This window comes from Euphorbia lathyris, chromosome 2 (genome assembly GCF_963576675.1).
Source record: "Euphorbia lathyris chromosome 2, ddEupLath1.1, whole genome shotgun sequence".
Classification (NCBI taxonomy): Eukaryota; Viridiplantae; Streptophyta; class Magnoliopsida; order Malpighiales; family Euphorbiaceae; genus Euphorbia; species Euphorbia lathyris.
The window spans coordinates 38,552,453-38,624,541 of NC_088911.1; the positions used below are offsets into that span (position 1 = coordinate 38,552,453).

A 72,089-nucleotide genomic window follows, 5' to 3' on the forward strand; every position below is an offset into this window, starting at 1 on the left:
TTTAAGTTCTGGCAGACCCTCAACCAATTGCTTTCTTGCTAATTTGGCCAGGAGGTCCATGCTTACATGACCAAGTCTCCTATGCCATAGCTAGGAATTTTCTTCCTTTGACACTAAGCATACAGTTTTTGAAAACTTCTTTTCTAAGTTCAGCATGAAGACATTATCAATATGAGGGGAAGTTAAAATTAACTCATTTGTTTTACCCTCGAATATTTTACATCCAGTGTCATCAAATATAACTTTTCTCCCATTGTCACATAGCTGAGCTACGCTGAGTAAGTTATATTTAAGTCCGCTGACTAGGGAGACAGACTCAATAGTAGGATTACCACCAACGGTTCCTGACCCTACTATCTTACCCTTTTTGTTGTCTCCAAAACTTACACTTCCTCCTCGTTTACGCTCAAACGTGATGAACTGAGTTTCATCACTAGTCATATGCCTCGAGCTTGCGTTGTCAATGTACCACATCTTTGACTTCTCAGCACACCTCAGGCTTACCTGCAATATAGCTAGTTGCTTTTAGGTACCCAATTCTTTTTGGGTCCTTGCTTGTTAGGTTCAATAGGTAAAGCATCATATTTTATTTTATGACGACATACTTGGACAGTATGTCCATTCTTTCCACAGAAGTCATAGCTGACCTTCCGTTTAGGATGTCTCACTGACTGGTTAGCACCCTAGTGCTGAGCGTGCCAGCACACCTTTGTGGTGTGTCCTTTCTTCCCACAGAAGTCACACTGGACATTCCGTTGAGGATTCCATCTCTGCTGACTAGTACTTCGATACTCAGTATTCAGAGGTTTATTTCTTTTATTCGGAACCTTAAGTTGGTTCTGAATTGATGTGACGTCCTTCCTCAGTTTTTTAGAATCTGATTGGACCTTAGAGAAAATTTTTTGCATAATTCCTATGTTACTATGCAAATCTGAGTTGTCCTGAAGAAGATATCGAAGGTCACTCAGTTTGACCTCTTCAACCTCGTCACATCGCCTGCTGAGTGCTCTAACCTTTCTATTACACTTTTTGACAAGTGTGTAGAGGTCACTCAGGGCATTAACCATTTCATTTCTGAGCAGGGGTAGTGATATTACCTCAGTTGAGTGTTCCTCATTGTCAGATGCAATGGAGGGGTCAGCATGCTCAGAAACACATGGCTCAGCAAGTTCGTCAGCCATGAAACAAATCTTTGCTGACTCAGTGGCATCAGCTTCAGATGATGATGAATCATCACTATCACTCTAGGTTGCCACCATTGCCTTCTTTCCGTTCTTCCTTTCTTTCCTCGGCGAGGGACAGCTTGACTTGATATGGCCGGTTTGATGACATTCAAAGCATGTAATGGGCTTTGAGCTGTCCTTCTTGTACTTGTTGTCGCTGGAGTCAGCTTTGTACTTATCAAACTTCTTGTAAGGCTTCTTGGAATATTTGTCATTCTTTTTGAACAACCTTTTCATCTTTCTGGTAAACATAGTCATCTCTTCATCGGCCGTTGAGCTCCCATCAGTGGAGTCAGCTTTCATGACAAGAGACTTTTGCTTCTTGTCTTCAGACTTTTCCTTCACCTCGAAATTCTTCATTGAGATCTCATGGGTCAGCAGTGAGCCAATGAGTTCATCATACTTATAGGTGGTTAAGTCTTGAGCTTCCTCAACAACGGTCTTCTTTGCTTGCCAGCTTTTAGGAAGACTTCTAAGAATCTTCTTGACTTGTTCTTCCTCAGTGAAGATCTTCCCAAGTCTCTTGAGCTCGTTGATGATGTTTGTGAATCTTGCATTCATGTCTGAGATCCCTTCATCATCATTCAGTTGGAACAGCTCGTACAATGGTTCACCTTGGATTCTTTCACCTTGTTGGTTCCTTCGTAGGTGACCTCCAGCTTCTTCCAGATCTCCTGCGCTGACTCACAACCTGAAATCTTGTTGTATTCTGCAGCATCTAGCATACAGTGAAGCATGTTTATAGCCGAAGCATGGTTTTGTAGCTTCTTGAGATCATCCTCTGTCCATCTAGTCTCAGCTTTGACAACCGTTTGGCCATCAATGGTTTCAACAGGAACAAATGGGCCTTGGACTATAGATAGCCATGCACTCATATTTGTTGCCTGAATGAAATTTTTCATCCTATTCTTCCAGAAGGTATAGTTAGACCCGAAGAATAGGGGAGGCCGAGTAATGGACAGACCCTCAGGTAAAATCTGAGTTGTCAGATTTCCTGGGAGAAACCGAGTGCTGTTTTCAGCCATAGTGGGGATCAGCTCAAGGTGGTTAAACCTTGCACAGTGAGCTTTTTCGTCTCTGATACCACTTGTTGGACCCTTATAACGTAACAATTTAGTTTCAAGGGGGGTGGATAGGAACTATTTAAAATTTTGGTACGTTAAGGCTGACTTCTTTTCTTAGTGAAAAGGATTACATAGCGCGCTGAGTGATTTTAAGACACTAGCTTAGTCAACTTGTGACTAAGTCAGCTTCTTTCCTTGAGTCAGGAGATAGCACTTGGGTCTATTCCTGAACTCGGATACTCAATGCACACAACTCAGCATGACCTCTTTACTTAGTCAGTTTTCAAGCAAGCAAAATATATATAAGGAGTTTAAAGGTTAGAAGGATATTACTTAGCAGATTTATCCAGGTTCGGCCTCTATGCCTACGTCCTGTCCCCGGAACACGTTCCGAGCTTTCGAATTCTCTACTGAGCTCTTTAAAGGTAGAGCATCAAACCTTTTACAACTAGAAGCTGAGTATAACAAGAGTACCTTCCTCTATACCTCTACTCACTCCTATTCTACCGCTGAGTACTATAACCGAGTACTCAGCCTCTCCTTTCTATTCTTCTAGAAATGATAATGAGATTGTCCTACACAACAATTGCTTAGACACTTTAGATGATTGGAAATCACTCTAGACTTTTACACAAAAATATGGAAATTGGTGTAAGGTATTTGCTTTGCTTTTCTCACAGATTCTTCGAGTATGAATTTGGTCAGCGTGATTGCTAGTTGAAGATCTGCATCGAATGAAGCAACTGAAAGGCCTATTTATAGTGACACTTGAGGCTTCGGTGATTTCGAATTTCGAAATAACCGTTGGAGGGAAACGGCTTCATGTCGTTGTCACTCAGTACACGCTCAGTGCCGTTAGCCAATCAGATTCTTGCATCTTCTGTCTTCGGTCAGTGCTGAGCAGCTTTTAGTCAGACAGGCAGAATGTTTCGCCGTTTATAGCAAAGTCTTCCAGACAGCCTTCTGTGTCTTTTGAACTTTACCCAAAGTAGAAATACTTTGTCTTGAAGTTGTTCCTGCTCAGCTGTTGTCTTGTATTCTTTGTCGTCCAACTCAGCAGCTTCGTTTCGAAGTAGATAAAGAAAGTCTTCCAGATCCTTCTTCATGCTGAGCTGCGTTTTGTCCACAATGACAGCATTTTGTTCACACGGGCCGAGTGGTCTTGATCTGTTTTGACTTGGGCTTTTGACTTTCTTTTGGGCCTTTAGCCTTTTAATATTTGTGTCTTATAAACAAGTAACTTAACATTGAACAAACACATTAGTGTAATAAATCAAAGCATTTAAACTTAGTGTGTTTAGAATATTTTTAATCATATACTTAAATAATTTTGTCAAATCAAAATCATGTGGAAAGGTGTTTCAACAAAAAGGTTATCTTGATTTGGGTTGGGTTGGGTGAAATTTAATTGCTCAATTACTTTTATTCTGTTAACAATATACCGATAAAAGTTTATAAATGGCACTAGTATCTAAAAAAGGATCATTGTGAATATTAATCTATTTGAAATATAATTGCAACTAATATGCCTTCTATTTTGTTGTTAGATGAATCGTCAAAATATTGATGATGAAGACTTTGAGAATTTGCAACACAAACATCATTTAGCATGTGCACAAGTAATTTCTATAGTGGTGTTTTGGTTTGTGAGGTATATACATCGAACTAGGAGTCGTAATAATCAAATCACACATGAATTAAGGATTGAAGGAGAAAAAATTAGAGATGATTTGCTATCAAGTTTACTTTCAAGCCGCCATTGCCATAGTATTATAAGGATGGGTCCACAAGCTTTTATTAGATTGTGTGATATGCTAGCAAGAGATGGGGGTCTTAGACCAACAATGCGCGCAACTATTGAAGAGCAAGTTGCAAAAACACTTTACGTGTTAGGACATGGTACTACTAATAGGATATTGTCTCTCCTTTTTCGTCCTTCCGGTGAAACAACAAGTTGTCATTTTCTCAATGTATTAAAAGTTATAATGGAGTTGGAAGATAAGTTTCTAAAACAACTAGGTGGGTCTCAAATTCCTTCGGAAATATTGAACAACGACAAATTCCACCCTTTTTTTAAGGTGATAAAAAATTTAGTCAATTTTTAAGTTTTTAATTTGCTTAACTTTATATATTGATTGAGCATTTAATATCAGGATTGCATTGGTGCTATTGATGGAACACATATTCTTGTTAAAGTATCTAACAAATATGCACCTAGATATCGTGGCAGGAAAGAATATCCGACACAAAATGTGTTAGCAGCGTGCACATTTGATATAAAATTCACATATGTGCTATGCGGGTTGGAAGGGACAGCCTCTGATTTGAGAATTATTAAAAATGCATTAACTAGACAATGTCCTTTGAAAATTCCTCAAGGTAATACTAAAATGCAAATTATTTAGGCATAAAATACATAAATGTTTCACTTGTATTGACAATGTTGTTGCACCTTATAGGAAAATATTACCTTGTTGATGCTGGATTTATGTTGAGAAGTGGAGTTGTTACACCTTATAGGAGAGAGATGTCACTTGAAAGAATATTCGAGAAATGCACGCGAGTTATTTAATCTTCGCCATGCATCTTTGCGTAATACAATTGAACGAGCATTTGGAGTATTTAAGAAGAGATTTCCTATTATAGGTAGCTCAACAGAGCCTCATTTTGGTGTTCCCACGCAAAATAAAATCATTTTTTCATGTTGTATTATACATAATTATTTGATGGGCGTACATCCAAATCAAGAAATTATTGCAGAAATTGATGAAGAGCTTCTCATTGTTAACCACGCGCAAGAAGAGCATAATAACAATGTGGAACATAATGAAGAGACAGTTAGAGGAGAGATATTGAGAGATGCCATTACAAATGATATGTGAAATGCTTACAATGCATGACTTATTTGTTTGTTTCAGTTTGATTTGTTTGTTTCAGTTTGATTGTTTGTTTGATTTATTTACGTTATGTAATATCTTTCTATATTGACCTTAACTTTATTTTTATATCAATATTTCGATGGTATTATATATTATGTTTATTAATAGCAAGTTTATCATTCTTATGTAGCTATCAATATGTCAAAGTCAATATTGAAAAAATCTTATGGAAGTAGCCAATGCACATGGACACTTCCTATGGATGATGCTTTGATTGATGCATATTTGCATCACCGTGTGATAGGAAATAGGGTTGGTGAAACTTTTACTAGTCATGCTAGTTCCAACATTGTGAATGGGTTGAAGGATAAATTTAAGGAAAAGCCTCTCAATAAAGAGAAAATTCAAAATCGATTGAAACATATAAAGAGACAATTTGTTTGTTGTTAAGAATGGAATGAGTGGATTTACATGGAGTCCTATCACCGAAAGGTGGAATGCCGAGCCAGAAGTATGGAAAAAGTTAATAGATGTTAGTTTGTTTTTTCTATCAATTTTGTTTGTAAACTTTAAAATTTAGCAGATTTAACATTGATTTTATTTATTTATAGGTCAATCCAGAGGGCGAGCCTTGGCGCAATGGTAAAACGTTGTTATCGTGTGACCGAAGATCACGGGTTTGAGTCTTAGGATCGGCTTCTTACCAAAAAATTGGTAAGGAAAATCTTGCCCCCAGTACACCCTTGTGGTGGGACCCCTCCCCGGACCCTCGTTTAGCAGGGACGCGTAGTGCACCGGGCCGCCCTTTTTTATTTATAGGTCAATCCAGCAGCTGCGGAATGGATGAACAAACCCATAAGGAATTATGAAAAGTTGGTGCAACTTTTTTGGACAAGATAGAGCTACAGGTCATCAATCTGAGACTGTTTCGGAACTCAGAAAAAAGATCATATAATGGGTTTTCCAGTGGTTCAACAACTTCTAATTTTCCGATTTCAACCGACACAATTGATGGAATTGATTTCATGGTTAATGAAAATGAGGTAACTTTGAAATTTTTTAATTTGCATGGAGATACTCATGATGATGAATATATTGGAGCAACTAATGTGGATCCAGTATTTGAGTCATCATTTGAAGGTCCTAGTCCATCTAATTTGAAGAAAACAAAAAAAATGGCCACTGAAGATGAAATTGCAATCATGAGAGATGGATTTCAGATGGTTGCAAATGCTATCAAGGATTCAATTACTGAGATGGTGAAAGCAAAAACTCAAGATCCAATTTCTGGTGGAAGTATATGGAATGAATTGAAGAAATTGTATGTTGAGCCACATTTGATGCAAAGTTCTTATCTTTTCCTTGTCAAGAATCTTGATATGTTGAAAACTTTGCTTGGATGTCCAATTGAAGACCGCATAAGCCTGTTGATGCTTATGATGCCTCGTATTTGATTATTTTACATTAATTAGTACTTAACTTTGACAACTTTTGTCCGTACTTTTTTTTTTGCAATTGTTGTTGGAACTGAAATTTCCATTTGGAATGATTGTTACTCATATATAAGTAATTTTGTAATTGTAGTTTGGAACAAATTGTTAAAAAATAGGATTGTTGTGGTTGCCACATTTATACTCACTTTTACGTTTATTGTTTCAAGGTTCATAAATGCATTGTTTTATATGTTTGTACATTTCAAATTTCAATATGCTAGTTTAATTAATTGCTAACTTCCTTTATTATACAAATAAGAATAAAGGGTTATTTTCAAACTTATTCAAATCAACTTATCATTATGTATTCCAGACCAGGAAAATTTCGTCTGAACCTATCATTCAAAGTAACCAACTTTTTGTGATTTAGTTATTACAAATTCTGTATGTGTTCGACCGATCCGAAATATGCTTATAAATTTAATCTCAGATTCCATACTATTATATATTATATCAAAGGGTTAAGGTGTAACCTTTAAAGTTTTGGATCATGAACAATTTTATTTCTAACGTCTAAAAAGATGCAATTTTACTCTTAACGTTGAAGCCAAGAATAATTTTATCCATAACGTTGATAAATAGGGTCAATTTGAAAAATAATTGTTCTTGGCTACCAACTTTAGGAGAAAAATTGCACATTTTTAGACGTTAGAAGTAAAATTGCTCCTTACCCAAAACTTTAGGGGTATTTTTGCACTTTAATCTTAGTTTAAAGGAGTAAGGATATAAGAGTAATTTTGTATATAACCTTACTTTACTTTACCTTCAAACCAAACACAATTACATTATTTAACCACCACTTACCTTACCTTCCATCCAAACACAACAAGTTATTTTATAAACCTCACTTACCTTACTTAACTCTACCTTACTTTAATTAACCCCCATCCAAACAAGCTCTTAACGGTTCAAAAAGCTTAGATTGTTACCTAAACTTTCAAAGTGGTCTAATAGTCCCTTAAACTTGTATAAAATGTTCAGTTAGTCCTCTAAACTTTGTGTAAAATGTAATTAAGTAATCATTCAATTGCAAAAAAAAGTAAGTAGCATGCAGAAAATGTGTTGCACGTGCCTTAGAATCAGGCCCGTTCCTGAGCATGGGCAGGAGGGGCGCCTGCCCAGGGCCCATAGATGAAAGAGGCCCAATTATAGTAATGTATGGTACTATTATAGACTTTTAAACTATACTTGATTAAATACAAAAAGAAAATATACTTCGATTAAAAACGTTGTTATAAGATTCTTTCCAAATTAAAAATCTTGGCCTTAGATTAAATTCAAAAAGAAATTATACTTGATTAAAAACATGGGCATTAGTTACTAAGTAGTGTTTCCAAATTCTCTAATTTATCTCACATTGTTTCCAAATTTCTTAATAAAAATGTTGGACATCAATTCCCTAATTTATCTCAGAGTCTTTCCATAATTATCTCTCTCACCCATTATTCCTAACAAAATTTCTAATTTATCTCTCCCGTCTTTGCAAAACTCTATCAGATTCTGATTTACTTGGTTTTCAGAGACAATTTGGGAGAAACGCATCAAAATCTTCCAATTTCAAGAACTTAGCCGCTAAAGCCCGTTAAGTGAGATGATTTTCAGATTTGATTTTTCATTTTTCTGTTATCATACTTTCTGTCCTGAAGAGCATAAAATCTATTCGAACTATTTCATAATCTATTAAATTTGAAAATTTTGCATTTAGAAATGCTCATAGACATCATTTTGTATAAGAAATTGGATACTTAGAGGAATATAAAATGTTTTTTTTCATATGAAATGTTTTTATTAGGTTGTTTGTTAAATGTAACAAAAAAATATGTAATATTCTTTTATACAATTGACTTTTCTATTTTATTTCTTACTTGTACTTATTTATTAGGACCTCAATTAGTAACTCGCTCATGGGCCTCTAAAACCTCAGGATCGGTCCTGCTTAGAATGTTATTATATAATTCACAGAATAGATTAAAAATGGAAATTCTTACTTGCTCAACTGTAAAACTTGTTTTCCCTAATATTAAAAATGGAAATTCTTACTTGTTCAAATTAAAGTTAAGATAAAGTAAGATAGACGACAAATACATATGTATATGTACACACAATCTACACTTAAGAAAAGTGGTTATTTATAATAAATCAATAAATAAATGGAAAACTTAAGCTCTACCAAACAAGCAACCTCATTATTAACCATTCAAATAATTAAATCATAGAGTTGAAAACTCAAACATTCTTTTTTAAATAAAAATAAAAAATCAAATATCCAACTAGATCATCCTCTTAAATTTTTACTATTTTATGCATAAAAGTTCTTATAAAATATTTATATTTTATATTTAAAAGCTCAAATAAATTATTTTATCACATGTTGTGTTATCGAACTCTTTTGTTTTATATATAAAAAATAACAAATCGTTATCGACTACTTTTTACATTAACTAACTTTTTTTATAGTTTTCAATGCGGTTGTACTTCACATTCCATTAACGGTACATGAACAAGATTCTAAAGTGTTGACTAGATTGTTTTTGATGAAATATGAGGAGCACAATCGACAAGAAAACTGTTAGTGAACGGTTATACAATATCAAAAATCAAACAACAAAAATAATTTAATAAAAAAATTGAGTGATATATATATATCATTAAAAAAGTTGTTTTTCTCCTTTTTAAGTTTCAAAATCTGAATTAGTCAACGTAATTAATTAAAGAAAAATAACATTTTCAAACTAAATAAAACAATTTAGTAACTACTATTTTTTATCCATTGAAAGAAAAGAATATCACTTAAAAATGCGATAAAATTTCTTCAAAGTAACAGCGCCGGAGGCACGACCCAGCCAGTTAAGGCCAGGAGCGCATCGCCGGCAGAAATTAACACAAAAATTAAAATCTTATTAAAAAATAAGAAAATTACACATAATCATAGATTGATTAAGAGAATGACAAATCAGCAAATTAAGTTCTATTTTTAGTATATTAAATAAATTACCATTCTGCTATACGAACCGACTAATATATATATAATATTCAATCAACATTAATGTGATATAAAATAAATTTTTGAATTATTTAAACATATTTTTTCTCTGAATCGAAGTACATCATATAATTAAAATATTACATCATTAGAAAATTGATTTGTATTGATATGTTATATTGATTAATATATAATTACATTTTACTTCCTTTGGTTTTTATATACGTTGTTTAAGATTTTTCAACAAAATTCATAAACATTAATTAGACTACTAAAATAATTAATTTATTCTCAATATTTCTCTCCTAAAATTTTACTTTCTATGCAAAAACTCTACTTCATCAGGAGGAGGATAAGGACAGACACTGCTGGGCCTTGACTAATAATGGTTCTTATTCTTGCAAATCGGCCTATGAAGCTTTTACCCCTAATAGGGCTGATCCTCCCTTGGAAATTTGGAAGTCCATTTGGGCCCTCAAAGTCCCCTACCGCATTAGGAGTTTCCTATGGCTGGGAGTCAAAGACAGGCTCCTCACGAATGCAGATAGACACAGAAGGCACTTGGCTGTATCTGTTGCCTGTAGCAGATGCAGCGGCCATGTGGAAATCTTGTGCCATGCTTTGAGGGATTGTCCGAATAGTAGAAAGGTTTGGGAAGGGGTCCTTCCTCACCACATCCTTCCTTCCTTTATGGGGTTCTCTGATATTGACTGGTTCTATGAAGGCGTTAATGAGAATTTGTTGGCCAGTATGGAGCACGGGGCTATTCTCTTCGCTATTATTTGTCACCAAATGTGGAAATGGAGGAATGAAGAGTTATTTGCTGAGAAGATTGTCTTTATTCCTGACCTCCGGTTTTACTTCTCGAAAAAACTCTCTGTTATTACAAAGAGTTTTAAAGGAGAGCCCCTGGTTCACCCCTCCCCGGTTAAAGAGGTCCAGTTAGTTGGTTGGAGAAAGTCCAGGGAAGGGGTTGTCAAGTTGAATATGGATGGCTCCTGCCTTAGTAATGGCAGAATTGCTGCTGGTGGAGTTCTTCGGGATGCTGGTGGCGCCTGGCTGGCTGGGTTTACCCATAACTTAGGTACGGGCTCCTCCTTTACTGCGGAGCTCTGGAGGATCTTGTCTGGCATTAAACTCGCCATTCGCATGAGTGTTAAAAGACTTTCGGTGGAGTCTGACAATTTGGAGGCTATCAACAGGATTTCGGATAGACAGGTTGTTTATCTTAAGAGTCAGAATCTCATTAAAGCCATCTTGAGGCTTCGTCCTGCCTTCGATTCTCTTACCTTCTCCCATATTTATAGGGAGCAAAACCGCGTGGCGGATCGCTTGGCAGCTGCTGGGCATGGGGGGATGTTAGGTGTTTCTACCCTTTCCGTTCCTCCTTCTTTTCTGTTACCTTCTCTTCTTGAGGATAGGATTGGGGTCAGTCTTCCTAGACTGATCCCGGGTTAGGTTTTTGTTTGTTTGTTTTTTTTCTTCCCTTCTTACCAAAAAAAAAAAACTCTACTTCATCTTTATATACGTTGTTTAAGATTTTTCAACAAAATTCATAAACATTAATTAGACTACTAAAATAATTAATTTATTCTCAAGTTTTCTCTCCTAAAAAAATAATTAATTTATTCTCAATATTTCTCTCCTAAAATTTTACTTTCTATGCAAAAACTCTACTTCATCTTAAATCTTATACAAAATTATTTGCATTAATATCAATTCCCACTTATCATAAATAAAAGTGAATTTGAAAAAATATGTAAAAAGTTCATTGATAATATAAAAACAGTTTCATAATTTTAAAATGATATCAATTAGAGGTTGGAAGGAATAATTAATATTCTAATATTATAGAAAAGCTCATGAATTGGAGTATGAATTAGGTTGGTCTTGACAATTTATGGTCCTAGAGAATTAAGAGATAAAGGTTTTAATAATAATAATAATAATAATAATAATAATAATAATAATAATAAGTGTATGTAACAATTTAAATATATTTACAATAAATGATAAATAAACAAGCATTTTATTAATAATATTGTATGGTAAGTATTACTACGTGGACCAAATATATTGGTTTACTTAAAAAAAAAAGAGAAAATTACAAAACTAGGTCAAATTGGAGGTTCATTTACATATTTAATCCATTTACTCAACCTACTACATATCTAGACTGATTTTGTGTGACTTTCCCATAATACAATACCCCTAACCTTCCCACTTCCCACGACTCGCGAACGGCCGCTCCCCTATCTCCTTGGTTACGCGAAAACATGGCTCCTGCACCATTTCGTCAAAATCACAATGAATTTCTCTTTTTCCTCTCTTCATCTCTTGATTCTGCAACTTCCTAACCCTAGAAAACGAATCCATGGTTTTTCATCTTCATGTTCGTTGCTTGGTTTCTTTCTTCTTGTTACCATCAAAGAAATGGTTTTTCTACGATATTTGCTTCGTTCTTCCCATGTTATCATATTGTTATTGTCGCTTTTGGGGGTGAAAGGGGCGAAAAATGTAAGTATCTGTTGTTTTTTCTGCATTTTTTCATGAATTCACTTTGCAATCGATGGTTTCGTGAAGCTTTGCGAAGAGAAAGAGCCTGGAAATTGACGATCTACTTCGTTAATCGATGATTTTGCGAAGATATGCGAAGAGAAAGAGTCTGAAACGTATGGATCTACCTCGCGAATCGATGATTTCGCAAAGTCTGTGAATAGATCCTCACGTTTCAGACCTCGCAGACTTCGCGAAAGCATCGATATGCGACATAGATAGTCACGTTTCAGACCTCGCAAACTTCGCGAAACAATCGACTAGCGAAGTAAAATCACCTCTTTCCCTGCACATTTACATTCGCATGCTTCGCTAATATTCATTTCACGAAGCCAAAATCGTCTTTTTCCCTGCCTAACACGATTAATTTTTTCTGAAGGTGGTTGAATACATAACATCCCTTTCTGGAAGGCGACGTACCGGGCTGCAGGGGAGATGATTTTTCTTCCTGTATAGGGATTAACTTCCCTCAAGATTGACACATTCACTCCTAAAATGGTTGGTTAGGAGAGATTGTGTCAATCTTGGGGTGCACCATGGGACACGTCCATCCAATGGTGCCATTCTTCAAAGTGAACCTAACTAATCCGGTACCAATTTTAAATCGGATATCTTGGTGTGCACCGTGGGACACGTCCATCCCAAAAGGTCTAGAAGTCCTGTCACACCCGACCCTAAACGACCTCAATCGGCATCGGGCGTGAAATAGAAAGGTCATAATCAATACTTAGGAGTCTTCAATTTATCCCAATATCATATTATATTACAATTGGAATATCAAAGTTCTAACCATAATTCTAACAATAAGCAGCCACTTCCAAATCTCGCCTAAACGGTGGGTAACCTTCTCTATATCCTGTACTTTCTCACCTAAAAACATTAAAACATTTAAAAACGTGAGACAAAAATCTCAATAAGAAACTATCAGTTATAAAAACCAACTTTACTTAACATAGCTACATATATACCTTTATAAAGGGATTTAATCAAAACCTTCTCAAATATACTCAAAACTTAATGTTTCATCAAACCATTTCATAATAAAATAAATCTTTTATCAAACCAACTTGTAATCAAATAAATGTTTTATCAAACCAGCTTGTAATCAATCAAACGTAAAACCTTATATCAAAATCAATCATAACCGAAAACATAATCCAAATGAACTTAAAACATTGTATCCATCCTCGAGTTTCTCCCCTTAAGTATCAATCCATAACCACATATATAGTCGAGACGTCTCTTAACATTGCCTATCCCATATGGTCTTACCCGACACTTCTTTGCCATACCCAATAGGTCTTCAGACTGTGTACACATGCCATGTCCCTCACTGAACATGGTCTTCAAATATAAAACCACCGATCCGGATAACTCTCGATGGATATAAAATCATAAAATTATAACGTGCTCAAATTTCCTTTCACAATCAAATTCCAAACTATTTCATAACCATAAATCATTTGGCTTCAATTAGCCATTTTGTATCATAAAAATCATATTTGGACTTCAATCCAAAATAATAACAACAATAACCGCAACGGATTTCTCAATCCAAAAACAATTCGTAAGAAATCATCAAATTCATTTTGTTCAATATGGATATATATTGAAACCAAAAACATATATGTATATATGTAAATCAACCAAATTAAGCCTTAAATCAACATAATCAAGTAAAATCTGAGATTCACATAGAAGCATGATCAATAGCTTCATTTGAACCGTAATTTCACAATAAAAAGCAAAATCATGAAAAACCCTAATTTTACAAAATTCCTGCATAACCCTAAAATATCAATTTCTGAAACTTCTTTGATTATATATATATATATCTATATACATAAAACTCAAAATATAGTTGATAGTTACTTACATTGGCTATTAATTGAAGAAAACACACTCGTTCAATTCTCCTCTAAATTCTGTCTAAGATGTTTCCCTCCAAACACTGCCGAAACTCAAAAACTCTTCGGTTAGGACTTAGATCTATGCATAAAGATGCTATGGTTTCAATTTCGAGTGATTCGGATGGTCGAATCTCCGTAAATCAAAGAAACGGTGGAGAAACGGTTAAAAAACGATAAAAATGACGAAGAGGCAGAGAAAACAAGAAAAAGAAAAAAAAAGATGAAGATGATGCTCATCATCACACATTCTTTCTCAATATATATCCAAATTTGGAAAAATTCCAGTTTGATCCTCTATCTTTATATAATCTTTTTAAAATTATTCTAAACTTTTAATTTACACCTAAAACCATCAAATTGACTCCAAACTTTTCCTATAACACCAAATAAAAATCACACACCTAATAATTATAATATATATTACTATCAAGATATAAATTCTAGAAATTTAGATACGGGCGTGACAATTCTCCCCACCTTAAGAAATTTCGTCCTCGAAATTCATATTCTGTAATCTATCTTAATTTCCTTCCGAAACCATGATTCCTCATAATCATCATAAGACCACAAATTCTAATATTTCCCTCCATTAACTTTATCATTTATCCATATCCACATCACAGTAACAATTATTTATACATAACTCTTAGTAACTCTAAATTTCAACCTAGTTAATTCCATCGCCATAATCCACAATAAAACTTCAAATATCATTCGTATCTTCCTAACATACACCAAATCTCACTTTAATAAATTTAAATCACAATTGATTCCATCAATTGCATATATATCAGATATATTTCACCTATCTCCAAGTTCTACAGACTTCAAAACAAAATCACGTTTGAACCACTAATATGTACGATATTATATTTTTCTTAAACTTCAAATAATTCGAATCATTAATTTTTCACTCCAATCATGATTTATATTATAATCTTCAATCATTAGCATCAACATCAACATCACTCTTATAAGAGTCATTTCATAAACATCAACATCAACATCACCAATATAAACCTCATTACGATGATACAATTTCCTATCAATAAGAGTTATTTCATAAACTCTTAATATCAACATCACTTTTATAATTCTCTATTTAACTTCTCAAAATCAATTAAGCTAACATGCTATTTTTTTTCTTCTTATAATCACCACTATATATACCATCAATCCAACCAAATAAACTTCAACCATCTCTTCAAACTATATAGTCAAGGAATATATGGTACCTAAATTACGAATATCTTTACACCCATAAAAGTCAATAACTTTATAATATCATTCGATTTTCTTATTTGACCTATAAACACTCAATTTGATCCTTATATAAACTTAAACCATAATCACACAAACTTCAACTAAAAATAACTTCTATTAACAATATATATACTATAAAATTTCAATTATCAACATATATGAGGTTATATAATATTTATCTCTTAATTTTCTACCTCAAACTGTGCTTAAGATCAGAAAAATTTATCCTCAAAATTCATATCGTAATTATTTCCTCAAACATCTAATATATTCTCTCACTTTACTTCTTATTGATTACTAACATCGGTATCTCTCTAAACATCATTTATACAACTCTCAATAATTCTAAACCTCAACCCAATGAAGTTCACCAATAAAATAGTAATTTAAATTTCAGATCTCATTTATGCAACTTAAGATTCTATAATACACTAAATTCATATTATAATCTCCCAATTATTAATCAACTTCCAAACCCATTAAATGAAACCTCCATATTTTATCTTTCACAATCTCATATCTATTATCTTCAATTGATCACTTTATCATTTCCTCAATTTCCTATATTCCTAAGAAGACCAATTTATCATGTAAACCAGTAGCAGTGTCTCTCAAATAAGGAGAAAAAATCAAAGCAAAAATCAAATTCTGGTTTAACGCTAAAATGACCAACATATGCCGTTTCAGCATAACTTTTTCATACGGAGTCCGATTAAGGCGATTCAAAAACCCTTGAAAACGTAAGATAATAATAAAGAACTTTCATTTATGACTCGATGACAGATTCGGCCTCTATCTGATAGAAAAATGCATCATAAGATTCAGATATGAATCTGATTCTCCCGCAGCACCTATATAGACAATTCTCTATTATCTCTAGTTCAAAGTTATGACTTTCTCATAACCCATATCACCAAATATCAAATAATTTACTATTTTGCATACACCTAGATATTGCTAACCATCAAATCTCATTTTTACACCTCATTAGCTAGTTACTCAATCCTCAAAATCCTCAAAAAAAAAAAAAATTCTAAATTATTTCTTAGCTATCACCAAATATCCATATTCCTCAATTATTATCGATTATTTCTTAGCTATCATCAAATATCGATATTCCTCAATTACTATCAACCTTAGGTCCGAATAATTTAACCTAGAGCTCTGATACCAAACTATCACACCCGACCCTAAACGACCTCAATCGGCATCGGGCGTGAAATAGAAAGGTCATAATCAATACTTAGGAGTCTTCAATTTATCCCAATATCATATTATATTACAATTGGAATATCAAAGTTCTAACCATAATTCTAACAATAAGCAGCCACTTCCAAATCTCGCCTAAACGGTGGGTAACCTTCTCTATATCCTGTACTTTCTCACCTAAAAACATTAAAACATTTAAAAACGTGAGACAAAAATCTCAATAAGAAACTATCAGTTATAAAAACCAACTTTACTTAACATAGCTACATATATACCTTTATAAAGGGATTTAATCAAAACCTTCTCAAATATACTCAAAACTTAATGTTTCATCAAACCATTTCATAATAAAATAAATCTTTTATCAAACCAACTTGTAATCAAATAAATGTTTTATCAAACCAACTTGTAATCAATCAAACGTAAAACCTTATATCAAAATCAATCATAACCGAAAACATAATCCAAATGAACTTAAAACATTGTATCCATCCTCGAGTTTCTCCCCTTAAGTATCAATCCATAACCACATATATAGTCGAGACGTCTCTTAACATTGCCTATCCCATATGGTCTTACCCGACACTTCTTTGTCATACCCAATAGGTCTTCAGACTGTGTACACAGGCCATGTCCCTCACTGAACATGGTCTTCAAATATAAAACCACCGATCCGGATAACTCTCGATGGATATAAAATCATAAAATTATAACGTGCTCAAATTTCCTTTCACAATCAAATTCCAAACTATTTCATAACCATAAATCATTTGGCTTCAATTAGCCATTTTGTATCATAAAAATCATATTTGGACTTCAATCCAAAATAATAACAACAATAACCGCAACGGATTTCTCAATCCAAAAACAATTCGTAAGAAATCATCAAATTCATTTTGTTCAATATGGATATATATTGAAACCAAAAACATATATGTATATATGTAAATCAACCAAATTAAGCCTTAAATCAACATAATCAAGTAAAATCTGAGATTCACATAGAAGCATGATCAATAGCTTCATTTGAACCGTAATTTCACAATAAAAAGCAAAATCATGAAAAACCCTAATTTTACAAAATTCCTGCATAACCCTAAAATATCAATTTCTGAAACTTCTTTGATTATATATATATATATCTATATACATAAAACTCAAAATATAGTTGATAGTTACTTACATTGGCTATTAATTGAAGAAAACACACTCGTTCAATTCTCCTCTAAATTCTATCTAAGATGTTTCCCTCCAAACACTGCCGAAACTCAAAAACTCTTCGGTTATGACTTAGATCTATGCATAAAGATGCTATGGTTTCAATTTCGAGTGATTCGGATGGTCGAATCTCCGTAAATCAAAGAAACGATGGAGAAACGGTTCAAAAACGATAAAAATGACGAAAAGATGAAGATGATGCTCATCATCACGCATTCTTTCTCAATATATATCCAAATTTGGAAAAATTCCAGTTTGATCCTCCATCTTTATATAATCTTTTTAAAATTACTCTAAACTTTTAATTTACACCTAAAACCATCAAATTGACTCCAAACTTTTCCTATAACACCAAATAAAAATCACACACCTAATAATTATAATATATATTACTATCAAGATATAAATTCTAGAAATTTAGATACGGGCGTGACAAGTCCAGACCTTTTGGGATGAGAAATGAAAGTCCAGACCTTTTGGAATGGATATGTCTCATGGTGCACACCAAAATTACTCATCTACTTCAAAATTGGTACCGGATTAGTTAAGTTCACTTTTTGAAGTGATTTGTTAGGAGTTTATTGTGGCAATCTTGTTGTAAATTTTGATAATGTTATGATTTGAATGTTGTTATTGTGGCAATCTTGTTGTAAATTTTGATAAGGTTATGATTTTAATGTTAGAATCCGTTGTTGTTTGTCATTTTTTGTTATATACCACTTCGCGAATTAGCTTCAAAACATATCCAGCTTTCGCATATGCGGACTAAATTCATCAAGCAAAATAAACTTCAGCTTCGCAGGCTTCGCATATGCGAACTAAATTTATTAAGTAAATCCAAACATTAGCTTCGCAGGCTTTGCATATGGTCGAATCTGCGAAGTCAGACGGGAGGGAGACAGACGCGCGTAAATAGTGAAGGTATTATGTGAACGTCACACAAAATCAGTCTAGATATGTAGTAGGTTGAGTAAATGGGTTAAATATGTAAATGGACCTCCAATTTGACCTAGTTTTGTAATTTTTCCAAAAAAAAAATTCTTCATTTTTTAAAAATTAACCATCAATCTATGTTAAAAAAAAATAAATCGGACATATTTTAAATTTAAAATATCGATTATTATTTGAATCTTTTAAAACATTAATACCATATGTACATATAATTATTTTGTACTCAATATATATATTAGACCCAACTCCTAGGACGGTGCACTCTTAGCCTAGATATCATCCCTAATTAAAATGTATTAGGTCAATACATTATTATAACTAAAGTTATAAAGATAATAGTTCGCTTTAAATAAATTAAAATAACTACATCACTTTAAAGAAATACATTTTAGATTAAAGTCTAATGTATCCGTTTCATAATATATTAAAAAATTAGAAAAAAAAGATTGTTTCATCTATAAAAAAAACAGTATATCTTAACCTAAGTAATTAACAAATTACAATTTAGAAGTACATCATATAAATTTGAATTTGCATATTCAATATAGATCGTGATAGAGCAATGATAGACAATATTTGAAACTATATTTGACACAACGAGCAGAAAACAAACTGAATCGATACTTAATAGTCTTCCAAATAGGAGATAAAATTCTTTCTATTTTTCATGAAGTAAAATATAATAACTCATATAGAGAGACCACAACCATCTACATAGAGATTATAAATAAACCCACAATTACTTTATAGCGAGTAAGGAAAAAAAAAACTTAAAATAAAAAAGAAACTATTAACTATAATAAAAAAAATTAAAGCGATTCTTTCAACTAAAATTCAGAATCAAACTCGGGAAATTTTTTTAATGTATTAAATCTTAAAAATACAATATGATGATGAAAGTTTGTAAGCCATAAGAACTTTATAATATATTATAAAGTTAAAGGGTAAAATAGTAATTGTAAGCCATTTTAAAAGTAGAAATAAGACAAAAATCTTATTGGTACACATGTCACAATGTGATTTGAACAGGTGGATATCAAAGGAATGATTCTGCTTTCTGTCCCTCATTGTTTTATTTCTCTTATTGCCTTGCCTGCCTTTTAATCAAAAACCGCATTTAATAGCTAATACTAATAAGGATAAGGATTTTTCATTAAAAATAATAATAAATAATAATAAATAAGGATAAGGATAAAGTGCATAAATACTAGTAATGTAATGCAGATTATTAAGAGCAAGGAAAAGATTAAATTTATTTTTAACTTCCTAAAAGTATTTGCACGCTCACTAATTTTATCTCTAATTATAATTATATTTTACATAGTTATAGTTATGAATTTTATTATATAATTATGTTGTTATTGTTTATCTGCAACAAATAAAAAACATGTGTATATAAATTAATTTAAAAAATTAAAATCAAAATCTTCATAAATTAATATTCGATACTCTTTAAAATGATAAATTTTTTCTGGTCTCAATTTGGACTAGTTCAGTAAATTAATATTCGATAAATTAATATCTTTATACATTAATAAAAATTTATGGTCACAATATAATTAATTTATAGAGGTTTTATTGCACAATGTATATTTAGTGCAGATTATAATAATTTTTTATAATTTTTATTCAGGTATCTACATGTACTTTTTATCTATTATTAATAAATAATAATATCTGAAATAAAAATAATAAAATTCATAATTGTATATGATATTCTGTTAATAACAACTAAAAGACAATCAAATTTTCAAAATTTTTCGTATATATACGTGTTATAATCTGAGTGGTCAAGAACCAATTTTTAAGTACCAATGTACAACTTCTCGAAATTAAGCTATATTGTGTTTAAAATTCTTAACATGTAAAATAATTGTCTAATAAAAAAACCGGATTTAGAAAGGCCTAATAGGCCAAAAAAATTTTAGAAATTTGGATTTATTTTGGATTTAGAGATGACTTAACAGGACTTGGGCTAATTTTCAGAATGCTAATTCATTATTCGATCTAAATTTCTTAAAGACAGGGCCAAAACCACCAAAACCTCAAATTTTATAAAAACATAGGACTGAAACTACTCGTAATCATGGTGGTTCTAGTGGCCGGAGGAGCCAGCCCCTGACCCCTTATCCGCCATTTTACCTTACTAAACCCAACTTTTTTTAATTAAAATTCCTGGTTTTATTTGGCAATATCAGCTCAAACAAAGTTTACACCTTTAGTAAAATATATATCTTTGTTATCTTCGGATAAATGTTAAACCGAATTTTACCTGCTGAATTCAATTTTAACTGTTTTTCTTTTCTTTTTTTGTTAGAAATTTTAACTGTTGACTGAAGAGGGAAGAGAGAGAGACAGTTGGTGTGTGCGTTTTGTCACGATCATTGGATGCACGTGGAAGCCCAGAAGGTAAAAATTCTTCCTCAACTTCTTCTGTATAATCACTCAAATGGATTTAGATAGAGTATATAAATAAAATTAAATAAATAAATAATAATTCCCTTTTTTTTATTATTATATAATAATTTCGTGTATGTGTTGATACTCACCTTCCATTTTCGTCAGTTTTTCTTTTTCCTGCTTCTCTCTGCAAAACCGTCTTTCTCTCTTTCTTGCTTTGCTTTCTTTCTTTCCACTTCTTCTGTTCAGTAAGCATTTCCTTCTTTCGCTTTTCTCTATCTGCACCATGTTTGTGATGTATGCTGATTATCTTCTGATTGCATGAGCCTTTTTCTCTCTTTTTGTCTTACTTCTGTTTTGTTTGCCGGATTAATCTCTGAATGCTTTTCCGCTTCTTCAATTATCTGTAATGGCCATGGGTTTTTGGCATGTTCGCGATTCTGATTATGTTTGCTGTTGCGAGGAACAACTCCTTCTCTTTAATATATATCATATATGTATGTATATGGTGGTTTGAGTTCTGTTAATTTGTTTTTCTTTAGGTATCGATCTTCTTGATCGTAATGATCTTTGTCATTTTAGTTGAATTGCTATTACATTCCCAATTTAGAGTCAATGTCGATAGTGTTTCCAGTTCTGTTACTGTAGAGAATAAATTGCGTGTTGTTGTTTGGGAATCTTGATTTTAAGTCTTGAAAGATTATTTAGGTTCCTCTGAATTCTATTCCCTTGAAACCTGATAATTAGTCTGTAATTTGTTTTGGTTCTTTTGACCATGAATCTGATAGTTGTGTGTTGCATTTGCGTAAGTTTTTAACTAGTTGCTGAACTTGTGATTGAAGGATGGCTCTCTCTACTGTGATTCATAAAGAGAGAGGAGAGCTGAGGATCCATGAGAATTTGGATGATCTAGCTATTGGTTTGGCCGAGTATATTGCTGAACTATCTGAGGAATCTGTGAAGGAGAGGGGAGTCTTTGCCATTGCTTTGTCTGGTGGTTCGCTCATCCGTTTAATGGGGTATCAATCGCTTCTTTTTTTCTTTCTTTTATCTTTGAAGTTTTTGTGATTTTTCTTTAACCAATTGGTGGGCATTGCAACAGGAAACTTTCTGAAGCTCCATATAACAGGACTGTTGAATGGTCTAAATGGTACATATTTTGGGCGGAAGAACGTGTAGTGGCCAAAAATCATGTTGACAGCAATTATAAGCTAGCCAAGGATAGCTTTTTGTCCAAGGTTTGTGTGTTTTTTTATTCTTTTTCGTTCTTTAATTTGTGGACTGAGTTCTCAACAATTTTAATAAGCAAAGAATAGTAAGGATTTCAGATGGCATCCTTGTCAAGCATTTTGTTTTCTTTTCCTCTATTCAACTGTGGGTTCTTCCTGTTAAGTGTTAGGTGAGCTGATCCACTGGGTTCGAATTTACGGTCATAGTCAATGCAAGTCTTCCTTTAAAAGATGGTGTTCGTCCTCTTTAATTTATGAAACTTCATTTTTCAAGTAGCTTATTTCCATTTTTAATTAGTCCCAAGTCCCTTGTAACACCATCTTAATTGCTCATACTCATAATGCTGGTTAAGAGGTTCAGCTTTTCATAATGTGAAGTTGCCTGAAGGATTTGTGAATTAAGATTTGTCAAATTAGAAGTAAAGTCTACCCCTGTAAAACCATCTCAATTGCATTTATATAAGCTCAATGAAGTAACTAGACACCTGAATATCCCTTTGCCCTTACCAGAGCCGTTTTTCTGTGTGTTTCCAAGTTTCTCTGGCCTTCTTATATTCTGGTTCTCTTTTACTATTCTCATTTGTCAGCCAAAGATTGGCAGAAAATCTCAAATAGATTTTACCTTTCCACATTTTAGACCTCTAACATTATCTCCTTCTTGCAATATTTACTTGTCCCCACCTTAATTGATTTGCCCTTCAGCATTTCTCATGTACACTATTTCTTTCCACTTGAACAATTCACTGTTGTCTTTTCCTCTGGTTTTTCTTACATACCAGCATCTAAACTTACTTAAGAGTGAGAGTTTAGGCGAAAAGGATCAATTCAGGGAAGAAATCTGATTGGTAGTACCTCATAATGTGTTGATGTTAACAACACCAGTTATTCTGCAAACCCTTATGATCAGTATTGAATTTTTTTTAGTCTTCTGTTTCTGATAATACCGCCACTTAGCCATTGCTCCTCGGAATTTGCTACTTGAAGTTCAAGTACACCATTTACAACCTGATTGGCTAGAATGGATGGTGCTTTCTGTAGCTGTATATGAAATTCTTCTACTAGTTTCTCACCTAAACATAGTTCCACGCAGAAAAAGAGACGGTTTACACTTTTGAGTGGTGTGAAGCATTTTAAAGATCTATATTTGCTTCACAAATTTATTGTTGTTAAGTTTGAACACAACTCAGACTCCATGTGACTAGTTTGTTATCTGGGAATAGTTTTGCTGCAATTTAGCACATATACTGGATGCCAAAGCAAATTAACTGGAATTTTCTAGTTTTGAAATGCTCAACCTGATAGTAACTTTGAGAAGGTTTAGCATCATATTGTGCTGATTTAGTACAGGATTTATATATATATATATAAACTGGGCTGAATATATGTCATCTTGTATAACCTGATGGGCCCTGCATCTGTTCATAGTCCAGTTAGGGAAGGAATATTCCCTCATTCATTGCACATGAGTGAAAGAGCTTAGCTCATTCTGATCCTTTTGGACAATCCTTTCAGAAAAAAGTTAAGTTTGACAAATTTAGACTAGGTAATACTTCAGTTTAGCACAATTTGCACATCCTGATTTCGAACCTAAAAAATGCTTCATTACTGCAGACATATAAGACATGGAAAAAGCTAAGCTGGAATAAGAGTGTGCATGCTTTGTCAGTTATGCTTTACTTCCATGGTTGGAAGTTGTTGAAATACGTCAACTTTAGAGTCTATAAGCATTTCTGATAAATATGGTTAAGAAAACATCATATGTGATATATTACTGTAAGGAAATTGAAATTTGTTTTAAGGTATACTTATTTGGTTTAAAAAAAAGCTAAAAGATGCTTTTTTGCTATGTTAACAACCTAACAATTGATGAAATTAGCATTTCAAAACATATAGCAGAGGAAAAGGGAAAAGAAAAGCTAGGGTATGTCTAAAGTCCAATGAAATTCATAATGTAGCATCTTTTCAAACAGTTAATTGTATACTCATGTGTTCGTGCTTTAATAGAAACATGGGATTCTGTTCTACTAGTTTTATGCTTCCGGTATTTTGCTACGTGATCATAATCTAAGATGCTCATCATTAACAGGTTCCAATAGTACCGAGTCATGTGCATTCTATCAATGATTCAGTATCAGCAGAGGAGGCTGCTAATGAATATGAGTTTGTGATTCGACAATTAGTGAAAACACGAACAATCAACGCCTCTGATATTAGTGACTCTCCCAAGTTTGATATCATCCTTCTCGAAATGGGCTCTGATGGTCATGTTGCTTCACTATTTCCTAACCATGCTGTGCTTGAACCAAACAACGATTGGGTTAGTTACATTACTGATTCTCCGAAGTCTCCACCCGAGAGGATCACATTCACTTTGCCTGTCATCAACTCAGCATCAAATGTGGCAATTGTGGTAAAGGGCGAGGACAAAGCAGAGGCTCTACACTTGGCTATTGATGATGTGGAACCTGACTGCTCTCAACTGCCTGCTCGGATGGTTGAGCCATTGAAAGGGAAGCTGGTCTGGTTTTTGGACAGGCCAGCTGCTTCAAAACTTGACGGTCATCAATCATCTGAGTAGCATCCAGTCTTTCAATCCAAATCTGTATGTAGCAAAAGGGATTCACAGCACCCTGAGTCTTCTCTTTCATTAGTTACTACCCTTACCTTTTCTTTTTTTCTCTCATTTTTTGTCTCCCTCTCATCGGGCAAATTCTCCATTTTGGTTTTTTTATCCTCTTTTATGTAGAGGAGTTGGAGAAGTGCGATTATCCTTTTTGTAAGAAGAATAAAGTCGAGGAGTCGAACGTATTTTGGTTTCGGTTTCTTTTAGGATCGTTTTTGAAGGTCGGATAGTAGTCTTATGGGAAGCCAACCCATCGGAAGTGGAGAAAGGCCTATTTTTTGGTACATAGAGAGATGAGAATTATGTGGAATTCAGTAGGATTTCTCTGGTAGAAGAAACTTTATGCAAATACTACCTTTTATCAAGAATATACAACTTTGACAGAAAGGTTCATTTGATTCGTTTTTTTTTTTATTCTATTCATGCTGCAGCTTTGTACATTACATTCTCATTGTGAAAACTCGTTGTCTAATCACATATAGCATTACACTCTTTTATAAGAAGAGGTAGTTATCTGTGTCTAAGTGCTGAAACTTGAAGGAAATAGACAAAAGCAAAAGAAAAAGTTTAAAGCAACTCATGTTGGTGAGTATTAGATGCTAGTACAGTACAAAATTTGGTGTTCCATATTGGAGCTACAACTAGTAAACCCAGAAAAATACTCAATTTTACTTTACAGGGGAAAAATTTACCTGGCCTTTCAGAGACAACATACAAAACTATGCATAATATCACTGATCAATAAACCAACTCAGGCGCCACCGTCCGAAATTGTTTTTCTGAAATTGATATGATACCATTTGGATCAGGTTCTACTTCCTCTTCGTAGTCTTCTTCTGTATCTTCCCTTGGTGGAAAGCCACGAGCCCTTCCAAGCAGCCATTGATCGATGACTCCACAGTTAATCGCATACTTGATTGTGTGTTCTATGTATCCTTTGTCAGTAATGAGATGAGGATGAACTGAAAACATTCTCATAATGGCTGAAAGCATTACATAAAACAGAGTTTAGCAAAAGTAAGATTCTCATCAATAGCTACAAATAAACACTTTCATGCTCAATGATCTAAATGAAATATCACAGAATATGAAGATCGAAACAAATGAAATTATGAATGTATAAAGAACAAAACAAAAGATACTTTGTATGAGTTCACACACTGTCAATTGCACAGGCGTTAAACTATACCTGCAACAATGCCATCACCAGATGCTGACATATCACATGTAAAAGGAGTAATTGGGGCATCCTCCATCCCGAGCACTGAGCCATTATGCTCCTTGGTGTAGTAATGTATCTTAGAAGTCCCATTTGTCACAAACAAAACCTTAAGATTTTCATGCCAAAGTGGTGCAATCACTTCTGGTCCATAATGAACAAATTTAGATCTAGCATTATCTTTGGTGTCAAATTCCTCACTGGACTTGATACCGCAAAGAAACTCAAGCTCTTGCTTAGTAAGTTCAATAACATTTGCTTGATTCCAAACTTCTTGTATGAATAACTTGGTTTCTTCGGTGGAGTGCCATAGAGGCATTGGCAGGTTTACATCATAGAAAATAACCCCTCCTAATTTCTTTGACAGCTTAATTGCCTGCAGAGTAGCCGATCGCATGCTTCTTTCAAGCAGGGAATGTGTGCTCAAGTAGAACATCTTGGCCTGCATAAAGGGTGAAAAAATGTTTAGTGAACTGAGAAAAAAAAAAAAAACAATATATATATAACACATAAAAGCACATATAAACATAAAATGAGAACATTGTAGAAGACATAAAGGATTGCACTTTGTTACTAAGTGAAGTTTTTCCAACCATACAAGTAAGAAACAGAGCAAATGAAAAAGGACCCAAATTTCAAGAATTGCAATCTAGTTCCATAAGTCTAAAATTTATTACCTCCCTCAACACCTCAATATTTATATCAGATTTAGATAAAGAATCCTCAGCACAGGGTTTAACACAGGTCATTCTCAAGCGGCCTCTCTTAGCAATCTTCATCTGTGATACTGCAGTTGGCCTTTTACTATCCATGCGAACTGATCGGGTTTGCACATTGTTCACATTCAAATAGTACAGCATGGCCTGACCATATTCATCATCTCCAAGTTTTCCCATTAAAGCAACCTTACCACCCAAGGTTGCAAGAGCAATTGCTACACTTCCTGCAGATCCCCCCGGTGCCCGTACATATTTTTCTGGTGCCCATAATGCATCCTCCATTCTTTCATGTATTTCATAATCTATAAGTCTGTTAGCTCTTCTTCCGGACGGCACAAATGCATGTTGTGCAGCTCCAAAGCAACAAACTAAGGGAGGCCAACCATATGTGTGGCTAATATCTTCTCCATCATCTTTGTCCAGTTCTAGGTCTCCATCACTCTCATCCTCAATGTTCGGAATAAAAGCAGACTCCTCCGAATCACTAATTTCAGATTCAGTACCTTCATCCTTCACATCTTCCTCCATCTTCTTGCTCTTCCTCCTACTAGTTTTCTTCACAGTTCTCGCTTCCTCCACGGTAGAGGTAGCTGACGTATCTATGGACAATTAAGACATGGTTTTAACAATGACAAGTCAGAACCAACATCTAAGACAATAATACACACACCCAAAATGAGAAGAGGTGTACCTTTTCGACGAGTTCTTCTAGTTTTCTTGGTACCTTCACTTGATGTAGATACAATGCTTTCTTCAGTTGTTGCATCAGAACTTATGGCAACTTCAGAGCCTTCTTCTGTTATATCTATTGATTTCCTCCTCGTCCGTGCTGGAGTAGTTTTTTTAGATTTCCTAGGTGTCTTCTTTTTCACAACACCATTTTCACTCGGTTCCTCTGGAACTAAATTCTCAGAAATTTTCTTCCTAGAGATAGCTGCAAGACCCCATTTATTTTGCAATCTAAAATCTTGGAGCTGAACAAAATTCAGTTTGTGGTGATTAGGAGAAATTGAAAGCCACCTGCTTAAATGCAGAAGAAAAACAAATCAACAACCAAACTCTAATCTTGTATGAATGAATTGGTAAGCAAAGTAATGTAACACCGAGCAAACAAAAACAAAGAGACCATTTTCATCTCTTGAACACCAAAATTTTGTTTACTGCAAATGAAACCCAATCCATAAATACTCCAATGTCTACATTTCATATATAAGCAGAAAGGCATAAATCAATACAGATAATTATATAACCATTAGTCAGCAGTTGCAACAAGTCATAAAAGTGAACAATAAAAGTCAAGTAGTTTGATTCGGAGAAACAGTAGACGAAGATAAGCGTGAGAGAAAGAGAAAGAACCTGGACAAGGAAAGGAAATGAGTGAAAGGCAAAGACGCCATTAACAGAGGTTACTAAGTAGAAAGAGGAATAAATTCCGAAAATCTGGAATTATTGGATGTCGGATATTGCCGGAAGTTGGAACTTTGGCGTTTTGGATCTGCTTTGGGGTTTAGAAGGGAAGCGAAATGGGTTTAAGAACTTCCAGTTCTCAACTGTCATTAGGAGCGAAGTTGAGGATAATAATTTTATTTTATTAAAAATTAATGCTCCTCAACCTTCAGGTCAGCGGCGGCCAATAGCAAAATCTATTATTTTTATTTTTAATTTACTCCTTGCAATTTTATTTTTTAAGTTGTACAAGCTTCTATATTTTTTTTTATTTAATTAAGTTTCTTTAAAATTTATCCCTATTTTTTTTTTAAACATAAAATTTATCCCTATTAGTATTTTAAAAATGTAGGTTTATCCGTAATCAAGAAATTGTGAAATTTTTGGTTAAAGCACTATTTATCTCTTGATTTATAAATTCTTTTTTGTCTTTGTTAGCTCATTTATTATTTAATAATATTTACTTAATTGTCTAAGAGTATTTTCAACAGCCTTTTAATTTGACTCTTAGGTTAAAATTTGAGGAGGAAGAGTAAAAAATCAGCTTCAACAGTCTCTTAGTGGCTCCTCAAATAACTAAAAACCTCTCCATCATCTCTATTAATAGAGAGTCTCTCTCCACCTCTTAGTGCCTATTAACTTCATTTTTTATTAATAATTTATTATTGTAGAGTCTCTCTTCTCACACTATTGGTAAATATAACAATAAATAATAATCTTAATAATAAAATAATAAATAAAGAGTGAATATAAAGAGTATTGTTGGAGATGATATATCTTAGTCACTCTTAAATCACTAAGAGTCAATTATTTATATTATTTTTAGAGAGTGTACTAAGAGTTTCTTGGAGATGCTCTAATAAAATTGGTGGAATCTCAAATGTATAGATGGTAAATTACTGATTAAGAGTTTACCAATTTTGGATAGATCACGAGGCAAATGTTACCAAATAATTGGTTGGAGGAAAAGACCAACATTTTGAATAGGTCAAGGCAAATAATGCTTTAATTCAAAAATCTACCCCTAGGGTTTTCAAGCAATATCAATTTTATTGTTACCTACTAAAATTTAAAAGCACTGATTTGATTTGATGATTATTTGATTGACATATCAGATCTTTCAGATAAATTCGACAAATTGAAGAAACTTTGTGTATTTTAAAAGGTTGTTTATAATTTTGTTAGTAATACAATAAAAATTATAAAGGTTTTCTATTTACAATGAACTTATATATGATAAACTTAGTTATTGTGTTTTAACATGTGTTTTATAACTAGGCTAATAATATAATAAATATTTTAGACGTAATTGATGTTTGAAAAATTTCATGTGGCAATTAAATAACAGTTAAACCAATCGCTCTAACTTTTAATACACAAAGATAAAATTGATCTTGTGTGAAAACATTTGAGATAATTTTACCCATTTCATTCTTTATTTCTAAAAAATGACAAGGACAAATTATAAATTTTATCCTTTTTATTTAATGTATGAATTTATTTCTTATTTAATTAACTTGTTGTACTCAATTAAAGGCATTAGAAGGCTTGACGACTCTTTTGAGTCTATTAGTTTTGCTCATATTTTTAGGGAGCAAAATCGTGTTGTGGACCGTCTTGCGGTTGAAGGTCATTCAAGAATGTTGGGGCTTTCTGTTTTTGCTTCTTCTCCGGTCTTCATCTCTTCTTTGATCTTGGAGGATGCGGTGGGGTCAGTTTTTCTAGGCTGATTCCGGATTGAGCGGTCTTTTGTTTATTTTTTCTTTTCCTTTCCTACCAAAAAAAAAAAAAACTTGTTGTACTCAATGGTGGAAGCAACCCAACATTTGGGGTAGACAACCCCTAGACGTCGACACCACTCTTGAGTAGGGTGGTGTAACAGTAAAATAACAGTAAATTAGTTCGCTTAAAAATAAAATTTATCTTGATTATTTCATCAAAAAAAAATTTATCTTGATTAGAAATATTTACGGTAAATTTATTTTCTCAAAAAATGATAAGGTTAAATTAGAAATTTTATCCTTTTTGTTTAATGCATGAGTTTATTTCTTATTTAATTAACTTATCATACTTGGTGAAAAAAGTAGCCTAGCTCTTGAGAGGTCAGTAAATCCTGCCCGCCAACACTACTCCTAAATATGTGTTTTCTGTCTCCAAATCTCTGTTGGACATCCCAAATAGAGATTGAAAGGTTGGACACGTTTATTTTTTAGTTAAGTCTACGTCCAAAACAATGTTGTTTTAAGCGTAGGTACACCTTTAATCTGCATGTCCAAACAATGTCGCTTAAACTATAACATCTTCATGTAGAATATTAGAAAAAGAAAGAAAGATTGAGGATCTGAATGGGAAAGGCCAAATTTCTGATCTCTCAGTTGGTTGTACTATTACATGTTTTAAGGCATAAAAAAAAACAGTGATTTCATCCGATTTACTTAAAAAGAGATTATATACTTTACAGAGAAATTATACGGTGTGCCTGGCATACCACATCTGATTCTGATGTGGTATGCCATAGCAAATGAAAACAGGACATCTGTCAATCACTTAATAAATTAATTTTTTTTAAATTATCATATTATTTTCAACTGCTCACTTAAACCCTGACCTAAAATGACTTCTCTCGCCACAACATCAACCACCAGTACCGATTCTCCTCGCCGCTTTCACCACTCCATGTCTCTCATAACCACCACCGCCGCCGATTCTCATCCGTCGGCCATCATCGCTCACAACCATCACCACTGATTCTCCTCGCCGACCCAACCACTAATTGATTCATTCTGTTTCACCACCACATCATCCTCCGCCAGCCATCATCTCTCACAACCACCACCATCACCGATTCTCCTCGCCGACCACAACCACTGATTGATTCTTTCTCTTTCACCACCATCATCCTTTCTCTGTCTGTTCCTTTCTTTTTCTCAAGATCATCGGGTTTTGGTTCGAATCCATATCCCCAAATTGAAGGTGGATAAGAAAAATAAGAACTTTTTAGAGCTCCAATTATGATTTCAAGGTCTAAGTGACCAATTGTGGCCGAAACACTGCTTCATGCCTGGTTTATCAGGATTTGAATTTGAATAGGTGAAAGAGTTTATAGATATGAGTTTTTTTATTTTGCAGAGTAAGATAAAATTCACTGGTTCCAATAATTCCTGGGCTACAGAGATTGGAAAAGAAAGAAGATGGATTATGATTTAATGATGTTTGAAGGCTTTAATTTTGCTTTTGTAAGATTAGATCTTTTAGATAAGAAAAGAAAAGAACCACTGATGAATTACTACATTTATCAAGAGATTGCCGCAAATGATCTAAAATTTTGGCTCAAATTGTTGCATCTGTTGTCAGATATTAGAAAGAATTCTAGAATCCACCATTTTATGTACTACTAATTTTTATACTTTAATTTATACACTTATACTTCATTTTCTCCTTTAATTTATTCCTGCAATTTTTTCATTCTCTTCTTAAAAAGTTGAGACATGGTGGAGGTGCTGTTTAGAGAGATAGAGTGATATTACCAAAAAAAAAAAAAGATAGAGTGATGATAAAAGACTTGGGATAGTTTTACAAGGCAGTGAACAGGTGGAAGTTTACGATTTTTTTTTTTTGTAAAGTTTAAATTTTTCATCATTGGACAGATGTCTTGTTTTCATTTGCTATGACATAGCATATCAGAATTTGATGTGGTATGCCAGGCATATCATATAATTTCTCATACTTCACATAGTTAGTCATTTTTTTTTAACTAATATCATTTGTCATATCATCAAGGTAATAAAAGTTAATATTTCATTGTGTTATGTTAGCAAAATCAATATATCACGCCGTCAAAAGCTAACATCTTTTTTTTTTACTAACAGTGTAAAATACATATCCTTTTTAGTAAAAAAAAAAAAAAAAATCACATTCCACTATTGATATACCTAATTGAATAACTTAAAAAAGTTTATAAACTCCGAAAAGTATTTCACTTAATAATATTTAAAAAACGAGCTTTTTTATTTTCATTTCCAATTAATTTTCTAGCAATTTATTTATGTGCTTTCTAATTCTATTGAGTATTGGCGAAACCAGCGCCAAATATTTAGGGGGATTCGACTGTATAAAAAAAATGGATGTTGATTCAAGGCTTTGATTTTTCTTAATCTCCAATAAAGTCTCGTGTTGATAATAAGAAATAACTAAGCTAAATTTTTTAACTAAAGAACAAAATTTAACAATTTTAACACATTTTTTGTGAATTAATTGGCAAGTGCAGACAAATTCATTGTTCTAAAGAATTTATGTATTGTATTTCTAAATAAAATAAATCTAACTAAATCAACAATTAACAATTCAGCTAAACTAAATCAATTTAAGTAAATTACAATTCAAGTATCACAATTCAAATATATTAATTCAACTAAAAAAAGAAACCCCTAAACTCAACTAAACTAATAGCTAATGATTTAATTTAGAATTAAAAACCTTGATTAAAGAAAAACAACCTAAATTATCTAATCTATTATCTATTATATATATAATACGTGGTAACAAACTAAAACATGACAAAATTATAGAGCATTTTATAACTAAGGTGGCTTAACCAGAGAATATTATGATTATATGTTATTTTCTCAAATAAACTCTTTTTTAAATCATTAAATCCATTATGTATACGAAAACACACCTTCTATATATCCTTTCTTGTTGAAAAAACTCTCTCCCTATCACTACCTATCTAGCCTACAATCCGGTGAAACTAACTCATATTTATCCTTATCTTTCTCAACTACTTGACTTTCATTGCAATCCTAATATGCAACAATCTTTCTGAATCATGCTTAAGAAGAAAAGTTAAAACCGGGATCATGAACGATATTAGAGATCTGACAGTCGTAGCTTTCGGCTTTCAATGGTAGCAGTTTATTTTCCTACATAAACAAAACTAAGCCTTTTTATGTTAGAACTTTTCTAGTGCTGCTCCACTCTAGTGCATACGATCCAAGAAACATGCATTAAATATCAAATTACTTGGATATATGTTGAGAGTGAAATTGAACTTTCATTTCGGAAGATAATCAAGAAAACCACCAAAATATCATGTAGGAAAATAAAATGTTACCATTGAAAATATCTTTTTAATTAGACCGATGTAAAATAAAGTCATTTTGGGTTGACCCACAATAATGTCACTTTACGCTGGCTCAATTAGAAAAAGATTAGGTTGATAGATGGTGGTTTAAGCCCCCATTGCCTCTGTCGTAACTGATGGAGCTTCCAGCCATCGCAAATAAGAGGTGTCAGGATGGAAAAACCCCTCTTAGAGTTTTTTGGAGGGCCGGAAAGTCGGCCAACTCTCCGGTTTTGGTATTGATACAAATGACACTTTTCAAAGGGAAGAGGTAAAATACATGTATGGTTCCTAAACTATATCCACTACTAATATTATCCGACTCCTACACTGTATTCTTTTTTCTTTATCCTTTTTTTAAGGTTATCATTTCATTAATTTTTGGGTAATTAATTTATTAGTCCCTATATTTTGACAAAACACACTGTTTAGTCCCTGTATTTTCAAAAACACATGATAAAGTCCCTAACATTTTTCACGATGAACTGTTTAGTCCCTAACGTTTTTCTTGGTGAACTGTTTAGTCCCTGTCGTTAGACTCTCATGAAGATTTTGTTAGTCAATTTGGATTTGCGTTCTTCTTTTCCTTTCCTTTAAACTCTAATGCATCTGAAATCAACTTTCAGTGTTCTTCTTTTTTATTTTCTTCTTAATCGTTCAAATTCGTAAGCATTGGGTCTTTTTTTTTCTTGTTCTCCATACAAATAGCTTCTTCTTTTAAATTGGATTTTCTCTTCTAAAGTTTGAAGGTAAATAGTAAAAGGTAATTTAGTCATTTCCAAAGTCATAAACGGTAAAAAAAATCTAACAAATAGAAGGAAGGACTAAACAGTTCATTGAAAAAAAGGTTAGGGACCTTACCATGTGTTTATGAAAATACAGGGACTAAACAGTGTGTTTTGTCAAAATATAGGGACTAATAAATTAATTACCCTTAATTTTTTATTATTTATAATTTAGGACCTACCTAGAGGAAGAGTATAATTTAGAAAATTGGTTGGAAATCAATTTGAACATGGTTACTAACGCTATAATTTCAACACAGGTCACCTCTTTTGGATTACAAAAGAAAGAAAGGCAAACTAGTTGCAGAAACCAAATTTTCCTCTGAAATGTTAGTACTCTGCGCACTTATAAAGTGAGTATTACAGGATCCAGAATATGAACTCAAATTTTAACATCAGTTTCTAAGAGCTATTCTACTTCAAAACTTGTGCTTCCGCTATCGCCATTGGATCATCCCTCACCTCTGTTTCATCTTCTTTTTCCCCTTCTCGATCTTGCGCCAATTTCTTTCTATGCAACTCTTCTGCAGCTTGCATTGCAGCCCTATTCTCTGCCTGCATTTTCTCCATTTCTTCTCGTTGCCTTTCTCGCTCAAACCATGTGTCAGCATCTGCCCAAACTGGATAATTCACAAACAAAGTTAGTCTCACAAGCATTTGATCCTCCGAATAAAACTTTCATCAGAAACATAATGGCCATGTCCAAAACAAAAACAATTAGACAATCACTAATCCCCCAAAACTAGATCAACATAAATTCTAGACCACATAATGGATTATACATCAAACAGAACATCCATAGGAAACTCATATTTTCAGATAGAAAACTTTTCCACAAGTAGCAAAACAAGTAACTGAAACTTTTCATTTTCCAATCCCACTGCATCTTTCTGGTTCCTATCTATAAATCCGTCCTTCTTTAAACTAAAGTTAATGAATACGATGCAGCCAAAAAACGGCATCATATCTCAGCATATCGTACTTGAATTAAAGGGTCTGTAATTCATTACAATCTGAATCCACAATCTACATGAAAACAAAGGAAAGTTCTATATGCTTTGGTTTTTTGGTCTTTTTTCTTTGATTATCCATCAATTATTCTCCTTATTTTAGAGAGAGAATAGATTGTCCCAGACAATTGTAATACTGCTTAAAATCATACTTAATTAACAACAAAAGAAAATCATACACTTAGTTCGTTATTATTATGTATAATGAACCTTCTATTACTTCTAATCCTACCTACTAAATTACAGTTACATTATGCAGATTATAATTTTATTTTCTCTTCATACAATTAAGGATCTCTCTTTTCATAGTCTTTGTTAGAAACTCAAAACTCAGATTATCCAAACAACACAGATCATCCAAACAGACACTCAAGAAACAGAAAAAAAAAGAAGAGAAATAGCAATGTAGAACAATACACCAAGGTGAAAATCTCCTTGTCCCTTAGCTACTGATAAGAGCCCACAAAATAACTCAATACTCCAAAAGCTACCTTTCCCTCTCCATAGAACAACTATATATGCTCCTTACCAAATATCAAACAAACCCCCTGGTATGATAGACTCCAGTAGCCCTATACATGTGTCACTTTTTATTCCACTATAGCTCTTTATTCCTTTACTGTCATTCTCTATCAGTCCTCATACTAAAAAATCTTTTGATTGTAGATCCAAAGCTTCATCGCTATGTTGCACAGACACCGAAAGGTTACGGAAACTGACAGAGGCAACCTTATTTCTAAAACATAATCTTCCTAAAATAGCCTTCAAACAGAAACAGACATGGATCGCTACTAAAGAGAAGTGTATATGCAACATAGCTTCACTGCATATTCATGTCCACACTGGGGAAAATTTAAGAATTTTCTAATGAATCTCAGTAAATTATGATACGAAAAGCTAGAATCGTTTCTCTCATCTGCGACATTCAAGTTCAAGCCAGTGGAATCATCTAAAATTTGGCGCATAAATCCTACTATACACAAAATCCCGTATCAGGGGGGTTTTCAGGGTTTAACGCCCTCCCATAAAATCTTAACCCGAACTCGCATAAATTGTTCATCAGAATGTACTGAATGCAAATAAAAAATGCCCAAAATCATAATCAATGCAATTCGATAGGTAAAACTAAAATTAAAGCTTAAAAGGAAACCTAAACCTAAAATGAAGAAGAGGAAAGGGAAGAGACATACTTGGTTGGGCGGCCCAACCCTGTTCACCGCCCTTGATTTTCTCGGGAAGGGCGTAATTGACGGTGAGGACTCTGCCGTAGAGCTCAGCGCCGTCCATATTATCCATGGCAGCGGAGGCATCCTCTTTTTCAAGAAAAGTAACGAAGCCGAAAGAGCGATGCTTTTGAGTGGCTTGATCTAAAGGAGTTTTGACGTCCTTAATGTCACCGAAGGGGATAAAAGCAGCATGGAGAATAGACTCATTTACTTCTTCTGCTAATCCTCCTACATACAGCGTGTTCTTCTGCACTTGCTGCTGCGCCATCCTTCTCACCCTTTTTCTTTCAGCTCTTCTTGGTTAAATACATCCACCACGCTTTTTCAAATTAAGACATTACTACTTATAATTTCTAATAATTAATTTAGGAGATAAAACCCAGTGTAAAGAATATAATTATCTTTTTCAAAAAAAAAAAATAGATATAATTATCATTATATGATATGATTGGACTATACGAAACTCGACTAATAGTATCATATGTTCGGAAATTAGTACGGCTCATAGGCGTGCTCCTCTTGTGTTCTGACTTTGCGTTTGACCACCTTGAAACTGAGATGACCCCTTCCACAAACTTGGATCTCCTAATATCCCCTGACGGCTTATGACTGTTCTCATATTCTAACTTGTCTTTCAACTTTTCTTTCTTCAATGCTTTTTCCACCCAGTCTCGGCAATATGTACCTCCATACAAACTTAGTTCATTCTGGTAAAATGAAACCTCCTCAGTAGGAAACCACTGACTTGCATAACGGTATAAATCAGGACCGGTCTTTACATTTTGGGGGGCCAGGCGAAATAAGAGATAATGGGTCCTTAATAAAAAAAAATCTACTTAAAAGTCTAAAAATAGAAATTTAGGCCCATTTTTGACCTAAAATATCATATTATTTAGTCAATTTTTAGACCTATTGGGTATTATAACTAAATTTATAACTAAAAAAATAGTATATATTCAATCAAATTAAAATTTTTGGGCCCCTTTTAGCCTTGGGCCCTGGGCGGCCGCACCCCGGGCCTATTCCCAGGCCGGCCCTGGTATAAATCATTGAACTTGTCCACATACTTCCTCACAGTCATAGCTCTCTGTTTCAAATTAAAGAACTCATTCCTCTTCGCTTTCTGAAATGATTCAGTTAGATATTCTTTCATGAATTCACGTTTGAAAACATCATAGTTCAAACCTTCAGGATACAAACCCATAACCCTAGTTAACTATGTATCTGCTGGCCCATGTAATAAACCAAACACGGTTTTTACTTTATCTTCATTACTTAACTACATAGCACCAAAGGCTTTTTTTGTAGCCTTTGACCAATTATCAGCTTCCTCAGGTTCAATTGTACCCTTAAAATCAAATGTCCCACAGTTTCTGGCATCCTCAATTAACTCACTAGGCCTTTGACGGGCCTTACGTGTTTCCATCATAGTTACCAAAGCTTCAACCAATGTTCGGGGTTCAAGCTGCAGAATTTGGGCAACTTGTGGCATTGCAACTTGTGGAGTCACAGGTGGTACACGATGTTCAGGTTCGGTTGGTATTGGTGGAGGATTAATTGGTTGATTTTCTGGTGGTTGTCTTTGAGGTTGGGAAACAGGTGGAACTCTAGCATCAGAGGTTACACTATCCTCTGTGCTCTCGGGACCCCATCCTAATTCTCTTCTTTCTGCATTTCTACCTTTACCCCTATTTAGAGATGGTCGGCCACGTTGTCATCTTGGATGCATCTATATGATAAACAAACTATTACAATTACATTTTTAATATATGATATGCATGAATAATGTAATACCCTAATTTATATATATATAAGTTAATTGCTAAATTGAATTAGTTAGAATGAGTTAAGGCTAAAGTATAATTACTTTTGGGAAATTTTTTAAAAGATAATACAAATATAGGGATTAAAATGGAAATTGATCATTTTGATTAAGGAGCTGTATTTCATGGCAGACTCCATTGCTCTCCTCCTTCAACCTCCATCTTCTTCCTTTCAAAACAAATCATTGTTCTACCTCATTTCTTCACCGTTTTTCACGATTTTTACATCGAAACGAAGCTCTCAACTCCAGCTACGCATAAATGTAAGTTTTATTGTGAGATTTTAAGTTTTTAAAAAACGTTTAGAGAGAGAAAATTCGTCACTTTTGCTATTCCCTCTATTTCTCGGTCCTATGTTCATTATTTTGCAATTCTAACACCAAAAATGGACTCAGGGGGTCGATTTACCTATGGATACACTAGATTTTGATGCATGCAAGGAGTTTTGAGGTGTAATCGGAGCTACATCGGAAAAAGTAAGAAATCTAACCAAAGTTTAATTTTCCGATTGATTTTGGGTGTTTTGAGAGTGATTATACACTCCTAGAATCATAAGAAACAAAGTGGTATAATTAATTTCTCAAGATAATCAACTTTAATTTTTCCGATAGGCGGATCCCGACTACCGGTGATATTCTCCGGTGATATACGAAATAAGTGCAGAAAAATTATTTGATTAAGTTTAGAATGTTTTAAATATTATTTGGAGCAACATTAATTCTTGGACTTTGGCCAAACTCCTTACCGTTTAGTCTCTATAAATTACGAAAGTATATAGTTGGGTGAAATTAAGGAAAATAAATTAAGTTGGGTTAAAAATAAATTTTTGATCCTTATTTAAATAAATATTCAGAATATATAATTTTAAAAATAAAGGTTGAAGGGAGATTGGACCAAGCATAATTAATTAATTATGCTCTTAAGATTATTGGTTAGTTAATTTGGTTGATATAGATATTGTGAAAATGGATTATAAGTATATATGTTTATATGTTGTTTGATGATGAGTAATTTTGAGAGTAAAGTATTGGAATTACTGACAGTTATGGAATTGTCGGATGATTGATGTCTAACCGGGTTGATAAATTGTAGTCTATGGAGTCCCGGTTTGGACTTTGAATATTTTTGAATATAGAAGTGTATTTTATTGCAAGGTTGACCCTAGTTATTACTAGGAGGATGTTCATTTTATAGGAGAGACTCTACCGAATTTTCGATAGACAGTCTGTAAAACGAGACAAAATAAATTTTAATATTTCCCTAAACATATATAAATTCTAAAAATAATATTATCTCTTTTAGATACTCAACTGGTAGGAGGAGCAGCAGTACCTGAAAATTAGGACAGTCGGCTAAGAGCAATTTGTGAGTTAATTATATGTTATGCATTTTTAATTTAGCATTTGCATTCATGATAAATGATTTCATGATATTTCAAGTAAAGTACTATTTTTACTTATAAAAGTGTCTTATTGTTTATAATAATTTATACGTAATTATTTGTGGATAAATACGTGTTATGGACATACTTCCTGGTGAGCGGCATCAGGACCTTGTGCGCACAGGTACTATCAGGTTATTGGATATTGATGATACTAATATAGTGAATGTTGTGATATATGGATAAGCTCGGTTGAGATATTCTCGGGCTATATGATATGTGGATTTTGGATTTTAGTGAGGCTGGGTACGGAATCGGTTGAGTTATTCTCGGTCCTCCAACTAACTGGGCGTGTGGTCGGTTGAGTTATTCTCGGTCCCCCAGTTATTGGATATGAGTGAAATACTGATTATTGGTGGATTACTAGATTGAGTATTGAGGTTTAGGGTCCAACACACGTATTAAACCACCTATCTATTTGTTTTATAAGACAATTTTTTAAAAAGCATATTGTGTGATCACTTATATTATATATTATGATTATTATTATTGTGTGTGACATAAATGTTAAATTACTCATGCATTGCATATAATTAATTCACTATGGGAGGTTTGACTCCTTTAATTTTTCAGGTGATTAGAAGTCTGTTGCAGCCCAATATCTTTCTTCGGGCAGCACATCTATCTTACTATATATGACCATTTAAGAATTATGTTAAAAATTATATTCTAGACCGCAGTACCAGTTTGAGGATTATATTGTGTGTTTCATTGAAAGATTTAATATTAAATTATGTTAAGACTATGGTAAGTTTGATCGTATATTATATTAAGGCTTGCTACGGGTTCCGGTAGCTTGAGCTTACCCGTTCCCTAGCATCGGTCACGGTCCGTGGGATGGGTCGTGACAAATAATATTTATTTAACTTCTCAATACCCTTTAGTAAGTTATATACTTGATATGTATATACCTATATGCATATGCATATGGACCAACCTATGCTATGATACCAAAATGTCAAACCCGACCCAAAATAGAATTGGATATGACGGTGAGACATTACCACAGACATGTACGAGTCGGAAGTAACATCTTACAATCAAAAGTTAAGAAATTCAAATCTTATTTGAACTTAGGAACATTTTGATAATATACTTTTACATTTATAAAAGGGTAAAAAATCACTTATAATTTCCAATTGCGAATCCTTTTCTCGTGCTTTTTACCAAAACGAGTTTGAAACATAGAAAATTACTCCAATTCTAACATGTTAACTTTTAATCTGTGCATAACCTCACAACTTAACGACATAATTGGACATCCAAACCAAACTCTTGCATACCGCAATTTCATTATCCTTTAAAAATTGGCAACTCAGGTGCCTAAATATTCACAAGCACAAAAACAAGCCTATATCTACATATACAAAATGGTATGCAATACTCTAGAAGACAACTTGGACAATTGTGGTCGTATCCAATCATCGCCCTAGTTTCGAACACTTCCCTCACTATCTCATACTTCTTCGCCTAAAAACATTAAAATATTTGAAAATACGACACAAAAATCTCAGTAAGCAACTATCAACTAGAGAAACTAGTTTTTACTTAAAATAGCTATATGTATATATTTGTGAAAACATTTAACCAAACCAACACAGGCACATTTGCTCTTAAATTGGATATGAGTGCTTATGATCATATAGAATGGGGATTTCTGACCGGGCTTTCATTCTACCTGGATTGATTGGTTAATGTTGTGTGTCACCACAGTTTCGTATAAAATATCTCATGATGGGGGCATGAGCTGGGCTGGTTGCTCCCTCTAGAGGTCTCAAGCAAGGAGGCCATTTATCCATATTCATATTCCTCATATGTGCGGAGGGGTTATTTGCAATTCTCTCTGCTAAAGTTCAGACATGTCAATTACATGAGTGCAAAATGGCTTGATCAGCGCCTCGAATTTAACATTTGTTTTTTTTCTACGAATGACAGCTTTCTATTTTGTAAAGTCTCTGTCGGTGAAGCAAGAATGGTTCAAGATTGTCTCAAGTCCTACGAAAAAGCCCCAGGTCATTTTATTAATTTTCAAACTTCATCCTTATTCTTCAATTCGAATTTGAGTATTGAGGCTAGGAGAGTCATTTGTGGAGAGATTCAAATTCGGGAGTCTGTTGATTTGAGATTCTATTTACGAGCTCCTATTACTATTGGACGAAGTAAGATTTAAATCTTCAGTTTCTTAAAAGATCGGGTTTGGAACCGAATTAATAATTGGAAGGAGAAAGTTCTTTCTAGATCCGATAACTCTTTATTAAATCTGTCTTACAATCTATCCCTACTTATATGATGAGTATCTTTTTTTTTTTTTGCGAGGAGACTTTTGTGAAGACATTCACAAAATATTAGAGTTCATCTGGTTCCTCGTCTAGCATCCACTGAAAGGACTAGAATAAGTTATGCTCTCCCAAATTGTTAAGCGAAGTGGCCTTTCAGAATCTCCATCATTTCAATTTGGCTATGTTGGCCAAGCAAAGTTGGTGAATTGTTCAATACACAAATTCTCTGGTTTCAAGGATCGTGAAAACCCGCTACTTTTCTAATTCGCACTTCCTTCAAGAAGGTTAGGGTCATAATCTGTTTTTTTTTTTTTTTGCATAGTATATAGCTGGTAAGAATATGTTTGGACTCAACATGTTTTTAGAATAACTCATAAAGCTTTGGACTCAACATGCTCGATCAAGCTTCAAAAGGTTATCTAAAATTACTCAAACAACAAGAGGATTTCTAACAACAACATGCAAAGTTGTTTTAAAAGAGGATTCGAATTCAAAATATTTCCAAATTCTCTGGTTTCGAGGATCCTGAAAGCCCGATTCTTTTCTGATTCGCACTTCCTTCAAGCAGAATTTGAGTCACAATCCGTCTTTTGTTTGGCATAGTATAATAGCTGGCAGAGATGTGTTGAATTGTGGTCTTTACAACCCGTCTTTTGATTTTTCTGCTAAAAGTAATTGTTTCAAAATTTTACCAAACACTTTTTTTTTATCTCATGTTTAGAATTAAAATGCAAAAAGTAGTTTCGAAAAATGGAACCAAACATGCAATTAACATGTTATAGCTTGCTTGTATTTAGAGACTTATGTTTTTAGGCTTTTTATATGAAAATCATGTTTGTTATAAAAATTAAAATTAAATCATACTTCAAAAAATAATTCTCAGTATGTTACTATTTTCTATATATCATAAATAAAGTATGTTTGTAAACTCTAATTTATAAATTTTAGACCTCAATTCATAAATCCTAAACCTCCAATTTATAAATCTCGTAATAAAATATATTAAAAATAATGATTTACTTAATTTAATATAATTCAAATCATTACTCAATGTAATTATAAATAATTTTTTAAAACTGTTTTTTTTTTTTTTTTTTTGTAAAATTCCCATGTTTTTAGGACTCTTGCATAAACATCACAAATTGAAATAAATACAATATAATCAATATCATTAATTTATGGGTAAGCGCACGATTGAATTTTCAAAGTTTTAAGGATTGAGTTCCTCATCATTTTTTCCCAGATTAAATCCCGAATCTTAATAGTTTTAAAATAAACTCTCAATCTTTCATTTTCATACACATTGAACCCTTTACAAATTGCTCCATTATTTAAACAGTTAGTGAATGACTCAATGCATGTGCAAATTAAAGAATAAGGATTTACTCGAATTAACACATGAACTACCACATTCACATAACAATTTATAAAATTGATAGTTTAAGAGCATCTCCAATGAAGTATAATGAACCATTCATTATACTCCTTTAATAAACTTGCTCCCATTGGAGTGAGTTTAATATATTGAGCTTTTATCAACCGCTCAATGTTTATTGAGCTTTTAATTATTTATTTATATATATATTATTTTATTTTTTTTAAATAATATAATTTGTTTAATTAATTGGTGAATTCATTATGATTGGTTTAATTAATTGGTGTCCTTTGTGATTAATGGATCCATTATGATTGAGTGGTTATAGAGTTTGACCATTGAGATTGGATAGTTTAATAAAATGATGTTTATTAAATTGATGATGTTGCATGTATATTGAGTGTTTATTAGTATAAACTATTGGAGATGCTCTAAGTCGAATGAAAGCTATGCTACTGGAGGTGATCAACCGCAACTAGCGCATGAGACTCTACTCTAACCTATTTAACTCTTGCCTTTCAACCAATTGAGTGTCTCATGAATACTGATAGCCTCATCTTCCTTGACAAAAAAAAAATCTCAAATTTCCTACATGTGAAAGCACTGCAAAAATTCCATAGGAATCGTATAGCACTACTACCACAAATACCAACGAAACCTGCTCTAGAAACAATTAATGCATCTACAATCAGTTTTAACACATTTGGTTCGGAACATGACCAAACCTGCAACCTAGCAGTTCTCAATCCAACTGCCATCAAAACTCGCCTAAAGAAAAAAGGTTTCAAAAAAAAAAAAAAAAACCGCCTAAACATTTTAATAATTCTTTAAGATCTAAACACATAATTTAATGATACTTTCCAAAGCAACAATATTATAATTCCAAACTGTACAGTCGCATCCCAATTTTTCTATCCAAACACAATAATTATAAAAAAATCAATTAGCTAATTAACGGTTATAACTTATTTTAAGAGTTTTTTTTTCTATTTATTGACAGTTAAAGCAAATGTTTTTTTTTTATTTTATGGAAAAGTATATGAATCGTATCCTATTGTTTCATACGGTTTCGCCATTTAAATCATTTATTTTATTTTGATATATTAAGAATTGATTAAACAATAAATATTACTATATTATTAGCACTATTTATGACTTTCATGGAGATTACCCTAAAATTAAACCAATTAAAGATTAATTTAGTATTTACATATGAGCAATGATACTCAAGCCACCAACTGCTTGCTGCCAAATAATGAACATTATCCTAAATAATAGCACTGTAATTAGTGGTTAAGGTGTTTGATGGTTCTCTTCGTCTGCAAGTAATTGTTCAAAGAGAATCGCAGTTTGTTCAGACTGAAAACACGTAGGACAACCATGCCGCTCTGTCAACTTCTTCTTCCCCAAGCAAAGAAGATATGGTGGACGTCACAAAATCACACAGACACATAAATAATCTGAATACAAAATAAATAAGAAATTGTTTGGGAATTAGAAAACAAAAAATGTTTGAATAACCCCACAAACACTACTGAAAATGCACCACTGTTATTTACTAGTAGTTGAATACCAATCCTATAGGCTATAGCATTAACTGAAGAACATGAACATCGACGAGTTTTACTTCCAAAATGCAGATTATTAGAAGCACAAAACAACACCAGAATCACAAAATAAAACCAGATCTAATTAAAAACTAGATACAACTACGAGGATCTTAGTTTTGATTTTATTTTCATTATATTTCTAACTGAAGTGAAACAGAGATGCAAATACCTACCAGAAATGTGATTAGTTTCCGTCAGAGTTTCCAAGCACGCAATTCTTCGCCGATGAGAAAGGAAGCGTGAGCATCAATACAAGCCTGTAATACCTGTTCATGAGAAAGATAGTCATCATCCCAGTCGCTCATGCTCACATCTTTATCCAACCTCACTCCTTCAAACCCCAAAAACTCCTCCACTATTGTTTCAACCGAATCCCTAGCAAGACTCCCTCCATCATCGCTCAACACATAATTCCTCAGATCCAGAAGCCGATGAACCTTCAAACGGTGCCGCGACGCCATCAGCCTCCGGGCGTCGCTGCCGTTCCAAAGCCCGACGAAGGTGTTGTCATTATCGTGGAGAAATCCGCGGAGCAGATTTGGAATTTCGGTGGCTAAAGAAAGTTGGAATATCAAACAGCGCTTGCCAACGCAGAGTTGGAGAGTGTGCGCCGGAACGTAGCCTGAGTAAGACGGATTCCACTGCACACCGACGCCGACGATGAGGCGTCTGCGTCTGATATAGTTCCAGCGAAGTGAGTTGATGGTATTTAGCCATTCATCAACGACGGAGGCGGAGGATGTGACTGTTACGGCGATACAAGTGCCGAAGAAGTGAACGGAGTATAAACTTTCTTCCTTTAGATGAGTCTCGTCGGAGATGAACATCGTCGTTGTTGCTTCCTTGGTAGGAGATAGAAACCAAATTTCTGAACAAATGTGATCTCTGGGTAGTTATACCCATCCAAAGAGCAGTTATAAGGTAGTGCCGATTCTACTGAAGTTACAACGTTGCGCATCAGTGATTGTGCTAATGATGGAAAGAAGCAATTATAAAGTCATCAATTACTTAAGTAAATAATTAAATTTATTCCTCTTTAAATTTGTATATATTTCTTAGTCTCTTTATTTTCAAAAACCGTTATCAAATTTTGAGTTTTGTCCAATTTTTTTTTTTATATAAGTTTATCCTTCTATGATATAGATGTTATTTAATTAAGATTTAAATCACGTTTGACAAATAGTTGTTAGCTGATAGGTGATAACAATTACATTAGTTGTTAGGTGATTACTTTTTTTTATTAGCCGATGGTGTAAACTTACTTGCTAAAACTTAACTGATTGTTATAGCTGTTTGGATGAATGGTAAATAAAAACATGATAAATCATTTATTTAGAATTAAAGAGTAATAATTAGAAGTAAAAATGCTTTTCAAAAGAGATTAAACAATAAGCTAATTGAAAAAGCTTAGAGCTTTTTTCAAAATTAGTTTTTTGGACTTAATAAACTTTTTCAAACTTTTTTTTCACCAAGCACCACTATTACAGGTTTGACTAATCAAAACTTTTAAAATGACTCACACCTCTAATTTTATCCCCAAAAATCTATTTACCAAACAGAGTCATGAATTTTTTTATTTTTTTTTTAAACCAATTTTTTTATTATATTAATGCAAATACGAAAAATAACATTAATAATTATTATTGATATTTTCGAAGTATCATAATTCTAACCTTAATGCTTGCGGATATGATATGGATGTGCTATTCCTAAATGATTTGGTATTTCTAAAAAAATAATTGCTTTTAGAACTTAACTTCCAAAAACAAAACAATCAGAGAGTTTTAAAACGTAAAAACTCCCTCTTGATTTCTAACTCTATCACGATCTTCATCATCAACTAAAACTAAAATTAATGGAAGAATTAGAGGAAGTAAAAGAAGAGTTTGATATATTGATATTTCTCAATTCCAACCCTCTGTTTACTTCCTCCACTCTTTCATTACTTTAGTTGGTACTATGATTCTACACAATCATTTGATTAGTTCACATAATCAATTATAGTTTCGTTCTCCAAAATGATCAAGGTCTGATTTTTATACTTAAGTTGGTATCTTCGCATCTTGTTATCTTCAAAGAAAAAACAAAATAGAAAAACTTACGGTCAGATTATATTAACATTCGAGTTAACGTTGTCGAATATTGCACATGCAAGAACTCTATATATTTTCCTACAATTTGTAAACCATTTAAAAAAAACGAAAAAAAATTTACAAATACTCGGTCAATTATATGTAAAGTTTACAAGAAATTTATTTGATGCTTTATAGTCTTTTTTTTTTTTTTTTTTTTTTTTTAAATTATATAAAGGTTTGATATCTTGCTGAAATTCTCTTCAATTCTCTATGGTCTAATCTTTTTAATTCCATGGAAGTCTTTCACTTGTCAAGAAATTAAACTTAAAATGCATGGTCTTCAATATTTTTTAAATGTTCATGAGCTTTATTTTGATGGTTCAAATCAAAGTATAAAGTGTGAAACAACTCTTTAAAATGGGATAAAAATCAATTTAGGAATCTTATTAAGAAGGGTTAATTAAAAAAAACATACTTATTTTCTTTAATTTGCATATAAATGTCCGTGGTTATTTTTTTATTAAAAAATGATTGAGGTTTTTTCTATTTACAAATAAAAAACCCATAAACTGATAAGTCTAGATCTAATGGTGAATGAGCAAATTCTACATGTCCATTAAAGTACATGTGATCAAGACTAATTTCTGTTCTTTTTTTAATAAAAAAATAATTACACAAACACCCATCTGCAAATTAGCGAACCAAAAACGTTTTTTTTTAAATTAACCCTATTAAGAAATAAGGAAACAAATGCATGAGGTGAGAAAATTGCCGAGAATTTCAATTTTGCTCCTTATGTGTCTTTTTAGAAGATCGTAAAGTAGATACGTATGATGTCACTTTTTAACCGAAAAATGAGTTAAATTCCTAAAAGAGGATTTTGAAGAAATCATTTCCAATCCGATAATGGTTAGGATATAATTCCTTGAAATGACTGTTTTTAACTTTATGTTTAAAAACAGTTTCACTACCGCGATTAAGACGCTCTAATGATACTATTAGAGTGGTAGGCCTAATATGATGATACAACCATTATGAGGGGCTCACCACTGTAATGGAGCTGTGTTAATTTGAGGCATGAATGGGTGAGAGATTTCATGAAATTGATATGCAAAAGATAATGGGAAAGGAAGAGCTGAATGTGGGACAAGAATTAAAAAATGTTGGATTTGTCTGTATATTTTTGTTTTTCTCTTTAAATAGAGAGATTGAATACAAAATCGAAAGAAAAAAAAGACATTTCTTTATATTTTCTTAAGTGATGTGGTGTAATTTGAAAGATCTTTTTGGAACTTTAAGAATAACACCTAGTTAGAGAGTGGTCGGTATCCAACGAACCCGTTCCGATACTTAAGTTAGCAAAGATTGAAGGAAGGTGGAAGATAATCAAAGTATTTATAATTGTTGTGTTTACATACCACATCATATACCTTTTCTATTTATAGTGGTTGTTGTGAGCACGGACTTTTCCAACCCTCGTGATGAAATCATGGTGCCTTTGCTCAGTATGTTGCAGGTGGACCCCACGTCGTGTCGTACGGAATCACGGTCCGGAACCCAATGGAAAAAGCTAGAAACGACTCCTTCTCTCAGTAGTCTAAAAATGTGGAAAAACCGAACAAAGAAAATGGACCAACTCTCATAAATTCAAAGCACGAGCTTCATCGATTTTTATTAGCGTTTTCATTAATTATTTATTACCTTATTATTATTATTATTTATTAAAAAAAAACAATTAAAGGGAGGACATGGAATGCAGGGAATGGGGAGTCTGAAATCAAAGAAAAAAGAGCAGAAAATAATAGAGGAGGGGAGATGGAAGCTAATTAATTGGGGGGAAGAAGACTCTGACTTTGAAATAGAAGGGGAGAGCGGAGGTGATAGGCGGATTATCTCTGGATTTGGGATCAAGAAAATAAAGAAAGAAAAAGAAAGAGAGCTGAAGAAGAAAAGAAAGAAGCAAGAAGTGAAGGAAAAGAAATAAAAGAAAGAAGGATTATTAGAACGATTTCGAATCATGCATACTAGAATAGTATTGCAGTTTTTTTATTTTGATGTTTCATCTTGGCCGTTTTTTTTTTTTTTTTTTTTTTTTTTTTTTTTTTTTTTGTTGAATGAAAGAATATATTAATCAAACTAAAAGGTTTACATCTGAGTATATCAGGACCCAAATAGGGTCCGGAACATCCTCGATAAAAAAAACAGAGGATAAGAGAGTGGCGTTGCCCATTCGGCAAGCTTATGCGCCACTCGGTTTCCCTCCCTGTGAACAAACGAGAATGAAACAGAACCAAAAATTGAACACCAAGCCATAACGTCCTGATACAAGAAAGAAAGATATGATTGTGGTAGAGTTCCCGCAGCCAGCGCGTCAACCACCATTTTTGCATCCGATTCGATGATAATGTTACTGAAACCGCAGTCCCTTGCGAGGTAAATACCTTCTAGGATAGCTTGTAGTTCCGCTTCCTCCACTGTGCTGCAGCATTGGATTGGGATGCCGACAGACGCCATGACCAGCCCCTCGGAGTTTCGAGCCACCAGTCCTACCCTACACACCTGGCCTTGACCCCCATATTTGGCATCGTTATTAATTTTAACCACGCCGGTTGGGGGGAACGACCAGATTTTTGTAAGGTCATGAACTGGTATAATCGTAGCATCCGAGGAGGATAATGTGGCCGTAGCTGGGCTGTATTCCGTCACCAGCTCCCATGCTTGGCGTTGCAGCTCTTCATCTGGTATTAACATTGCCTCATGAACCAACTTGCTCCTCCTGTACCATAATTTCTAGCATAGTACAGCCCACAGCTGTAGTTCCGCCTTCGGTAGGGCCTCGTTGCAGCAGCTCATCCATGTTTGGATATCCGGTGCGCTTAATTTGTCAACACGTTTCAGCAGCCCAGTCGATTTCCAGAAGCGACGAGACCACCTGCGCTGCACAAAAACATGGCATATAGATTCATTAATGGAAAAACACAATGGGCATGTTTGCGAGATCTCTATCCCGCGTTTTGCTAAGTTCTCAAAGCACGGTAAAATATTTTTGGACAGTCTCCATAAGAAATGCTAAATTTTCAGCGGTAAATTCATTCTCCAGATATTATGCTGTAGTGTCAAATTTCTCACTGGGTGTTCTGGGATGTCCGCAGCTTTCTTCCGTTGTTCCTCAGCTATATGATAGGCACTCTTAACTGTAAAGACACCATTCCTCGTAGGACCCCAGTATCGTTCGTTTGGCGGCTGTCAGAAGCTTAATTTTATCTTTTGAATTTCCGCAGCGTCATCGGGCATGAAGCATCTATTCAACATCCCCCCCATCCCATTGATGCGTTTCCGGATTAATGAGTTCCCTTACCAGATTTCGTCTTGGGCTTACTCGGCTAACCAATGGTCGTTTGGCATTTACCGTCGGCAGCCAATAATCCTTCCAGATATTGACCGACGCACCGTTACCGACCCTCCACATCAGACCCTCCTTCATTATGTCTTTAGCCTTAAAAATCCCGCGCCAAAAATAACTTGAGTTAGGCCGGTTAATCTCTCCCAATATGTCAGAATTAGCAAGATATTTGGCTCGGAGTACCCTTGAACAAAGTGAGTCGGGCCTTGTCATTATCCGCCAGTACTGCTTTGCTATCAGTGCAAGGTTGAAAGACTGAATCCATCTGAACCCAAGTCCTCCCCGTTCCTTTGTTTGGCAGATTGCTTCCCATCTCAACCAATGCATAGCATGCTTTCCATCCTTCCCGCCCCACCAGAATTTACTAATCAGTTGTTGGATTTCAGTACATAGCATCTCTGGTAATAGGAAGCAAGACATGATATATTGGGATATGGCTTGCACAACAGCTTTAATGAGCACTTCCCTTCCTCCGGTTGAGAGAAATTTCTCTTGTCATCCTTGTACTCTTTTTATTATACGGTCCCTTATATTTGAGAAAATCTCTTTTTTTGATCTTCCAATTAGAGTAGGTAAACCAAGGTATTTTGGAAAGGCACATGTTTCCCCTACTCCTAGGAGATTGCATAAACATATTCTCTTCTCTCTAGGGACCCTGCACTAAAAAACACCTCAGATTTAGCATAATTTACCATCTGACCCGACGCTTCTTCGTATTTCTGAAGGATGATTTTCACTTTTGCGATTTCGGACTCATTTGCACGGCCAAAAATAAGTGAGTCATCGGCGAAAAAAAGGTGAGAGATACAAAGGCCTGCTCTGCTTGCTTTAATACCATGGAGAGAGCCACATTCCATCTCTTTTCTGATATTAGCGAACAAAACTTCTGCACAAATAAGGAAAAGGTACGGGGAAATCGAGTCTCCCTGTCTTAACCCCCTCTGTGGAGAGAGAAACCCCTGCGGCTGTCCATTTATCAGGAATGACATGGACACTGACGAAACACACATCATAATAAGGTTCACAAAATGAGCTAGGAAATTCATCTTTTCCATAGCTAATCGTAGGAAGTCCCATTCGATTCTATTATATGCTTTACTCATATCGGTTTTGAGCGCAAAATTTCCTTTGACACCCTTCATGCGTGTTTTCATACTGTGAAAGATCTCAAAAGCAATAATGGCGTTATCAGTTATAAGCCTTCCCGAAACAAAGGCTGACTGAGTATCGTGGATTAACACAGGTAGGACTATTTTCATCCTATTTGCAAGAACCTTCGAGATCAATTTATATAGCACGTTACACAAAGAAATTGGTCTGAGGTCCTTCATCTCAACAGGATTCTTAATTTTGGGGATCAGGGCAATAAAAGTATGGTTCAGATTTTCAGGCATAATGCCAAAATTAAGAATATTAAGCACATAGCAAGCAATGTCAGACCCAAGCACATCCCAATATTTTTGATAAATCATAGAAGTCATACCGTCCGGCCCGGGGGCCTTTGTTGGGTTGATTCGTTTAAGGGCCACATAAACCTCTTCTTTACTGAATTCCCTGGCTAACCGCGTTACCTGTTCGACTGACAGTGAGGAAACCAACGCATCAGTGAACTCTATACCGCCAACTCCCCTAGAGCTCTTGAACAGTTCAGAGAAATACACAAGCACAACTTGCTTTATACCGTCCGTACCCGTATACCAAGTTCCCGCTGAATCCTTAAGACGCCGTAGCGAATTATTCCTTTTCCGTGCATTCCAACGAGCGTGGAAATATGCCGTGTTGTTATCTCCTTGGTGCATCCACTCTATCCGGGCTCTTTGCTTCCACATCGTCTCCTCCGCTAGGAGGGTCTCACTGATCTACCGGCCTAACACCGTCTCTTCTTCCTTTGCTGTTGGGTCAGCTCTATCCTGTAATCGTTTGAGTTTCCTATTTAAATCCCTGAATCGACCCTAGAGGTTGCCAAAAGTAACCTTATTCCATATTTGTAACTTTTCCGCCATTCCCTTGATCCTGAGGGGCACGGGTGTTCCTGTGGCGTGGCTGGTCCAAGCCGACTTAATCACTTCCTTACATTCTTCATGTTTAGTCCAAAACGCCTCAAACCGGAACATGCGTTGTCTTTTTTTGGTTCTGCTGCTATATCTGAAAAGGTTAATAGTAACTGGTTATGGTTTGAGGAAATCCGCGGAAGATACTTTACCTCAGAAATTGGGAATGTCTGGGACCAGTCCGGAGTTGCACAGAATCTATCAAGATGTTCCCAGATTGCCGCCAACCCGTCTCTTCTATTATACCATGTGAAACCCAACCCTTCTGACCCTAAGTCCAGCAGATTGCACTCCTGTAAACACGTACGAAAAGGCTCCATATCCTTTTCCTCTTTCCTCCTTCCACCCTGCTTTTCTGACGACCACATGATCTCGTTAAAGTCAACGAAACACAAGAATGAATGTTGGTCTAGGATACTAAGGTAATTGATCAGCTCCCGTGTCAGAAACTTCCTTTGCTGTTCAGGCCACCCATAGATACTTGCCCCTCTCCACTTAGCCGTAGTGTCGTGGCTCACAGTAAAATAGACACAGTGTGTAGAGTAGTTATTTATGCTTAAATCCACCTCTTTCCGCCAGCCCAATATTAATCCTCCACTTTTCCCACTGCATCAACAATAAACTAGTTGTAAGTGTTCAGAATTTGACTCAGATAGCTTGCGTTACTTTTCCTTATCCGAGTCTCCATCAGGAAAAGAACGTCTGGGCTTTATTCCCTCAATATCTGCTTAAGGGTTCGGAACGTCCAGGGATTGCCCATTCCCTGAACATTCCAACTGAGGAGTTTCATAATTTGGGGTGGGGCCCTTGTTTGGCCACCACCCTTTCTGTCTCATACTGTTTTGTGCACTGTTTCTTCATTTCCCCCACCTTCTGCATTTCCACATCATTCATATTCCCCTTTTTTGTTAATAACAGCTCCCTTGTGCCTCACTGTGAGTCCCTTTCCCTTTGCTAGACTCGCCTCTCTACTGTGTGTCTCCCTTATTCTGACCGGGGATTCTATCTCTGTTTCTCCCATCTGTTCAACACCTTATGTCCCGTTGTTTACATTCAGTTGTCGTTTTGGTCCCAACTTCACCTCCTTGCATACTAATCCCTGACTCGTTGATACTGTTGTACCCGTTGTCTGTGAGCATGTAGCACTTTTATGCCCTGTTTTGTGTCATATGGAGGCTTGGAGCTTCACAGGGGAAGCTTTTAGGATTGGACCATGGGGCCATTCCGTAACCTGTAGATCTTCTAGCATAGTCTCACAATCTTCATAATTATGGCCCAAAATTCCACACCAATAGCAGAAATTGGATAATTTTTCATATCGGAAAAAAATCCATCCAGGTTCTCCTGACTTGGTTCGTACCCGTATTCTTCGTAGCAACGGTTTTGTAACATCCACATTTACTCGGATATGGACATATTTTCCGATAGCTTTAACCTCCTCTTCCCCACACTGGATCACTGAACCAATTCTAGCACCAATCTCTTGCAACATAGTCATATTCCTTTGGATCAAAGGGAGATCATATATTCTTACCCAGAACGGACAAGCATTTAGTGGAATTTCAGAAGGTTTAGCGTGACCACTTACCTTAGCGAGTAGCACCATATTCCTTTCAAAAAGCCATGCCCGTCCCGGAGGACCCTGTCTCGATCTCGTTTGCTCTGGCATTCGCAGACAAAGCGGCCCTCTTCCCGTTCCTTGATTTAAAACCTGTTCATGCGCCATTGTCCGCTCAACGCCGAGAATAGGAATCGGACATTGAGAGGTTTCTGAGTTAGGATTCGGCCTGTAAGACACCAACCCTCCGGTTGTTCCGCCGTGTCGATGTTTTCTAGGATCACTTCCTCCTCCTCATTGATCGTGACCTTGCTTAGCAGCGTATCCAGCTCGTTCGCCATCCTCAATCTAGGTTATCGGTATTTGTTTGGTTGGGTAATCATCGAACTTCAGTTGCCGATTCCGGCAGTATCAGACCCTATCGGCGAAAAGACTAATCGACCTAGAGAGCTAGGAAGACAGCGACGGCGTCCACAATGGCTTTTTTTTATCTTGGCCGCCTCTTAAATACAGTACCACAAATGTCTTAAAAAAATCACCTCGTCATAACTCACCCCACATTTATCAATTCAATATTTTCATTCTTTTAAATTATGTCGCATCAATATTAATATATAACATTGGTATGAGTTAACTCAATTTTTGTTTGACATTTTTTTTTGGAAATGCGGACGTGCCAGAGAAATTATAGTTTCTCAAAATATGGAATAAAATTGCGGTTACTAACTTCCGAGTTCAAATGACTGAAAAATAAAGAGGCTGTAAAATTTCAACGGATTCAATTATCAAAACGATACACTTTACATAAATGATTGAATAACAAAAATAAAATAAACTTGTATTGGAGAACTTGAATGAACTTGAATTTAAATTAAAAATTGGAAAAAAAAAAGAATTTGAATTAAAACGACGAAAATTACAACTAAAAAAATAGCTGAAAAATCTAATATGTTGAAGTCTAGAAAAAAAATCTAGTAGCGTTATGTTTCGGTGTATGTTGAGTTGGAGTCTTTTCATCCCGATTTTCTCATTTTATAGATGTTCCTGAGTTTCACTAACATGTTCTCTATCTTCAGATCACGTCTTGAGTTGTTCTTAATCTCCATCATAGGTTAATTCTCACATCTTTCACTTCCATGCTTCTTAATTGGCCACAGAAAACATGTTAAAAATTAAATGACTTCTTAAAAGATGATTTCCCCCATATTTACTTAATGCCTCTTCTTAGTTTATCTCGGGTCTCTCCATGGTTTCTCTTAAATAATTTCTTTGGTTTTCCTCAACATGATTTCCTTAGTCTCTCTCGGGTCTTCACATAGTTCTTTTAAAAAACTGAGGTGCATTCCAAAAAAGCCAAAATGAATGGTACACCACCAATGGAAGTAAGCACATCGAGAAGGAAATATGGTACACCAAAGAAGCACATTGAAAATTTACCTTTAACCCACGGCTAATTAGCCCCCCAAGTCTAAATTCCTGGCTCCGCCACTGTTCGTAAATAATTATTCCGCGAAGTGCAGATTCTATCATTAGTCTTCTTGTAAACATTACATCACTGTATTTCATAGCAAGCCTAATTAATGGTTTAAAAATAGCATTGCTTTTTAAATCAACATTACCTTCGAGAATAAATATTATTCCAAGGACATCCAAATTTCATTTGAAGTTTCAATTTGCACATACAGAAGTAATTCAGGAATATCTTGAAAAAAGAAACTATGCAGTGCAGAGGCAGGCAGGCAATGATATTAGCAAAGCAGCATGGTTTTTTTTGAGACTTTCAACTCCTATTTCATCTTCTAAGTTCTAATCAAAGTAACAAATAATGTTTCTCTCAATCATTATAACTAATTATTCAAAGGGCGGGTGTACCGTGTAATCAATCAATCCTAATAATATAATTTCTTTTACTTCTTCCTCAACAACAAAAATCCAGCAACAACAGAGATACCAACAATACCTACAGGAACTGCCCAATATTGTTTTGTCAAGTTTTTAAGCTTCAAACCATAATCTTCTTTCTTGGAGAAAATTTCAAGTTCTGGGATAACTGATGGAGCAGATGTATCAACCTCGCCGATGCACATGGTTTCCAATAGTTCCCTTGCATCTTTGCTGTGACCAGCGTCTTCGAAACCATCTGTTGCGTCTTTCCCTAAAATCAAAGTACATCCACCAATCGGTTAGATTAATGATCCATATCTGTAATTTTGAGATTGGCTTCTTAATTATGCAGTTTATATTCTTGAAATATGAAAAATACCAGCTGTTTCAAGGATAACGTCATCCCCACCCGGGTGCTCATCCAAATATGAACCCACATCATATACCTGGCAAAGAAAAAAAAAGCATCTTCAGAAAACTAAAATTAGTTGTTTAGCAAACTACAGCCAACTTCAAGTAAAAGACATGATCAAACATTGAAAATATAAAGTAGAATTCCTTAAATATAAGAAGCCTATCGATTCATTGGATAGATATTCAAAACATGAAACTGTATTGCTCAAAGATACCGGTAAGCCCAGCCCATGAACAAATCTACATTTGACTAAGTGCATCTAGGGCCATCCACCGGTGGCCATTTCATCATTGTAATACTCACTTCTCTTACGAAATTTCCGGTTATAGAGAGCCAAAGTGACAAGTGTTCTTTACATGAGTCATGTAATAACTTGTTATGCTAAAACTTTGAACATTGTAGCTAATTCGGGGACGAACCCCAAACTAACTACAACAGTCAAGAATTTAAAAATCACAATCAGACAATTTTCATAGCATGCAATTCTGGAGTCTGGTTTTAGTAAAAGGAAATCCTGTCAACCAAAATATCAATCAGCCAAAGAAAGCATACAAGTATTTTGAAAGACGTGTGAAAAATAGTTTACGAAGTTCAAGCATAAATAATTCATCCAAAAGAGAATTGCATTGTCTAAAACACCTAATTTCAGTTATAAAATTCAAGAATAGGATAATGTAACTACACAAATCTAAGCTAAAGCAGTTATTGCTACATGCATAATGCAGCTAAGGAAACTATATTATCATTAGGCGTGAGCACAAAACTAAACAAAAATTCGAAAATTGGGTTCACCTATAACAAGTAGCTCTCACATAACTGTAACATACCAAGGTTGGTTTGTTGGTGAAGGATGTACGTTTTAATACTCTGCCAAAGATCATATTCAACGTTCTTAAACTATATATTCCAACAGAATTGGGAGGAATAATATCTAAAACAGTTGGTATGTGAAACTAATTTATGACAATAATACCTCAACATTCAAGTTCAAATGTTTTAACTGAGATGACAGAGCAACTATATTATCGAAGCCTGAGCCCAGCAATTATGCACACAGAACATATGAAAGTGCTACTGAGAAGTTTTGTATACATGTAAAAAGCTTTTATAGTTCATTCATATCCATTGATCTCTGAAGCCAGTTTCAGAATGGAAAGATAGGACCAGAGATTCAATTAAAACATGAATATAATTATAAACACAGGATTTAACAGCATTCCCTCTATTTCAAAGATCAAATATTAAGAATAAGCCTGAACAATAATGATAAAAAACCTAATGTGTATTAGCACAGCAGACTTTGTACTCTGACATAAAAGCACAAAATGCTACAATTTAATGTCCATGAGCTAACCTGGAGAATAAGGTGCTATTAATTCACAATAACCCAAGTTCAACCAGCAATGCTAAAACCCAGAACGTATATGCGTCGAATTGAAATTTGCCAACTACCATTCATTTGCATTCAAATTAATGTTCTTTTGTACTAAAATAATGCCAAGACTGACAAATGAACAAAAATGATGTCAACAGCATCAAGATTATCATAATCAACCCAGATCTAGAACAAGAAATATGAACAAAACCCATAGAGGGGCAAGTTAAAAATACAAGAACAAAACACAAAAAGATGAGGCATAGAGAGAATAAGTAAAAGTGCACCTTGCCATCAATGACGATCCAGCAATCGTGCTTGGTATTGTGTTGAGAGGCTTCTTGCAGAGTATAAAGCTTAGTGAGGGTAGGCATAGTGTTAATTGGTCTAATTATCTCTCTCCTTCACACTAAAGTCTAAGGCGGCTGAGATACTTTGCCTGAATCTCTTTTCTCCCTTTGAATCTTTGGGGGTTTTACAGATTCTCCGAGAGAAAGAGATAGAGGTGGAGGATTAGGAGAGGAACGCCGATTATGCCTCATCCAACCAAAGGCGTTTTTTTGCTCTCCAAGCAATGTCACTGCCAATACACAACTGGGCCACTGTCTGAGAATCTAATAGGGCTTTATCCAATAGGCCCAAAGTTTGTTATTGTCTTTTGGTCAAATACATGAATATCATGATAATTAAGTACAAAATTATAATTAAGTCATATCACCAAATTTAATTCTTAATATGTTATTATTCTCTATTTATTATGATTTTTATACTATAATTTAAAAAAATTAGATTCTAATTCATAAATCATAAACACTAGAAAATATATTCTAGACTTCTAATTTATAAATTCTAATTCTTAAAGTATATTAAAAATACTGATTTTACTAGTTTGATATAGTTTAAAACTATGACTTGATATAGTTGTAAATAATTTTTAAAAGATGAATTTCTGTGTAATTTTCCCTTGTCTTTTCAACCTTGGAAATACTAACATTTTCATTTTCATTTTCAGATTATTTATTTAAGAATTCTAAGTTTATAAATAAAGATATTTGGTCTGTTTTGTTAATAAAACACAGCATTAATTATACTGTTTTCTTTTTGGACTCAATTTGAATGTATTATTAACTAATAGGATTACAGACTTGCATCATTAACAATGAGATTTGCATCATCAACAATGGTGTTCATCAGCCAAAACGGCATTACAGAAGAAACAAAATCGTTAGCATTGGAACAGACTTGCATTGCTACCAAATGGGCAGCACCATTCGCTAAACGAGGAATAAAAGAAACTTTAAAATGAGAGTATGAGGACAATAACAGCCTGCAGTCATGAATGGTTGAACCAAATTCAGATAGATCCATACGAGAGGATTCAATAGCATCAACAACCATTTTGGCGTCGATCTCAAAATCCACATGTCTGTAATTCTAATTAGCTAGCCAAAGCATGCAAGTACGTACCGCTAATGCCTCTAGCACCTTAGAGCTTGATTGGATGAAGGGTAGGAAAGAGTAAATAAAGGAAGGGTAGAGAATGGTAGAGAATGTAAGGAAGGGGAATGAAGGGTAATTTCTAGCCCTTCCAAACCCACCAAATTGGGGGGTTGAAAATTGGATGGAATTTCTTAAAAAAAAAAACCCTTCCAAACCCTTACCCTTCTAATTTTTTGTGTGTTCCAAACATAGGTTTCTATCAACCCTTACTAACCCTTCCTCCTCTCAAACAAAGGTTTCTATCAACCATTACTAATCCTTCCCTTATTAACCTCTCTAAACCCCTAATCCAATCAAGCCCTTAGGTTCCTTGATTCCGTTGATCACACTGCTGCTATAAAATAATAGTGACTCTGTCGCATCTCTCACTACCACCCAGTCATTAATTATACTGTTAAGTTCTAATAATAACCAAAAGCATTTTTATTTTTTTAAAAAAAATTACATTTACATATCGACAAAATAGAAACCTCCCAAATCGAATTGCATATGTGTAAAATGAGTTTATCAATTTAATTCATAAACAGTCAAATCAGTAAAAAAAAATTGAAACATCCACTATACGATTTATGGTTTCAATTATGTGGGGGTTGTGTTTGGAGAAGAAGATGATGTGTTTTATCGATTTCAAAATATATATCTTTTTAAAAGATAAAAATATAATTAGTTATCAACTGCGCATCATTAATGGTGTAATTTAAAATACTTTATTTTATTAAAAGAACATATTATAAACTTTATTTGTAATATGTTTATTTATGTTAATAATTTTATTAATAAAATAAATATTTATAATAAGATCTGTTTTTTTTTCTTGAAAAATAATAATATCTTTTAAAATTGAACATTGGTAAAATATTAAATAAAGTACAATTATTTCTTTAAGACAACTGAGTGATAGTAGTAGAAAAGTAGATGGAACAAATGACTCCTAATTAAAGTATGGCTTAATATATCAAAAAAACCTCATGAAATTATCCAAAAAATTTGATTGGTCCTGAATTTACTACATAGTATTTCGTTTGTTTCATCAACTACCTGAATTTGTTTAAAGTGATCTATTGCCGTCCTAAACTTCTATACAGTGATGCATTTGCCCTTGAACTTGTCTAAAGTAATATACATTGTAATTTGTTTAAATTTGTAAAAAAAAAAAAAAAAAATCAAAACTTAAAAAATGAAGTCCTAAAACTTAACTTTTTGTATGTAGATATTTATGGCATTTTTTTTTTAAATTTAGAGACTTAATCATATACTTTAAGTAATGTGTTGTTTGATAAAACTGAAAATTAAGTGCTAAAAAAATAAGTACTGAATTTTAAGTGATAAATATTATAAGTGCTGAAAGTATTAATAATGCAACTGTTTGATAAATATTAAAAATAAGTGCTGAATATAAAAATATTAGTTATAATTTTTAACTTAAAATGTTAAGTTAAATATTTTGACTTATCAAAATAAGAGAATTTTAACTTAACTGACTAATTTAAGTGACGGAGAAATAATCATTATCAAACACACTTAAATTAAATAAGTGTTTAACACTTTAATTTAAGTGATAAATGGTATTATCAAACAAGACCTTAAGTTTAGTAGGCTAATAAACACTATTTAAGTTTAGGGAGTCAATCAAGTTTTTTTGGATAAATTCGGGTGCAACTGATGTATTAATCCTTAGAGCATCTCCAACAGCCTCTTAAGTTGGCTCTTAAGTTAAAATTTGAGGAGGGAGAATGAAAATTCATCTCCAACAGCCTCTTAGTGGCTCCTCAAATCACTAAGAGTCTCATCATCCTCTCTATTAATAGAGAGCCTCTCTCCACCTCTTAGTGCCTTCTAACTTCATTTTTTATTAATAATTTATTATTGATGTGTCTCTCTCCTCACACTATTGGTAATATAACAATAAAGAATAATTTTTTATTAATAATTTTTTATTGATGTGTCTCTCTCTTCACACTATTGGTAATGTAACAATAAAGAATAATCTTAATAATAAAATAATAAATAAGGAGCGAATATAAGGAGCATTGTTGGAGATGATATAATATAAATAATTGACTCTTAGTGATTTAAGAGTGACTAAGATGTATCATCTCCAATAATACTCCTTATATTCACTCCTTATTATTATTTTATTATTAAGATTATTATTTATTTCTTCAAAAAAAAGATTATTATTTATTGTTATATTTACCAATAGTGTGAAGAGAGAGACTCATCAATAATAAATAATAAATATTAATAAAAAATGAAGTTAAGAGCCACTAAGAGGTGGAGAGAGACTCTTAGTGATTTGAAGAGCCACTAAGAGGCTGTTGGAGTTGATTTTTCATTCTCCCTCTTCAAATTTTAACTTAAGAGCCAATTTAAAAGGCTGTTGAAGTATAAGAGTAAAAGCAAAAAATCTACCACCTAGATTTCCTAACTATCAAAGTTTGCCTTAATGAAGTTCCAATTTTTATAAAACAAATTCCTATTTGTAGTTAGATATCATTCTTAATTAGCTATAAACAAGATTACATACACCTCATTATTACCAAATTTTGTTTATTGGGTATAATAATAAAAACCAATCAATTTTGCTTATAAAAACTAAATGTATTCATTTCAGTGTATATATAATTAAAAAAAAAAAAAGTAAGTTCCTAAAGAGAAGATCAATGGAAATTTTTATAATGTATGTTGGGGTATTATTAATAGGATTATATATATTGTTGATGAAATGGAATGAGATATGGTATGGAAGAAGAAAAGGATTACCAGCAGGGACTATGGGTTGGCCTCTTTTTGGAGAGACTGCTAATTTCTTTAGATATGGACCTGATTTCATGCAAAATCATAAAGCTAGGTAGCTACCTTATTCTCTTTATTATATTTTTTTTTTTTTTTTACTTTTTACAGTAGGGTTATTAATGAGGCATGATTTCTCCGTACGTCTTGATGGACCGAAAAATTGTCCATGGAAGAAGAATGGAATTTCTTTTTATCTCAAAAGTTGGAAGAGGAGCGGGTATGGAGTGTCAGAGATTAATCTCTGATACAGAGAATTTCTTCATGTATTGTGAAGATATGATCCTCGATTTTGTTTATATCCTAAAATTATATATATTTTTTTAGATATTAATATTAAATTTTATATTTAATAAATTTAATTATAACACTAGTTAAAAAAAATTGTACATATCATTTATAATTTAATTAAAATATTGAATTATTATTAATTTGATGTTTTATTTTATATCAGTTAAATTTTTAATTAATATTTAAAATGTAAAATGAAAAAATAAAATTCATGTTATTTTCCCTTACTGATTCTTTTACCATGATAGGGATTCACCAAAATATTCGGAGATGAGAAATCATTTCCAGAAAAATTCTATTATCAACCCGATCTATTAGACCTTACTAATAAAAATATGATATTTTTTGGGTTTTTTTTCTTTACACCATTTCCGTCTAATTTACAACCCTACCTTTTTTATTGTTTTAAAAGAAAAATTATATATTGATATAACTATTTAATTTTAGTGGTGTAATGACAGATATGGAAATTTATTCAAGTCTCACTTTCTTGGATCTCCTACAATAATATCAATGGATCCGGAGACTAATAGATACATTCTAATGAACGAAGGAAAAGGATTGGTTCCCGGCTACCCACAATCCGCACTTGATATACTAGGTAATAAAGCTGTCATGATTTATCAAGATAACCCGTTTTACACCGTTCATTTGACACTATTATCATTTTTTTTTGTTACATTTATATTATAAATAATTATGATAACCCTAAATTACTAGGCAAAAACAATATTGCTGCTGTACATGGTTCAACCCACAAATACGTTAGAGGTTCATTGATATCTCTTGTTGGTCCTCCTGCCATTAGAGAAGTACTTTTGCCTAAACTCGACGGGTCACTCAGATCCTTTCTTTCCAATTGGGATGACTTTAAAACCGTCGATATTCAACACAAAACTATAGAGGTAATTAATGCTTAATTTCCTTTTAATATAAATAATTAATTATTATTTGTGTTTAATCATTAATCATTAATCATTAATCATTAATTATTGAATTGTTCAGATGTTCTTCTTTGTATCCTTCAATCTAGTATTTGAAGGAGAAAGCCGTTCGGTGTTTGAGCTCTTCAAATCGGAGTTTGATAAGATATTCGTAGGGGCACTTTCACTGCCTATCAACATTCCAGGAACAAATTATTATTCTGGATCCCAGGTTGCTTTTAATTAATCATACTACACTATTATTTTATTTAAATGTGTCAAAATCGAAAAGATGGGGATTTCAGAATCTTTTTTTTTTTTTTAAACTGATGAGGAGATTGATTAATTGATTGATTGCAGGGAAGAAAGAAAGTGATAAAAATGGTGAGAGAAATGATGAAGGAGAGAAGAGCTTCTTCAATAAGGAAGAAGGATTTTCTTGGTGAGCTTCTAGAAAGTAAAGAAACAAAATACCAACTGAATGATGAAGAAATAATAGATCAAATAATTACTATTCTACATTCTGGTTTTGAAACTGTCTCGACTACTACAATGATGGCTATCAAATATCTCCACGACCATCCTAAAGCTCTTCAACGAATTAGAGTAATCCGTTTATTTTACCTGCTGTTTATTATTGCTGTTTACTGTTGATTAATTTCAATTAATAACTATATTTTAACAAAACCAGGAAGAACATTTCGCAATTCGAGAGAGGAAAAATCCAGGGGAGGAGGCAATTGACTGGAACGATTACAAGTCCATGACTTTTACTCATGCTGTAAGTATATATTATATTAGGGTAAATTACACCTATGGCCACTGAACTTTACCCATTTTCACATTATGGTCACTGAACTTCATTTCTTCCCAGTATGACCACTGAACTTTACACGTTTTAACACCGGTAGCCACTTAATGTCTCAAAACGACCATTGACGCCTAAAAATAAAAAATCCAAAGCGTTAATGATATTCTAAGGAACTTTAATTCTTGAAAATTTTCGTTTTAAGGTCATTTAGGTGGCGTTTGGTTAGGAGAGAGAAAGTGAATTTTTAGAGAGAGAAAGTGAATTTTTAGAGAGAGAAAGCTCCAAAAAATGTGATTTTCGAAAATAAAAAATATGATTTCATGGTAAATGCCGTTCTGAACAACTTTAATTCTTGAATATTTTCATTTTGAGGTCGTTAACGGCCATTTTGAGAAGTTAGTTAAAATTGAGTGACTACCGGTGTTAAAAAAGTGTAAAGTTCAGTGGTCATACCGGGAAGAAATGAAGTTGAGTGGCCATAATGTGAAAATGGATAAAGTTCAGTGGCCATGTGTGTAATTTACCCTATTATATTATTAATTAATAATTTGATTTTCTTAAATTGGAAATAATTAATTAGACTAATTAATTTGATTTTTTTGTGTAGGTGATTCATGAAACATCAAGACTGGCCACAGTTGTAAATGGATTATTGAGAAAAACAACACAAGATATAAAATTGAACGGTATAATATATGATTATTTCTATAGAAAAAACTTACATATATGATTTTAATTAATGTAATTGGGATATTAATTTTCAGGTTACACAATTCCAAAAGGATGGAAAATATACCTTTATTTGAGGGACATCAACTATGATTCCTTGCTATATCCGGATCCATTAGTCTTCAATCCATGGAGATGGCTGGTATATATGTAGTACAACAATAAAATTAATATATATTATATTGACAAAAATACAAATAAAGAGTAAATTTAGTTTTTTAATTTGGTTTTATTGGGTCAATTTGTTCTAAAATAAACTTTAGGTGTCGATTTGGAATTTAATTTGATTAGATAAATGATGAGATTGAGTTTACAGGACAACAACATGGAGAATAGAAACTATTGTTTCCTATTTGGAGGAGGAAGTAGGTTATGCCCCGGAAAAGAATTGGGCATTGCAATAATTTCTACGTTTCTTCATTATTTTGTTACACAATATAGGTTGGTTTTCATTTATTTATTTGAGAAATTTTATAATATTTTTGGAGAGATAATCAATTTAATTTGATTTATTTTGGTTTGGGTGGATGCATTGCAGGTGGGAAGAAGTTGGAGGTGATAAGATTTTGAAATTCCCAAGAGTTGAGGCACCAAATGGACTGCATATAAGAGTTTCCAAATATTAATAATTCAAGCTTCCAAAATTAAATAAATAAATAAGGTGTTACTCAAGCTTATAATAATATTAAACAAAACAAAAAAAAAATAATAATGGAAATTTAAAGTTGTTTACTAGCTATAGTCTATGTTTAAGGGTGTTTGTTTCTGTAATGGTTTCTGAAATATTAATTTGTGGTTAATCCTTACCATTCAGGGATAATAGTAAAACTATATATATATAAATAAATGCAGTGGTGTTTGTTTGTGTGATGGTTTTTGAATATTAAATTGTGATTAATCCTTACAATTTAGGGATAATGACAAAACTCTCTTAACTAACAAGACACAAATGAAGTTTGATTAGAAGTGTAACACAAACCGCCTTATAAGCTGTTGCTGAGAACACATTGAGAGAGATGATTGCGTAATTGAGAAAAGTGTGTACTCAGTAAGATCTTGGTCACAACATCAGCAATCTGATCTTTAATACGAATTAACAGCTGTTGAAGAAAACCACTCACCACTTTTTTCGAAAAAATGATAGTCATACTCGATATGCTTGGTTTTAGCATGAAACAAATGATTGGCAGTAAGATAAATGGCGCCAACACTATAACTGAACTGGGGAGGGAATTATATACCCAATGTCACTAGGTAGAGAATGAATACATGGAAGATCAATAATGACATTAACACTGCTTTATATTCACTCTCAATGGAGGATCAAGCAATAGTTGGTTGTTTCTGAGTTTGCCGAGAAATCAAATTGTCACCAAAATAAATGTAATAGGCCCCTATTGGCTCCTACCATTCGGACATCCACCTTGTTATAGTATTAAATCATTTGGGTTTATGACATGTGGGTCCACTATAATTTATGAAGCTCAGATAGACTTTCGCCAATATAAAGAGGAAAGAAGGGTTATATTTATGATGTAGGTAAGGACCGAAGACAATCGTTCGGTCATCGTCAAGTTGTCGAAGGCAACTCCTTAAAAGATATCTTGGAAGACACGCGGACCAATCAAAACAATGGATTTCAAATACACGCTCCTCATTCTCATAAACATAGTGGCACGCAAAGATAGAGTCCACTGACCTATCATAAGCTACCACATGTTCGAGATATCACTTTAATTATCTATAAATAAATGAGGTGCTCCCAAAATTGAGGTAACTCATTTCTAATGATTGAAATACTTTCTTTATAGTCTTTGATATTCTTTAGTCTATCAACTGACTTTATCATCAGAGAGGATTCGCCGGTCTCCGGTCCCTTTTCTTACGATTGTTCTGTTCTCAAGTGACCGACTTTCTGATCAAGAAGTCAAGATACAAAATTACGATAACATTTTGTAAGGAAGAACACTTTGATGAATTTAAATCAAACATTTTCTCCATTAGAAGTTAAGATTCATACCTTGGGATTATTTACTTCTAGTTCTAGCTAGAAAAGAGTGTCATCTTTATTGGTATACCATTAAAACCTTCAATATTGTTACAATATGTATCAAAACCTTTTATTCCAACTAGTTGCTTCTGTGGGTGATCCTGATAGGCCTATCTAGAGATAGTGGTAAAATCAAATCTCTTTTTCATCTTACCAATCATAAATATGCATTAGTTAGCCTTTATAATTATCCAACTCAGATAGTAATCTCGTGCATAACTCTCGAGAACCTAATAATAACCTTTCAAGTAATTCCTTGTTATACGATATCAATTCCAACACGAGATATGTTTAAGTCACCCTCATCTATTAATTGGACATTTCCTCGATCTCTAGTGAAACGATAAGTTTGAATGAGCAATTACACATTGCCCCATTCGGGTGTGGCCATATGCTTCTCAGTCCCACTAGTTAAGTGGCATGTAATATCTAATCTCTATATGAGATTTAGCAATCCATCGCTTTACTCGTAGTTCCTAAGCATGACACATAGTGCACCTGACTGAAACCATATTTGGCACCTTGTTACGAACCCGCTAGGCGATCAATCAAAGTACACTACAAGCCATTTAGGCCCTACATTGAACTTGGTCCAAGGATTTAACTTAAAGTGTTACATGAAAACCACATATGACTGTATTAACCATATGGTGTTCTCATAGCGAATTAATTTAGAATTTACTGTTTTATAAACCATAATGCCCCTGATTTGACATCTAATGTTTGTAACCGGTGAAACATCATTATAATCAAGACTGAAACATCATTATAATCAAGACACATACTAGTCTTTGGTTAGTGATTGTTCCCACAACAGTAATATACCATGGATAGTATCTTGTCCCTCGCATCTTCACTTGACCAGGTCATGACTTGATACTCTAATAATCAGTTTGCACAAGTAAGCTAACTTAGCATATTATTGCATTACAGTTAATAATTTCGTCATTGGGACTAGGGCATATTCCAACAGATCTATGCTCAATAGAGTGTTTTCAAAGCGCTCGCTTAGGAGGAGGGGAATATGCATCTCTAGAGGACTCTTTCCAGTTGCTCTTATTGGAAAGCAGTGATAGGGATCTCGAAAAGTGACTTCAGTGTCTATGAGAGCTGCGTTCTTTCTCCTTGGACCTTGCTTTTGAGTTTGCTCGCCTGGAGGTATGTGAGATCTCCTTCCGGCGAGGGTAGCTGCAGATGATATGATGTCCGATTGAGCATGTGTCAAAATCCTGATTGCCCGACCGTTTGATGGAGCTTCCTCTGCTTCTTTAAGCTGAGCATGGACACGTTCCATCTTTGTGGCATGCTCTCCTCTAAACATGTTTACAGCTTCCTAGACGCTATGCATATTGTAGATAAGTTGCTTGGTGATCCCATCCATGTACTTCCTACTCTCCAAATCTAGTGAACCTAGACATTCGTCCATCTGCTTATCTGGATCATGAGTGATTTTTAGGAAGTTGAGAGGATTGCTGGCATCTAGGGGAGTTTTGTGCTCTTGAGGAGAGTTCTATGTCACATGAGGGAGCTTAATGACTGGGGAGTTAAAGTGGGAGGTTGAAGTGGTTGGAATAATACAGACAAGCCATGAACGTTGTATAAAATCCACGTTCACCGTACCAATTTTGATGTGAGTGGATCTTAGGAGAAACTTTTGAATAAGCTGTTAGCAATACATCGCGGGGACGGGAATCGACAATCCCATCTAATGCCTAAATTATCATAGTATAACCAGAAATCAAGTCCATAATCCTTTTGTTATATATATTTTTAAAGTATTTTGTTAATGAATTAATTTACGGAAACTAAATTAACCACTTAACTTGTGTACGATGAATAATCCAATTTAGAATAAAAAAACTACTTCAATTTAAATTTATTTCTTTTAGCTCAAATCAAGTGAGAATAATCCCAAAAAGTCACAAATTACAAATGATACCCGTCCATAAAACTGATTTATATACATTATATATATAGAAACGCTTATATCATTCTAATAGATGAAAAAATACGAGTATGATAAGAAAACAATAAGGAGTAAAACCTCATATAAATAAAGGTTAAAGCCAATACAAGATCTCCAAAAAGAAGAAAATAACTATAAAGAGTAAAAAAAGTCCTAAAAGGTACAAAGAATATTGCAATAGATGTTGTTAAGGAGAATATTGTTAAGCAACTCTCAATTCTTTTTTAGAGTATATAGAGAGACTACTGCAGATGTGAACTTACCAACAGGGGTCAATCTACAAGACGTCGCCGAACGTCTCTTTTTTAGAGAAGAAGGAAGCATTCCCTAGATCTCGATCCACTTCAACTTCTACTCTAACTCAAACACCAGAAAAGGCTTACCTAATTATGTCCAAGAGTAAGTAAACTACTCGGTAAAAGACCGAAAGAGCAAAAATGCGAGGGGGTTTATTGGATGAGGCTATAAGGGCGGGTACTGCATGGCGTTAGTATACTAAGTCCTTCCTTTGCTTGTTCTTGTAAGATGGAAAGCCCCGTGTAGAGACTATTAATGACACTGGCCCGGCCGGTTGAATGCTACTGTGACACCGAGAAAGAAAGCAATGGGATAGGATTGCCTCTAGTCGCCGACGGAGAAAGTTCTCGCTTCAAAACGGTTTATGTTAACGTGATGTCTTACGCTTATACAGTTAAAAGTGCTTACACCCCGGAGTATAAATTCATTATTTATTTATATAAACCTTTTTCAGAGCACAGGGCAGATTTTCGTAAATTCAAATCAGCAAAAAAGCAGCTACAATCCAATCTTCATCATTTAGGTCTTTCTGAAAATTCGGATCTAAGTCATTTCTTTTGTTGCAACCAAGTATACCTATTGATCTACAGACAAGATTAACTGTTTATACTCTTGCTAAATTTAAAAAAAATTATAAATGAAAGAATAATAAGAAATAGATACAGTTGAGATTGATAAAGAGAACTGATACAATATATAAATACCAACTAAAAAAACAACAACAAACAAAAATAAAACATTTTAAGTGTAAGAAAACAAACACGATTAGAAAGGAAAAATGAGATAAACTTTATTCTTTTGCTTTAAAGTAGATCTAAAAAGAAGAAAGTTTAACATTTGATAAGTTTAAAGTAGATCATGTGGCTTTGGCCGAGTGGTTAAGGCGATTGCCTACTAAGTAAGTGGGGTTTCCCCGCGTGAGTTCGAAACTCACAGGCCACGGTTCATGTCAATATTTTTTTTATTAAAAAAAGTTTAATATTTGGTAAGTTATAAAAAAAAAGAGCCACTAAAACTTTTTTTTTGAAAGGAAACTTCATTAATGAGCCAGCAATGGACAAGCGTTTAACAATGAAATTGAAATGAAACTCGGAATAACATTAAAGGTAACAGGACAAGTGGTAAAACGAGATGACCGAGCCAATGTATGGGCCAATTCGTTAGCTTGTCTTCTAGCATAACATACTGAGTAAGATACGTTGTTGGAAAGAATGAGGCGACCGCTTGTGATAATGTCACCAAACTCTGTGACGTCCTCTTCGGTTGAGTAAATGGCATCAGCTACTACTTTAGAGTCCGTTTCAAAAATGACATTTGGGATATTTTGGTCTTCGATCCATTTAAGTCCTTCAAGCAGAGCTAAACCTTCACATTCCTTCACTGTGCATAGTCCCGCCAGCGGAGACGATCTGCCTGCAACGAAGACGCCATCTGAGTTGCGAAAAGAGCCACTAAAACTTATTTTTATTATAAAGGAATGTATTGCAATAAAAGATATTACTTCGAGCCAAATTGACAAATTTAATATTTAATTCAGGAAAAAGAATCATGTAATCAAAATTTATTGAAAAATAACAAATATGGTAAAATATATTTCAATCGGATTACACTTACCTTTTAAATTTGTTTTCCTAAATTAAGATAGTTTCTTTCTTTGGGGTTATTTATTGTTTGAATTGAAATATGATAAGTATATAATAACAGAAAAATAAATGATACATTAATTCACATTAAACAGTAGACCTAACAAAGAATGTCAAATCCATAATATAATGGCTTATTACGTGGCAATGTCCGGTTTCTCGATTCGTGATTTATCATGTACCTTTTAAATGAAAAAATACAAGAAATTTTTATCTTTAAAGTTTGTTTGGTTCATAGAATGAAAAGAAATAGAGTAGCTCTTACGAGAGATAGTTATTTTCACATTTGATTGAAAATTTTAAATGTAATAGTTATTTCATGGAATGTGTATTCCATATTTTTGTGGAATAACTATTATTTATTCCTCCCGCTCGGTTAGATTTACTGTGTTTTTTTATTATTGTTATTTTTTTTCTGTTAGTGTTCATATACTTCATCTGATCGTTATTCACTTGATTTGTATCAGTTCTCTATTATTCTTTCGTTTATACCTTTTTTGAATTTAACACAAGCAGAAACGACTTATCTTATTCGTGGATCAATGGATCTACGTGGTTGCAACAAAAGAAAGGATTTACATCCGAATGTTCAAAATGACTTAAATGATGATGAGTGGATTGCAGATGCTTTTCTACAGATTTGGATTTATGAGAAGTATATTTTATCTTGTTCTTTTATAGTTTTAATACCTTTTATGATTATTTCTGCTCTTTGTAGTCGTTTTAGTGCCTTTATGGACTTTGTAAGGTTTTTATTCCTTATGTTTGTTTGCTGTAATTGTTGTTTGTTCATCTATTGAAGATACAACTATTTCCATAAAAAAAAATATTCTTTATTTTAACCTAGCAATAGGTATTCCTAAAACTATATTTTCTCATTTATAAAATTACATTTAAATAATTGATAGAATAGATAATATATATTAAATATTTGAATAATTAATGATAATAATTAAAATTTTAAAAGAAAAAAATTACTGAAGGTGATGTTGTCTTTTGAATAAAAAAATTATCTATTACATTTTATCTTGTTCCTCAACCACACATGGAAATAGTTATTCCTAATCTATTCTTTTCTATTCTATTACTTATAAATAACTATTCTAGGTAGGTTCACAAAAAAAAACTATTCTAGGTAGGGATGGCAACGGATAGAGTATCCGCGGGTAGTGTCAATCTCAAACTCTTACCCTTTTATTTTTTAATTACTCGTACCCGTCTCATTACCCTAATGGTATACTTTTTTCATCTCATACTCTTTCCATTTAA

At 33.7% G+C, this 72,089-nt stretch overlaps 5 protein-coding genes, 1 long non-coding RNA gene and 1 other non-coding gene across 8 annotated transcripts; 4 read left to right on the forward strand and 3 right to left on the reverse strand.

The window, feature by feature from the left end:
• Window positions 1-21,310: 21,310 nt before the first annotated feature.
• LOC136217852 (probable 6-phosphogluconolactonase 1) lies at window positions 21,311-25,200 on the forward strand. Its single transcript, XM_066004525.1, has 4 exons — window positions 21,311-21,397; window positions 21,992-22,168; window positions 22,252-22,387; window positions 24,465-25,200. The coding sequence occupies exons 2-4, from the start codon at window positions 21,993-21,995 to the stop codon at window positions 24,954-24,956; spliced, it is 804 nt and encodes a 267-aa protein (XP_065860597.1). The 5' UTR covers window positions 21,311-21,397; window position 21,992; the 3' UTR covers window positions 24,957-25,200.
• Window positions 25,201-25,564: 364 nt separating this feature from the next.
• On the reverse strand, window positions 25,565-28,505 carry LOC136217851 (fructokinase-like 2, chloroplastic). Of its 2 annotated transcripts, none has more exons than XM_066004524.1 (5): window positions 28,296-28,505; window positions 27,631-27,959; window positions 26,898-27,538; window positions 26,191-26,662; window positions 25,565-25,984 (listed from the first exon to the last, which is right to left on the reverse strand). In XM_066004524.1, exons 1-5 carry the CDS (start codon window positions 28,334-28,336, stop codon window positions 25,740-25,742), a joined length of 1,728 nt encoding a protein of 575 aa, XP_065860596.1. In that variant the 5' UTR covers window positions 28,337-28,505; the 3' UTR covers window positions 25,565-25,739. The 2 variants fall into 2 exon arrangements, with proteins under 2 accessions (XP_065860596.1, XP_065860595.1); XM_066004523.1 differs by having other exon boundaries at window positions 27,631-27,962.
• Window positions 28,506-34,575: 6,070 nt separating this feature from the next.
• On the reverse strand, window positions 34,576-36,854 carry LOC136217853 (uncharacterized). The gene is made up of 2 exons (XM_066004526.1): window positions 36,493-36,854; window positions 34,576-34,912 (listed from the first exon to the last, which is right to left on the reverse strand). Exons 1-2 carry the CDS (start codon window positions 36,794-36,796, stop codon window positions 34,707-34,709), a joined length of 510 nt encoding a protein of 169 aa, XP_065860598.1. The 5' UTR covers window positions 36,797-36,854; the 3' UTR covers window positions 34,576-34,706.
• Window positions 36,855-38,484: 1,630 nt separating this feature from the next.
• Window positions 38,485-40,436, forward strand: LOC136217854 (uncharacterized). Its single transcript, XR_010683555.1, has 4 exons — window positions 38,485-38,614; window positions 38,747-38,827; window positions 39,654-39,716; window positions 40,366-40,436. It is a non-coding gene; the product is annotated as an uncharacterized lncRNA (long non-coding RNA).
• Window positions 40,437-55,886: 15,450 nt separating this feature from the next.
• On the reverse strand, window positions 55,887-58,373 carry LOC136217855 (cytochrome b5). The gene is made up of 3 exons (XM_066004527.1): window positions 58,105-58,373; window positions 56,407-56,473; window positions 55,887-56,298 (listed from the first exon to the last, which is right to left on the reverse strand). The coding sequence occupies exons 1-3, from the start codon at window positions 58,189-58,191 to the stop codon at window positions 56,051-56,053; spliced, it is 402 nt and encodes a 133-aa protein (XP_065860599.1). The 5' UTR covers window positions 58,192-58,373; the 3' UTR covers window positions 55,887-56,050.
• Window positions 58,374-61,980: 3,607 nt separating this feature from the next.
• LOC136220533 (cytochrome P450 85A-like) lies at window positions 61,981-65,490 on the forward strand. Its single transcript, XM_066008346.1, has 10 exons — window positions 61,981-62,168; window positions 62,863-63,002; window positions 63,122-63,306; window positions 63,407-63,556; window positions 63,685-63,930; window positions 64,016-64,105; window positions 64,743-64,821; window positions 64,900-65,006; window positions 65,181-65,305; window positions 65,403-65,490. Exons 1-10 carry the CDS (start codon window positions 61,981-61,983, stop codon window positions 65,488-65,490), a joined length of 1,398 nt encoding a protein of 465 aa, XP_065864418.1.
• Window positions 65,491-70,037: 4,547 nt separating this feature from the next.
• TRNAS-ACU (transfer RNA serine (anticodon ACU)) lies at window positions 70,038-70,119 on the forward strand. Its single transcript has one exon. It is a non-coding gene; the product is annotated as a tRNA-Ser (tRNA).
• The last annotated feature ends 1,970 nt before the right edge of the window (window positions 70,120-72,089 follow it).

Bases quoted from the DNA above. Each gene is read 5' to 3' on its own strand.
- LOC136220533 (XM_066008346.1), top strand. From the start codon at position 61,981: ATGGAAATTTTTATAATGTATGTTGGGGTATTATTAATAGGATTATAT. The intron at 62,169-62,862 runs GTAGCTACCTTA...GTGTAATGACAG, and splicing joins ATGCAAAATCATAAAGCTAG to ATATGGAAATTTATTCAAGT. The intron at 65,306-65,402 runs GTTGGTTTTCAT...GATGCATTGCAG, and splicing joins TATTTTGTTACACAATATAG to GTGGGAAGAAGTTGGAGGTG.
- LOC136217853 (XM_066004526.1), bottom strand. From the start codon at position 36,796: ATGGCGCAGCAGCAAGTGCAGAAGAACACGCTGTATGTAGGAGGATTA. The intron at 34,913-36,492 runs GTATGTCTCTTC...TGAATTATCCAG, and splicing joins GGGTTGGGCCGCCCAACCAA to TTTGGGCAGATGCTGACACA.
- LOC136217851 (XM_066004523.1), bottom strand. From the start codon at position 28,336: ATGGCGTCTTTGCCTTTCACTCATTTCCTTTCCTTGTCCAG. The intron at 27,539-27,630 runs GTACACCTCTTC...AATTGTCCATAG, and splicing joins TAGAAGAACTCGTCGAAAAG to ATACGTCAGCTACCTCTACC. The intron at 26,663-26,897 runs GTAATAAATTTT...CCCTTTATGCAG, and splicing joins ATATTGAGGTGTTGAGGGAG to GCCAAGATGTTCTACTTGAG.
- LOC136217852 (XM_066004525.1), top strand. From the start codon at position 21,993: ATGGCTCTCTCTACTGTGATTCATAAAGAGAGAGGAGAGCTGAGGATC. The intron at 22,169-22,251 runs GTATCAATCGCT...GCATTGCAACAG, and splicing joins TCGCTCATCCGTTTAATGGG to GAAACTTTCTGAAGCTCCAT. The intron at 22,388-24,464 runs GTTTGTGTGTTT...CATCATTAACAG, and splicing joins AGGATAGCTTTTTGTCCAAG to GTTCCAATAGTACCGAGTCA.
- LOC136217855 (XM_066004527.1), bottom strand. From the start codon at position 58,191: ATGCCTACCCTCACTAAGCTTTATACTCTGCAAGAAGCCTCTCAACAC. The intron at 56,474-58,104 runs GTGCACTTTTAC...TTTCTTTGCCAG, and splicing joins GGATCGTCATTGATGGCAAG to GTATATGATGTGGGTTCATA. The intron at 56,299-56,406 runs GTATTTTTCATA...CTTTGATTTTAG, and splicing joins CGTTATCCTTGAAACAGCTG to GGAAAGACGCAACAGATGGT.